Genomic DNA, 67,843 nt, shown 5'->3' with positions numbered 1-67,843 from the left:
GCTCTGAGGTGACTGATGAAGTCTACAGGAGCCATCCAGATCTGCAGGATCAAGCCATAAAGAATCCAGAGCTCACATTGTTCAGCAATGGCAGCATTTACCTACAAGAGGGTACCCAGAAAGTGGGTTATGCAGTAACCACAACCACTGAAGTCCTAGAAGGCATTACCAGCGGGATGGTTATATGCCCTAGTCCGAGCCCTCACCCTCGGTGAAGCCAAGCGAGTCAACATCTATACTGACTCTTGGTACGCCTTTGCTACCTGTACATATACATGGAGCCATCTACAAGGAAAGGGACCTCCTAACCACAGCCAGAAAAGCTATCAAGAACAAAGAGGAGATACTGAGACTCCTCAAAGCTGTCTGACTTCCAAAGGAAGTAGCAATCCTGCACTGTAAGGGACACCAGAAAGGAGACGACCCCATAGCGCGGGGAAACCGTCTGGCAGATGAGGCAGCCAAGACCACAGCCAGTGAGGACATGGACAGAGCCCCTTCCCTCCCCATGGCCTTAACACCCCCAGAAGAAGTCCCTCCACCCAGTTACACTAAAAAGGAAAAGAATGGGCCATGGCTGAGGGAGCCACCCTGACTGAAAAGGGATGGTGGATGCTGTTCCAACAGTAACTGGAAGCCATCTAGTCAAGGAACACCACTGACTCACTCATCTGGGAAAAACTGCATTAGAGCCCTTCTCAAGAAGCACTACTACATCAGTCAGCTGCCAGCACTATGCTGAGCAATGAATGAACGATGCATAACATGTGCTAAAAATAATGCTCGGTTTGCACCATGGCCCCCGCCAGGTGTCCAGAGGATGGGAGCAACCCCCTTCGAAGATCTAGAGGTAGACTTCACAGATGTGTAGCCGAGCAAGGGGTTCAGATATCTTCTAGTAATAGTATGCACATACTCTGGGTGGGTTGAAGCCTTCCCGACTAGGACAGAACAAAGCCAGGAAGTAGCTAAAGTCCTCTTGTGGGAGATTGTGCTCCGGTTTGGCCTGCCATTAATAATCCATAGTGACAATGGACCCGCATTTGTGGCAGACATTGTACAGGTTTTGACCAAATCTCTCAACATCACCTGGAGACTCCATACCGCTTACCGGCCCCAAAGTTCAGGGAAAGTAGAGCGAATGAAGCACCCCCTCGAGGGAACCTTACTAAAATTTTGTCAGGAGACTAACTAACCTCCCATGGCCGGGTCTGCTACCCCTAGCTCTCCTGTGTGCTCGCTGCACACCCGGGACATCAGGTTTCTCCCCATCCGAATTAATATATGAACGGCCTGCCCCGTGCTTGGGAAGCCTTCCAGGAAACTTGCATCAGGTTGGAGATAAAGGGATAAAGGAGCAGCTTCAGGCCCTGGGGGCCACCCTAAATAAATTACAAAAGTACACCATCGAGAGGGCCCCAATCTCCTTAGGGTCTCAGGTACACTCCTTCCAGACAGGGGACTCAGTTTGGGTCAAAGATTTGAAGAAAGACCCCCTGAAACCACCGTGGACAGGGCCCCACACTATTGTTCTAACCGGCCCTAGTGCCCTCAAGGTCTCAGGTGTCACTCCGTGGGTCCACCACTCCAGAGTGAAGAAAGCTCATCATTCGAACGAGGAGCCACACCAGTGGAGAGTCCAGCCAGACTTCACGAACCCACTCCAGCTTCACCTTCGACGAGACCCCACCGACTGATGGACACCTGCTCACCGTGGTCCCTGGCTCCCATCGGCATGATTTCCCTCATCTTGGGAATCGGACTCTACACTGTTGCCCCTCCTGACTGGACTTTCCCCCAGAGGCTTACTATTGTCATTGCTTACTGGGTGTCCCTAGGGTGTATTACTGCACTTACTTGTCCACGGGTTTCATCTGCTGTTGGGTTAGCCACGATGGCTCCCTCTACCTGAGGTCAAAGATCCCACTTTTACTGGCCCTCTGCTGTCTACTCCTGAGCGCATTTCACCATGGTTTTCCTGGCCCCAGTCAATCCCGGTCTTCTGTTACCTGGTGTGCTGTTCTTCTGCACTGCCTCTAGCTTGCCTGGCCAGGCAAGGGGGCCAAACTCTCGTATCACTGTTACTGGCAAATGGACTTTCCAGTTTATCCCCCTCAATCCCACACCAGCGCCCCCACTGACTTCTTCCACCTGGGATGGGCACACACCAAAGGTTAACCTCCATTTTGACGGATGCCAGCTTCTTGATACCTCCTTAGAACCTCATAGACGGTGTTCCTACCATGGCCCTCACTCTGGTTACTGGCTGGTAGATATCTACATCTGTGGGGGCCCTATGCCTCAACAGCGAAACACCTGCCCTCAGTTCTGCTCACAAGCCTAGGGATGTGAGTCATGGGTGGCGACTTGGCCAGGAATGGAACGGGTCCACCAGGTGGCACCTTAAACAGCACAGTGACATCCGGATTTCCTTGTCACGCAAGGCCACCCCATCCTCTTGCCTTAACAATCACTGTATACCGCTCACCCTCTCAGTCTTAGAACCCAGTGCCACATCATGGGCTATAGGAATCATTCTCCTGTTGAGCCAATATCACCCTATGGGGACTGACCCCATGGCCAAATTTATGATTAATTACATGTTCACACCAAGGCTTACAGTCAACCCTCAGAGTCAGACAGAAAATAACACCCTGGTGCGTCCCTGGGTCCCCCATCCACAAGCGTGACTTTACTTTGTGCCTGAAGCTAGTAAAGCAGATTTGCCAGTGGCACCATGTGGTGTCCCTTTGATTTGAAGGTACCACCTCTCAAGTGACTGTCTGGGTTTGAAGAAGAAGGGATTTCAAGTACAGACCTGGCTGGGAACTAGGAGCCCCACCCTAAGTGTGCACACACACCCTCACACACCCATTCAGGATTTGTCACTTTCTGAGCTTAGAGGTCCTGGCTCTCTGCCTCTTGGCAGTTCACAAATAGGAACTCCAGCTGAGCTGTGGTCGGGGCTCTCACATCTGTGGGGAGGGGAGCACAGATCCCCATCAGTCCCCGTCAGTCCTGGCACCTTGTGCTGGGCCAGGACCCCCTCCATCAATGCAGTGATCACAGGCCGCAGCACCCAGAGCCAGTGTCTGCTTATCAGCTGCTCAGCTCCCCTGGGCACAAGGTCTCCTGCCACAGCCCTGCTCACCCTTCCCCACAGGCGACACCCGCCAGCCTACCCCTTCAGGACCCCTCTGGGCACAGCGCTTAGCAACCACTTCTTTTAGCTCCATTCCAAGCCCAGGTTTCATGAAGGCAGCCTCCCCACACCCGCCCTTCCAGTCTCGGCTCCTGGAAGGCTGAGCCTCTGCCTTTCCCCCAGACGCTCATTCACAGGTCCCACACACAGCACGGACCAAACCCCTTAGCAACTGGATGGAGCGAAAACCCCCAGGCAACTGGTTTATTGGTTTCAACACTGGACTGTTGTTTTCCTTTCCAAAGTGCCTACTGTGGGGGTCCAGGGTATAAGGAATCCCAGGAGGGTCCCTCCGTGAGGGAGCCATAAAAAGAGGACAGCTCTGGGGGTAATCAGAGAGACGGGACTCGAGCAGAAGAGCCACAGGCTCCTGGGAGAACGGTAGTGTGAGAAGGGCCAGGAACGAGCTTATAACCAGCTGGCAGGATCAGCAGCCTGACAGACTAGATCCAGTCAGAGGCGTTTGATTTGGTGCATGCAGTGTACTTATAAATTGGTTGCCACATTTAAAAGTTGGAAGGTTCACATAACATAAAAGTCTGGCTTTTCTGGAGAAATTAGAAAGCTGGTAACTGGGCCTATGTTCCTTCCCGGCAACTCCTGAGGGGAGCAGGACCAGGGCAGCCCCCTCTGAGTGCCCTCGGTTTCCCATCACTCAGCCTGGCCCCTGACCCTTGGCTCACAAGGTCAAGAAACCAAGTTTCCCTGAGGTCAGGGCCAGCCTGACCAGTCTGAAGATCAGTCATGGATGGAGAGAGGCATGGGCAGTCTGGGAGCCCTCTAGAAATTGCAGGGATGAGTATAAGAGCCAAGTCTTCAGGAGGGATCGAGTTCACAGAAGAGCAAAGACATATAAGAAGGCCACTAGGGAAGTCCCTTCCTCATCCAGAAGGGCCGGATGGGGCCATCCTGACAACCACTCCGAAGTGTCCGGAACCCACCATCACAGCCGGGAGTCGGCCAGCCCACGTGGGGAGCTCCACCACATGTCCAGAACGATCTGAGAGGGCTGCCAGGGCCCCCAAGCTGAGAAAGACTTTGTAAGAGTTCTGGAAATGTTCCTCTTTACCTGTTTCCTCTTAGTGATTTACAGTAAATATCTCTAAGCCAAAAGTGTCCCATGAGTTTGTTTGGTGGGAGCAGGGGAGGAGGGCAGGCTGGGGAGACTAAGGGCTACAACATAGGAGAGGAATTCCCAAAGAGACAGAGGCGGGTGTAAATTCAGATTTGGGAGCCTGCTAGAAGGAAGAAAGAGTCCTGGGCCTGGGAAGTGATCCATGGAACCTACCAGGCCTTGATTACCCCTGTTGTTTCACAACACACCAGAGAAGTTTCTAGATCAGTGGTGTGCTGGAGCCAGTTCCTACCAGCTTGCAGGAGCCAATTGTCTACAACCTTCCCCAGCTTCAGAGGGTCCGTGGCTTCATACTGGTACCTTGAAAGCAGCCATCATGGGAATATTTCTACCACAGAAGTTGGCAAACTTCTGAGCCCTCCCCACCCCCAAGAGGCAGTTGTTAATTATCTACCCACATACCACTGCTGGTTCTCCCGTGGATCACCTACCTGTCACATCTGGCCCAGGATGTGCTTCTGTGAGAAGCACAGTGAGAAAACCCCCCAGACTCCACATTCCCCCATGGGTCCCAAACAGGAAATGAACCAAGCAGGCAAACGGCCTAAATCAGAATCCAACAGGAGTTCTAAATTATAATGAACCTTCACTGACTTCCCTCTGTTTTCTTTTTTTCTTTCTTTCTTCCTTTTTTCAAAATTTTTATTATTTTTATTTTTTTATTATGTTATGTTAGTCACCATACAGTACTTCATTAAGTTTTATTAATTTAAGTAATTTAAGTAATCTCTACACCCAACATGGGGCTTGAACTCATGACCCTGAGATCAAGAGTTACATGTTCCTCTGACTAAGCCAGCCAGGTGCCCCATTCCCTCTTTTTCCTAATTGCTTCTCCAGAGAGTCCAGGTCTGGGGAGAAGCTTTCTTTCCTCTAAGCGAGTTTTCTTTTTTCTTTCCGAGCTGAGTTCACATAGAAGGACTGGGGCCAAAGCTTGTGTTGTAACAAAAGCCATTCAAGGCCCTTGCCGTACATTTCCACCTCCCTGCATAGCGGACCGCCCAGCCCACATCTAGACAGGGCTCAGTGTTGCACAAAGAACCTGCAAGATGAGTGAAATGGCCTCCAACAGCCTCCTCCATTCACTGACTGCAGGGCAACACCCATGCTTTTGCCGTCAGCATAAATGGTCTCTCAGATATATTTCTAATCACCTTCCATCTGTCATACCCTTCACCCTTGATGTCACAGACATCACCAGGTCTTTTTCTTTTCTTTTCTCTCTTCCAGATCTCTTCCCTCCCAGCTGGGAAATGAAGGTTGATCTGCTGAGCAGCCCTTTCAGTTCCCTGTATTGCCCTGGGCCACAGCACCCAGCTGAACATCAGCTCAAGGAAAATTAGTTACACAAGAAAAGATATTTAACTATAGTACTTGGCCAGACTGAGAACAAAACTTACATAAGCATAATGATGTAAATATTTGAAAGCAGATTTAACCAAAAGTTCTGAAACAACTGAAGTGGCAGGATGTCCATAGGAAAATTTTCCTGTTTCTCTCCTTTATAATTGCAGAGCACTTTTTTTTTTTAAGATTTTATTCATTTATTTGACAGAGAGAGACACAGTGAGAGAGGGAACACAAGCAGGGGGAGTGGGAGAGGGAGAGGCAGGCTTTCCTGCCGAGCAGGGAGCCCAACGCAGGGCTGGATCCCAGGACCCTGGGATCATGACCTGAGCCAAAGGCAGACGCTTAATGACTGAGCCACCCAGGCGCCCCTGCATAGCACTTCTGACACTAGATGTGTGGGGTTTCCCAACACCAAGAAATTCTCTGCAACACCAAGTAGATGTCCTACAATTCAATTCTTATTTTTTAAATATTTTATTTATTTCTTTGTTTATTTATTTATTTATTTATTTATTTATTTATTTATTTGAGAGAGGGAGAGAGTGCACAGGGGGAGAGGTAGAGGTGGAGGGAGGAAGAGGGAAAGAATCCCAAGCAGACTCCCCTCTGAGCGCGGAGCCCAACGCAGGGCTCAATCTCATGACCCTGAGATCATTACCTGACTCGAAGCCAAGAGTCAGATGCTCAATTGACTCAGCCACCCAGGCCCCCTACAATTCAATTCTGACACTAACTGGAGTTAGGTGAAGACTCCACAGGTTAATGACTTAGTCCTACGACACTGCCACCCCCCATTTCTGATGCCAATGGCAAGTGGTGGGTCCCTGGGTTACTTACACAATGTCTGTCTGACTTGGCTACAAATCAGAGGTTCCCATAACCTTTGTCTTAGATTCAATTGTTGGCTGGAACTGCTCACAGAACTCCAGGAAACACTTGTGTTTATTGGTTTATTATAAAATAAAGCATATGATAAAGGATACAGATGAACAGCCAGATGAAGAGATACATAAGATGTGGTCTGGGAGGGTCTTGAGCACAGGAACCACTATTCCCATAGAGTTGGGGTGTACCAACCTGGAAGCTCTCCAAGCCCCATACTTTCAGTATTTGTATGGAGGCTTTCACTTGGGCATAATGGATCATTAACTCAATCTCCAGCCCCTGTCCCCTTCTTGAAGAATGGAGGGTGGTACCTACTGGGGAAGGTCATCAGGAAGACATAACTGCTGGTTGATCCATAAGTTGAACCCTAGTGATCAGAGGTCCTCTCCCCCACTCCTGTCCTTGGAATGTGGGTTTCACTTTCCTTTCCTACTCTGAGAGGCTGCTCCAAGGACATAGCCTTAAGTAATGATGTGGTGTTGAGAAGCCCTGCATAGTATACATGACTGAATCCAGTTAAGGCCCCTCTCTCCCTAAACCTAAAATGTGCCAGGTGGGTGCAGGGATCCACTTGTCTGGCTGCTACCCAAGACTAGCCTCTCCTATAAGTTCCCTTTCCTCCTTAAAACTGCCACCTACCAACCTGGAGTGACCTGCCTCTTTCTTCCGGTCTTTCTTCACCCTTCCCTTATGGGCTAGTTTCAGATTACACAGGGAAGCTCCCAAGGGGGTTCAAACCAACAGGAACTGTAAGTTCCAAGCTTCTCATCCTGGTTTGGTTTTGCTGGTGACCAGTGCCCATCCTGAAACTATCCAGGAGACTCATTTTCCAGAGTTGCCTCATTAGAACAAAAGACACTCAGATCACCCAGAAAATTCCCAAGGATTTAGGAGCTGTGTTCAGAAACCAGGGGCAGAAATCATTATATATTTTTTCTACTATTCCACAGTGTTCCTCTTCTAGGAGATTATGCGAAGTGAAATAAGTCAAGGAGAGAAAGTCAATAATCATATGGTTTCACTTATTTGTGCAACATAAGGAATAGCATGGAGGACACTAGGAGAAGGAAGGGAAAAATGAAGCGGGGGGGAAATCGGAGGGAGAGATGAACCATGGGGGACTATGGACTCTGAGAAACAAACAGGGTTTTAGAGGGGAGGGCGGTGGGTTAGCCTGGTGATGGGTATTAAGGTGGGCACGTATTGAATGGAGCACAGGGTGTTATACCCAAACAATGAATCATGGAACACTACATCAAAAACTAATGACGTAATGTATGGTGACTAACATAACATAATAAAATAAAATTTAAAAAAAAAAGAGCGTTCCTTTTCTAGTCAGGCAACAAGAGATGCTGATCCCACTGGAGTATACAATCTGCAAGGGAAGTCAGGCTGTGCAAGGGTGATAACTCAGCTCCCATGTGGCTCTTGGTCAATGATCAGATTCAGGCACTGATTCTTCTTGGAATTAGGACAGCAAGTGCCACCTTCCTGGGATCAGGCTCCTGTGGAGCCCCTCCTCCCTGCTCCCGTTTCCTCAGATTCCTCTCCAGTCCTTTCTGAGATTCCTCTTTTCTCTCTTGTCTCCTCCTCGAGTCCCATCTTTTCCATCAAGTAGCACAGATAGAGACTGCAAGGGAATGAAGGGGTGCCAGGTACCAGGGGAGGCCTGGGACAAGCCAGAGGGCACGAGGTATGGTGCCAGGCAGCTGCCACGGCACAGGAACCGACATGCTCTGCTGCCAGATCTTCCTCCTCATCCGGAGGTCTTTGACCAGCTTTGTGTGACACTCCCTGTTTTTTAAATGTTAGCAAAGAATTCGAATAGTTTTGGCTAGATCCAAAGACTGAATCAATCAGAAACCTGGTTTCCCTGTCCTTGAAGAAACTTCATTCAACTCTTCACAGAACATGAGGAGAATATTTCTATTCTAGTCTTCTGGGACAGCCAAATACAGAAAGTGGGGCAAAACCTGTAAACTTCCCTATTAAGTCAGTTTGATTTTTCAGAAACTGCCCCAAATCACCACCACCACCACCATCATCATCATAATTCCACCTTTGCACGGTTCTGACTTTCACAACATGCTTTTCTCCAGTGAATTAAAAACTAGGACTTCTAGTTGAAACCTGGCAGTTTTAATTCAATAGAAGAAATAACCACCACCAAAAATGCCCACAACCTTGCAGACACTGGCTGAACGCCCCTCCCGCCTTTCCACTGAAAGCTGTCTCTCTTGCAGACTTGCCAGGGACAAGGCCTCCACTGCCCAGCTCCCCACCTCACCCCCAGCACCCATCCCCTTCCCTGGTGTTCCCAAAGCCTGACAGCACCTTTGTTAAGCTGACTTAACCAAATGATTCTCTGTCTCTGCCTCTAAGACCTTCTCCTTCTCACCGGTATCCCCTCCAGGGACCAGCCGGTGGAAGATTCTCTGTGTAACCCCTTGTCTGGGATATAAGAACAGGTAGCTAAGGGAGGTGAGTTGGTTTTCTGGGTGCCAGGACCATACCAGACAGAGGTCTTACGTGGTCTTGCTGCAGAGCACACACCACAAAGTCTCCACCAACACACACAGACACTCCACCAACACTCTCCAATCAAGAGACAGACCTCCCTTACCTTTCTGGGAATTTTCTTGGAATGTTCTTGGATTGCCCCCCAAACATTCCAGGGCAGCCCTCCAAGGCCCCATGTACCATATGCTATTTCTTTATGCACTTTTTTTCTCTTTAACAAATGTTTCTTTCTGGACTCAGGCCAGGCCTATTAAGCATTCATGCCCAAGCAGCATCTACTTCTCCCCCGGTGCTGGGTGGGGCTTGGAGCTAAAGGCTACAAACATCTGTCGGTGTTGTGTCAAACCAGTCCAGCCTTGCCTAATCGTCTGCAGAGGCAGCTTGCTGCTGAAGGCCTGGTGACGAAAAGGAAAGAGATTTGTATCAGAGGGGGCTGCACCGGCAGCACCAAGGTCCATCCAGAAAGCGTTCACTCGCTTTGCTACTTTCTCAGTCCTACCAGCCCCAACCTCAGAACCCAGCCATGATAAGAAGATGCTTCCAGGTGGCAGTAAGACTTGGCCGGCACAGAGTCCTTCCTGGTGTCCCCCAGGTCCTGCCCAGACTCAACCCCACCTCAGCATTCGGATCCTCCACGGACGCCCTGGTCAGTAAGTTCCCAGCTCAGCCGGGTAGGCAGCACTTCTCTTGGGGGCCTAGGGCATAGGAGCACCCCAAATTTCCTCTTCCCAGATGATAGCTGGGGCAAGTGGGCAGTGTGTTGGGGAGCTATTTGATTTGGTAAAGGGAAGGTGCTTTTAGGATATCAAGTAACCCAGATCAAGGGGCTCCTGGCTGGCTTAGCTGGTAGAGCATGTGACTCTTGATTTCAGGGTCGTGAGTTCAAGCCCCATGTAGGGCCTAAAGATAGGAAGGGATGAAGGAAGGAAGGAAGGGAGGAAGGGAGGAAGAAAGAAAGAAAGGGAGGGAGAGAGAAAGAAAGGAAGAAAGAAAGAAAAGCAGGCAGAAAGAGAAGGAAGACTGGGAAGGGAAGGAAAGAAAGGAAGGCAGGAAGGCAGGAAGGAAAAACAAGTAGGCAGAAAGAGAAGGAAGGAAAGGAAAGGAAGAGGAAGGGAAGGGAAGGGAAAGGAGACTAAGGAGCATAGATCCAAAACTAAGACCACCAGGACACTTTTGTCCTGGTCTGAAACTCGTGTGACCACCAATGAGTCACTTTCTTCCTGTGGAACTCAGACCATTGCAACTGAGTTGGGGCATTTCCAGATGGACGGTTCTGTGTGAGGTTTGGTGAGCAGCCCGCCTACTGCCCACAGTTGTTACTGGTCCATGAGTGCTTGATGGGGCTCAGAGGGCTCACTTTTCCCACAGATAGTTTCACACTTCGGTGGGCACCCGAAACATGTTTCAAAGGAGCCACCTTTCCAGGGCAGGCCCACAGCTGTAGACAGAATGGGGATAGCCCTTGAGGTAAGGAGGTGGTAGCAATGGTCCTCCACCACTGGTCGCACCCCCTAGGGTAGACAGTGTCTGAGGACAGGCTCTAGTCTGACCATCAGTTCTTATACTCACAAGCTTGGCAACCTTAGCCATATTTCCTCAGTTTCCCCATCTGTACAGTGGGGCTTAGACTAGCAGTTCTTAGCTTCAAAGAACAGCTCACAGGTTTTTAAACAGGACAGTGGTAAGGCACACCACAGAGCAGTATGCCCCTACTTGTCAGCCCTGGTTCCTTTTTTTTCCTTCCTTTGCACCTTAGCATCCCCTTGCCAGTCACCCGCAGGTGGCTCCCAGCCCTCTGCAAGGAAAATGGGCCACTTCCTGTAAGTCAACACTGGTGGAAGGGCTTGAGGAGTCAAGAACCCAGGAGCAAACCACCTAGAGGTCCCACAGCCCAAACAGCAGCCCCCCATCCCCCAGGAAGCTGTTTAATCTCCCTGATTTTTCCCTCCCAGGTCTCAAGATTCTGTCTGAAGAAGACAGATTTGAAGGATTATGCCCTTCCCAATGCCAGCTGGTGTCCAGACATGCTGACCCTGTACCAGGAATTTCTGGAGAAGACCAAGACTGACGGCTGGATCAAACTGCCCTCCTTCAAGTCCAACAGAGACCACATCCAGGGGCTGACCCTCCCATTTGGGTTAGCAGTGGCCTCAGGTAGGGCCTGGCCTGGGAGGGCCTCTGGGCACACCTGCTCCCCAGCCCACCGGGTGGGTTCAGCCAGTTCCTCTCACTGTGCTGACTCTCCTGACCCTCAGGAAGATCCACAAGCTCCCTTCCAGTTCTCAGCTGGAAGTTCTCTCTGTGTCTGACCCACCTCTGATGCTGGAGAAGAGAAGAGTATTCTCTGTGATCTCTGCTTCCCTCCTCACATCCAAGAGAACACAACCCAGTGTCGGCCTTTGCTCCCTGCCAAGAGCCAACCGCTGAGCACAGCCCCTCAGCCCCCTGCCCTTCTGTTTTCTCGCTGGGTGTTCTTCCTGTACTGTCAAGCCTTATCCCAAGTCCTCCTCTTTACCCAGTAAAGGCCCTGGGGCCTGCCTCCCCCACTGTGGGCCTCAGCACACCGTCCCTGCTCTACTGGGTCCACAGCCAGTCTCCCCAAACACCCACCAGATCAGATGGATAGAACTTTCCACCTTCAGCTTTCTTCATGTGTGTAGATGCATGTGTGTGCATGTGTACATGCATATCCCTGTTTTCTTGTCTCTCTCATTCATATATGTGGTTTTCCTGCCCACTGATGAATGGGTGGTGCAGTAGGCAGATGACCTTTGCGTTTATGCCACAAAGCAGGGTCACCAAAATAATTTTTTTCAAAATATTTGATATCCATCAAAAAAGGATGTAGTTGTTGTAATAGTTGTCTTGGGGGAAAAAATATCAGGACTTTGGTGGACTTTTCTGTACTTATTTTACTGTGTTTTTTTTTTAAGATTTTGTTTTTAAGTAATCTCTACACCCAACATGGGGCTCAAACTCACAATCCCAAGATCAAGAGTCACATGCTCTACCAACTGAGTCAGCCAAGCATCCCGATTTTACTGTTTAGTACTGTTGTTATTTTGAATTATATGTGAATTACATGTTATAGTTTTAATTTCCCATGTTTAAGGTCTGTTAAAGTCTTGATCTGGCCATGAGCTTATATCTACCCCTCAGCCAGGGAACTTTCTTGAGTATTTCTCCCTCCAGACCGAGGGGTCCCTGAGGAGAGGGCTGTGTCTCCAGTCTCAGATTGAATGCTCCCTGAGGGCAGAGGCTGGGTGTCCTCTGGTTCTCTCCTGGACCCTGTGCCAGGGTCCTACCAGGCCTAAGGCAGGGCTCCACCCATGGTGCTGAATGACTGGCCCTGCATCCTAACTGGGCCCCACACACTCATGCACCCCCTTCTCCAGCTACAACACTGCCCATCTCTCCCTAGACATAAGTGATTGGCGCATCTTCACCAGGTGCATCCAAGTGGAAGGACAAGGCTACGAGTATGTCATTTTTTTCCACCCATCCAAGAAGAAGTCCATCTGTCTTTTCCAACCTGGCCCCTACCTGGAGGGGGCCCCAGGGTAAGCCACAGGCAGGGTCTGGGTGGATGTCCTTGGCCGCTTTCTGGGCTTGGCTCAGCTGATGGATGAGCCACACACCAGGCCCCGGAGTCTGTACCTCTCCCTAAGGAGCTGGGTGGGGGTGGTGAGCACTGGACTTCTGTCTCAACACGAGGGCACTGGAAGGGCACTCCGGGTCATCTGGTCCAGTCCCCATTGTGCAGATAAGGAGAGCCTCCTTAGGGAGGTCTGATATTTTTCCAATAAGGTGGTCTTAGAGGCCACTTTGAGAAAGGTGTTGTGAACTTGGAAGAGGACAAGATCTGGAGCCAGGCTTTCAGTCCGGCTCTGCCTTACTGGCCTTGGAAACCTAAGCAAGCAATTTAACCTCTGGTCTTCAGCCTTCTTACCTGAAACCTGAGGCAATAATATCCAGCTGCCAGAATGACTGAAAGATACGATATTATGGGACTATGTATATGTACTCACAAATCATATGGTACAATATAGCTCTCAGACACCATCTCTCCAGACTTCATGTTTTGTCCAGGAGCAAGCTGAGGCACACGGAGGTAAGGTAGCACAGTAGTACACACAACCAAGGCAGATCAGGTCTCTAATCCAGGACCTGGGACTCCAATCCATTGATCTCTCCATTATACTCTGCTGCCTTCAAACTTGGGATAGGCCCAGGAAGGAACTCACACTAGGTAAATTCCACAAGGGAGAGCAAGCTGGCCTTGAGCCTCTTGCCCAAGGCCACTGGGCCACCAAGTCCATGGTCATCTACCTTCTCCTGCATCCCCGTTCCTTCTTTAGACAGTCACTGAAGGCTATTGGTGGTGCCAGAGTTCCTACAAAGGAGACAGAAGGGTGGGGGGGCAGCTTTAGGGTCCAAAGGCCTGGGAGGGACTCAGTGGCAGTTAAATTCAGAGATCTTAATAGATGTCAGCACCTTCACAGGCCATGGATTCAGACCGCAGCCCTTGGTCACCTTGGCCATCCCAAAGGCATCTTCCGTGAGGACAATGATTTTCCCACTGATGCATCAGCTGCTGGGGGACTAGGTCAGAGCCCTACACAGGTCAGGAATGCCCTTCATTCTGAAGAGGAAAACACCGGAAGGCGGGGATGGGGGGTGAAGTGTAGCCGATTTTTATTTAGGGGCTTATGGAAGTGGGGCAGGAGAGGCAGAGGAGGACCATTCAACACTGAAGCAGGTGGGTTGAGGGGTTCAGAGAAGAGATTCATACTGAATAGAAAGAAATACCCAGTTCAGGGGCGCCTGGGTGGCTCAGTTGGTTAAGCGACTGCCTTCGGCTCAGGTCATGATCCTGGAGTCCCGGGATCAAGTCCCGCATCAGGCTCTGCTCAGGAGGGAGTCTGCTTCTCCCTCTGGCCCTCCCTCCTCTCATGTGCTCTCTCTCTCTCTCTCTCTCATTCTCTCTCTCTCTCAAATAAATAAATAAAATCTTTAAAAAAAAAAAAGAAAAGAAAAGAAAAAGGAATACCCAGTTCAGTCTATCTACTATGTAGGGAAAAATACCAGTTCTCAACTACTATGTCTTTCTCTCCTGTGTGTCTCCTTTGCTACTCACACAGGACCTTTACTTCTGATAGTTCTGATCACCAAATGGGGAGAGGCTTTTCTCCACATGAGGCAATTCTGTGACACCAACTGGGTGTCCTACAATTTAACTCCATTCTGACACCATCTACCTGGAGACAGCATCAGATCCCACAGGGTAAGGGCTCAGTCCATGAGACTGACCCCACTTCAGATGCCAAGAGCAAGTAGCAGGCTACCAGGTTCCCACAACTTCTGTCTGACTTGGCTATGTTAGGAAGCAAGAATTTCCTGTCCCCTTCAAGGGTCCTTCCAGCTGGACTAAGAATCAAATTGACATGGGACAGATTAACAGGAGAAAGTCAAATTTAATAGTGTACATACAGGCAATCCACACAGACATGGAAATTCTAAAGACAGGCAAAATGAAAACTATATGTCATCCTGAACTAAGGAGCAGGGGACAGAGGTCTGGGACTTTGAAGGGAAGGAATGCACTTCACGGGGCCATAAGAAGAAGAGCAGATGCTTGGTAATTAGCTGCTTGCCCTGCCATACAGATGGGTCACTCAGGTAAAATTTTTCTCTGGTAATAACCTTTATTCTGGGAAAGACCCCCAATTTAAATTCTTCTATGTAGTGAAGGGAGGGGCAAAAGTTTCTCTTGAGCCCACAGGGTCTTGATTGCCTTCAGCTCAAAATAATATTCACGCCAGATTGGCCCATCTTGGGACAGCTTGCCTTGGCCCCTACAGTTGCAAATCAGAGGTTCTCACAAACCCCTCCTGATGTTCAATTACTTTGCTAGAGAGGTTTCCAGAACTCAGGGAAACACTTATATTTACCAGTTCATTAAAGGATACAGAAGAACAGCCAGATGAAGACATGCATACAGCGAGGTCTGGGAGTATCCCAAGCACACGCAGGCCTTTCTGTCCCTGTGGGGTCAGAGTGCATCACCCTCCCACTGGGCTTGTGTTTGCCAGCCTGGAAGCTCTCTGAACCTTTGGGATTTTATGGACGCTTCCTCACGCAGGCATGATCCATCACATACTCCATTTCCAGCCCTTCTTCTTTCTCTAGAAGCTTCTAATCATGGCTTCCTCTTTCTGGGGACCAGCCCCCATCCAGGAGCCATTCAGGAGCCTACCCAGAGTCACCTCAATAGAACAAGACACTCCCATCACCCAGGAAATTACGAGGATTCCAACAGCGCTGTGTTGAATCCAGGCCAGAGACCAATACATATGTTCTATCTTGTCACAAGTATCCACCCAGCTCTAGGCGATGAGGAGAAATAGGTTGCTGGCTGGCCAAGAGCTATCCTGCAGAATCCACACACTTGCCAATGGGTCCCCTGTCTGGCCAATGAGGATAACAAGGGAAGAGCAGGTTTGGGGTTCTTTGGCACCAACTTCTTCTTCCCTCTTTCAAGCAATGTGGAAGGAGGGGGTTTTATAAACATTACCTCATGTAATCTGATGAAATAGGAATTATTTTTATTCAGAATTCATAGTGGAAAAACTTAGGCTCAGAAAAGCTTAGCAACTTAGCAACTTGCTCAAGATCAGACAGCATCATGGAGTCGAACCAGGTTGGAGCGGTTCCATGGCTCCCGGCTCTTTCCCCTCCTGGTGGTGGGAACAAGAGGGTAATCCATGCTAGCACAGTGGGGCAGCTGGCCTGGTCCCTGGAGAATCATGTTTTTGAAAATCAGAACCTTGAATCTGTTTTGTGTTATCTGCATTCTAGATTTGGGCGTCCTTCTATTTTCCCCAACTTCACCAACAGTGAAGTAGCTTTGGCATGACGGTCAGTTTACACAAGTGACCTTGAGAATTCCACTGACTCTAAGTAAAGCAGGTGTTTGCAGCATCCTGCTGAAGGGGGCCCTGGGCTTTCTGCAGGCAGCACTGCTCAGGAGGCCGTCCTGTTGGCACTGGAGAGGGCAAAAGTTACGGTTCACATTTACCTATCTTGAAAATGTGGGCTCGGCCCCGGCTATAGCGATGGGTAAGGTGGGAGCTGGCCCAAGGCCATGCCTCGGAGCCCAAGCCGAAAAGCACAGGGGCTTTTCCATCCCTTGTATGAGCACACCTTTCCAAATGATGGCAGTTGCTGCCAGCAATTAGGTGATGAATCAGAAAAAAAAAATGTTTTTCCATTAATTTTTTTAAAAGATTTTATTTATTCATTCCAGACACAGAGATACAGAGAGAGAGAGCACGAGCAGAGGGAGAGGGAGAGGGAGAGGGAGAAGCAGGCTCCCCACTGAGCCAGGAGCCCGACGTGGGGCTCGATCCGAGGACCCTGGGATCATGACCCTAGCCAAAGGCAGACGCTTAACCATCTGAGCCACCCAGGCACCCCTTTCCATTAACTTTATCAGAAAAGAAAAAAAAAAATCTCACATTTTTCCTGGCAAAATAAAATAATTATGTCAGGGGTTGCTCATGCTGCTGAAGCAACATGGGAGAAAAGCTGAAGTGATTTGGACCAGTTTGATCAGCTGGGATCCTGCTCTGCTTCCTTTCTTCTCCCGTAGAAAGATAGAGGCAGGGTGGCTCCGCATCAGGATCAGGGTGGGTGTCAGGGAAGCTTGCAGCCCTGGCCTTGTTCCTGCCCCACCCCATCCCCAGGTTTGCTCATGGAGGGTCCCTGGCTGCCATGATGGACGAGACCTTCTCTAAAACTGCTTACCTGGCTGGAGAGGGGCTATTCACAGTAAGCCTCAACATCAGGTTCAAAAAGTAAGTATGGATCCTTGGGGCGTTGGCCAAAGTCATGGCCTTTTTATCACTGAGGAGTGGCCATGCTCAGGGGTTGGGTGCGGAAGCCCTGTCTGCCGCCCTCCTTCCCCAGCTGCTGCTCAGCTGTTCCTCTACTCCAGGCCAGAGCACAGCCTCTGACATCAGACTCTGGAAGTCTGCAAGTGGGCCACGAGCCCTGAGCCACTTATTCCTTCAGGCAGAGTGGGATGAAGAGAAGGCTGGAGAAACAGAGGGGTGAAGGGATGGCGGCCAGGGATTCATATGAGGGATGAACTAAGCCACCTCCTCTTCCAGCTTGATTCCTGTGGGCTCTCTGGCTGTACTGAAAGTTGACGTGGAAAAGATCGAGGACCAGAAGGTTTACATGTCGTGCATCGCCCAGAGCAGGGACCAGCAGACAGTCTATGCTAAGTGCTCAGGTAAAGAGGTTCTCAGCCTCAGCACCAGACTCTGTCCTGCCACCATCACCCTCAGGACCAATGGAAGGAAGAATGCTGAGGATGCGCTCCCAAGCTGGGATCCAGCTTTTTAGAGTGGGACCAGGCACCTGCTGTAGACTCCAATGAAAGAGCACCTGGCTAGGATTCTTTTCTATGTAGGAGTGGCCTGACCTGTTCCACAAGGACAGGATTGGGCACCAGGTGACAGGATGCAAATGTTCAGAGCACCCCAACCAGCTCCTGAACAGCTTGTCCTCTTCTCTGCAGGTGTTTTCCTGCAGCTGCAGCTGGAAGAGGAGTCATCCCAGTAACAGTTACTGTGCCTTCCTGCTGACTGCCCAGCTCGCTTGGGACCCACTGCACGGCAAGGAGGGGTCCCCAGGAAGTGACTGGTGACGGGAAGGAGAGGCCACTTTCCTCTGAATAAATAGATTCGTGGCCTCATTCTCAGCTAAGACCCTTCTGTAGCAGGAAATCAGAATCCTGACAGCACCTCCCACACACCCACTTCCCCAGTCAGCACCAAGAGACCTCCTGAGCACCTGCAGGTGCCGGGCCCTGGGTGAGGCACCAAGCACACAGTGAGGAAAGACTTTAAAGAGTATAGCCTGGGAGGGGGGGTGACATAAAGTTTTGTTTCTTAGAAAGATGACTCTGGTGGCAGTAAAGGGAGGGTCAGCAAGCCTGAAGGTGGGAACCCTGGTTAGGAGACCCCTGCACAGCCCCCAGCTAGAGATAGTAAGGGCCTGCCATTGATCAGAGCTTTGGAGATGAAAGATGGAACATGTTATAAACAAAAGAGCTTGGGACTTTGCCACTAATTATAAGTAGTGGATTTGTGAAGAGTCTTCCAGGATGCCTCCAGGCTTTTGACCTAGGATTTGTGGGTGGCATTACCAGGAATGCGGAGGAGCAGGTTTGAGGTGGGGGTGGATAATGAGTTTCGTTTCCCACGCACTGAGCTTGAAGTGCCCATGGCACTTCAGCCACATGGTGAGCACCAGCAGAGCCTGGATATTGTGGTCTGGAGCTTGGGACGGATGAACAACTGCCTCAGTCTGTAAATCATCGATGTAAAAACGGACATGGAACTCCTGGGAGGGAAGTATAGAGTGAAAGGCGGGGAAGGGAGAAAAATGAAGGCTAGGGAAGGGGTCATAGATAGAACTTGCAGTTGGGCAATGGACAAAAGCCACCAGAGACCAAGGATAGGACAGGAGTGACTATTCTGAAGAGGGAGAGGTCAACAGTGTCAAATGTGAAAGGTAAGGCAAGACAGATGGGGACTAAAAACAGGCCTTTGCCTTTGGCAACGAGGAAGGTGAGGGTCTTCTTTGCCGGGTGGGAGCAAAATCCAGAATATGGTGAATGAAAAAATGGACGGGACTGACAAAGTGAATCTAGATGATTCTTTCTAGGAATGTTGTTGTTATTGATGATGTTATTTAAGGAAAGAGGGTTGACTATATTTATAAATTGCTTTGGAAGGAGCCAGTGGAGAGAGGCTGAAACTCTAGCAGGGAGAGAGAGGTGTCATCCAGCAGAACAGCTATCTGGTCTCAGAGATGGATCAAGAGCACTGGTGGAGACAGCATCAGTGACTCTGATACCAAAAAAGGAAGGAGTAGAAGGGGGAGTGCATAGCAGGATGGGAGGTTGAGGGGATTCATGCCAGAGGACTTCAGCACCCTCAGTGAAACAGGAGGCAAGGCCCTCAGTGGGGAGAGAGGTCTGGAAGAAGGGCAATGATTGCCATAGGCCACTGGGGGATCAGAACAAACCAACCCGGTACATGTGGGCCGAGGCATGCAGAAGGCCCAACTGCTGGTGGAAAATGGGGGTCTGGAGTATACTGACCTGGGGTGAGGGGAAGGCGTGAGCCAGCTAGCAGGACTACAGGATGATGGCACTAAATCAGGCAAGGAAACTGTGGTAAAGGAGAAAAAAGAACATGGCTAGCACACATTTTTGAGGAGGAGTGGTCTGACATGAAGGAGAAGAATAGAGACTGGAGGAGGCAGTCGTCATCTGGGAGAAGCCAGAGCCTCCTCTGAGCAGAGGAGAGAAGTGGGAAACTGAGCAGCTCGGGACAGGCAGGATGCCATCAAAACTAAGTGGGTGCAGAGGATGCGCAGGAAGAGGTCAAGGACTTGAGAAGTTTTACCAAAGAATGAGAACTCCAAGGGGGCATAACACAAAGGATTTTATTATTAGATGTGGTAAAGCCAAATACTGAGACAGGTAAACCTTTACATCTCCAAGGTGTAAGCCATATTTTAAACAGAACAGACATAAAGTCCAGTTGTTGGTGTCTAGGAGTCACTCAGGAATCTGGCTGACAAAAGCTCTGCCATCTTTAACACATGACTTCCAAAATCATCCTGGATGTTGATATCCAGTTGCCAGATGAGAAAAGAGACAATCACAAGAGAGGTGTATGGGGACCAAGCCTCAAAGTATTTCCGTTGACCAAATCTCAGTCATGAGACCCCACTAAGCAACAAAGGGAGGTTGGCTGGAAAATATGGTCTAACTACATGTTGGGGAAGAAAGGGAAAAGGGTTTGGTGAGTAGCTGGCAACCACTGTCTCCATTTGAGAGGAGGATGGGCAGACGAAGGAAGAGTCCATATCCAAACCCTTATCCTGGGAAGTGAAGAATTCAAGTTCAGGACGAGGCTGAGGTTCCAGGAGCTGGGGCCCCCATCCTGGCACAGGGTGAAAATCTACAGAGGTGGGAAGCTCTCAGGCAAGACCCCACAGCCGGGCTGGGAATGTCAGGCTTGACTGGGTAAGGCCAGGAGGACAGGCAGGGATATTGGTAAGGGAAATAAGGTTATCAGCTGCTGGAACACTTCTCTAGGCTCTGGGGCTTTGATAAATGCCTCTCCTCTCCAGGAGGTCAACTATTACAGCTTTCTAGGCAGAAACGGGGAGTTACTGCCTGCACACTTAAAAAAAAAAATTCATCTGGAATGCAACTACTGTAAACATAGATGGAGTGGAATCCAACTGGCCATTCAGGCAAATGTGGCAGTTTATTCTGCTTAAAGCAGAGGATAGGGGCCCCTGGGTGGCTCAGTAATTTAAGCGTCTACCTTTGGCTCAGGTCATGATCCCAGGGTCCTGGGATCGAGCCCCACACTGGGCTCCCTGCTCAGCAGGGAGCCTGCTTCTCCCTCCGCTGTCCCTCATTGTGCTCGCTCTCTCTCTTTGTCAAATAAATAAATAAATCTTAAAAACAAACAAACAAAAAAAGCAGAGGATATGTTTTTTCCAGGTTCCTGAGTCAAGTGTCAAGAGAACCAAAGAGTGAATAATGCAAGTGTAAGAATAACCAATTCAAGAAGGCAGGAAACTCTGGTAGCTCATACCAGCTCTTACAGAAAGGGCCCCGAAGGCTTTCCTGGAACTGCAGAGCTAAGTCATTCAACAAAGGTCTCACGTAAGGAGCCAGAGCTCTAAGTCACAGTATACCACCAACCCCATCGTCTGCCATTGCCCACAGTGAGCATTGTAGCAAATTATGCTATTAGGCCATGCTCAAAGCCATGGAAAGACAGCTTAGTGAGACCCAAAAGCCCAAGGAGTCTTAGAGCAATTGCCTGCCTACGTGGAGGAAAGTCCCATGCCCTGCCTGCCTCTTCATCAGGCTTGAACCCAGATGATTTCGGTAATGCCCAGTCCTCCAGGCGTCCCTCTACAGTGGAACCAGCAGGAAGAAGGCGATCAGGACCTCGGGTCACATGTGATGTGGATCCAGGAGCGGCAGTGATGAAGAGGCAGCACTTCGGGACCCATTCAAGGGAGCAGGTCTGCTCCAATCCAAAGAACTCTAGGGTCCAAGTAAAAAACAATGCTCTTTGACATCAAAGATCTGGCTTCTAAGCCTCAACTCTGCTACTGTTTAGCACATCATTGCTTTCTGGGTCTTTTCCTTGCTCTATACAAATGGAAGGACAGGTGAGGTGATGTCTAAGTTCCTTCCGGGTCTGATATCTTCTTGTTCTCATTAAGTCAATTTGTGGCCACTCCGTGTACCAGTCATTTGCTTGATGGCTCTCGGATCCCTACTCCTCCCGTACTCTGCCTTAGATTGTGCAGGGCCAGTGCCTACAACCTGCATTTCCCAAGGCTACTTTGTCACCTGTCTTTGAGAGGCCCTGGTGGCACACTGGAAGGTGGGAAGTAGCAAGAAGTTAGGGTAGTTCGCCCCTTCTCTTTGCTTTGAAAGGCAACTCAAGTAATGCCTGTGTCTCCACGCTTCCAGGTCCTGCTAGACCGTCCTAACTAACCTATCTGCCTTTTTAGCTCTTTCAACACCTTTGTAACAAGTTCCCTGTTTTAAACTCCCTCTGTTGAACTGCCCAACAGGTGCTATTTTCCTCACCAAACCCTTACTGATGCAGCCAGCCTGTGGATTATCTATACCCAGTTCTCAGTCCCACTGCTGTCTGACCCAGGTGGTGTGCACTCTTTTATATGCCCTTAATTTTAACCACCAAGAGAAGGAAATGGAAGGAGAAAGGGAGCCAGACCAAAGTGAACTGTCAACGACTGAGCACAATCCTAAACCAAATCTCTGCCAATTTTCCCTCTGCATCTGTACAAATGAACACAGTTGGAGAAAAATTCACAACCATTCTGTTTGGTCTCAGCATAAAGTTGTGGCTGCTATCCTTTAGGTGAGCCTGCAATACTGCCCAGCAGCCACCTTGCCTTTCCCCTGTCCTCCTGGGTGACTGTTGCTTTCCTGGTCCTTTCTACTCAAGCCCTAGAGTCACCTCCTCTGCCAACCATCATCACTCTCAGCTGGTAACCTTGCATCCTGCTTCATGAGCAATTAGAAGCATTCAAAGGGAAGAAGTTCCCACCACCCACTCCACCTTCTACCTCTACTCAGTTATTCTACCTTCTCTCCAGTAACTGGGTGAGCTGTCCACACAGCAGGCAAAGGACAACCCCCAGATTGATTTCTCATGCGTAATACCTATTCTTTGTGTCTACTCAGGAATATTGCTGCATTAATTCTCCTTTGTCTCTTCTACATTACCAATTCTCCCCTTTCTATGGAATCTTTCCCATCAGCATACAAACATACCATTATTACTGTGATTTAAAAGTTTCTCTCTGGAGGCACCTGGGTGGCTCAGTTGGTTAAGCATCCACTTTTGGCTCAGGTCATGGTCCCAGGGTCCTGGGATTGAGCCCCAAGTCGGGCTCCCTGCTCAGCGGCGAGTCTGCTTCTCCCTCTCCCTCTGCCTGCCGCTCCCCCTGCTCATGCTCTCTCTCTCTCTCTCAAATGAATAAATTTTTTTAAAAATTTCTCTCTTGATTCCACTTCCCGCCTTGGCCACTACCCCACTTGCCCCTGCTCTTTCAGCAAATTCTTCAAGAGAGGTTTGTTGGGTTTTTTGCTCTCTTTCCCCTAAGCTTTCTGCAGCCCACTCCAACCAGGCTTTTGCTTCCACCACTGCACCAAAACTGCTCTTGGCAAAGTCACCAATGACTTTGCGTTGCTAAATCCAATGATCGATTCTCAGTCCTCACCTTACTGGATCTTGCCACAGCATCTGGCACAGTTGGTTCTCCTCCTCTCCCCTCTAAATGATGGCGTGCCCAGTGCCTGGGTGGCTCAGTCATGATCCCAGATGCCAGATCGAGTCTTGCATTGGGCTCCTTGTTCAGCAGGGAGTCTGCTTCTCCCTCTGCCCCTCCTCCCATTCGTTCTCTCAATCTCTTTCTCTCTCTCTCATAAATAACATTTTCCAAAAAAATGTTGGCATGCCCAGGACTCAGTCTTGAATCTTGAGCCCAGGATCCTCTTTTCTACCTACACTTCATCAAGTCTCTTGACTTTAAATTCCATCTTCATTTCTCTTGGTGCCCACACTTACATTTCCAGTCTGGACCTTTCCTCTGAGCTCCAGGTTCATATATGCAACCGCTTACTCAATGTCTCCATTTAGATGTCTGGCAGGCTTCTCAAACTTCATAGACCCAAAACTGAACTCCTAATCTTTCCTCTTCTCAGCAAATGGTAACTCCATTCTTTCAGTTGCTCGGGCCAAAAACCTTGGATCACTTTCTCTTTAGACGGGGATGGATCCATTTATTGACTTGATCTTCAGAACAGATCTAGAAACTGACTACAACAATCCTGATCTATGCCCCAATCATCTTGTGCAAAGATTATTTCAATAGTCTCCTATCTGATTTCTCTAATTATGCCCTTATCCCTTTGTTCTCACCAGAGCAACCCTTTTAATACCTGACAAGTCATATCACTCCTCGGCTCAAATAAAAGCTAAAATTGTCACGGCGACTACAAGTCCCAACAGCATCTGGCCTTGTTATCCCTCTGACTCCATCTCCCCTTCACTCATTCTGTTCCAACTATGCTGACCAGTTTGCCTCCTTGAACACTCCAGGCATGCTTCTGCCTGAGCGCCCCTCATCGATGATTCCTTCTCCCTAGAACGCTTTTCCCTCAGAAAACCTTCCTCTCTCCATGTCATTACTGAAATGTTCCCTTCTCAAGGTGGCCATCCGTGACCATCCCATTTAAAACTGAGAGCTCTTGTATGATCCTTCCCTACTTTATTTTCTTCCCAACACTGATTTCCTTCTCATAAACTGTACTTTCTTTACTAATATTTTTTGTCTCTTTCTTTCTCCACTAAAGTATCAACTTCACCTGGCTAGGAGACGTATCTGTTTTCTCACTGCTATATCCTCCAGTCCAGCACAGTGCTTGGCACATAGTAGGTAGTCTGTGACTGCATGAACAAAGCCACAGAATCAAACATCCCTGAATTCTACCCTACCTCTGGACTTGTTATTATAGAAGCCAAAAATGTCGTCATCAAGCCAGATTGAGTTGGGGTTTCTGTTTTCTTGTGCTTTTTTTAGCGGAAGTGAGCTGAACTGATGCCCATGTGTTATCTCACTTAATCCTCATACCAACTCTGAGAGTTAAGTATGTTCTCTCCCTCTTCCAGATGGGAAAGGTGAACCCCAGAGAGATTAAGTTATGTGCCAGAGGGGCGCCTGGGTGGCTCAGTCGTTAAGCGTCTGCCTTCAGCTCAGGTCATGATCCCAGGGTCCTGGGATGGAGCCCCACATCGGCTCAGGTCATGGTCCCAGGGTCCTGGCATTGAGCCCCACATCGGGCTCCCTGCTTCTCCCTCTCCCACTCCCCCACTTGTGTTCCCTCTCTCGCTGTGTCTCTGTCAAATAAATAAAATCTTTAAAAAAAAAAGTCATGTGCCAGAGACCACACAGCTAGTAAATTGCAGAGGGATCCTCAACCCATCTGACTGATGCTAAAGCCTAGAGTTCTTGGCTGCAGCACTCCATAGACCACCCTCCCCAGAAAGGACACCAGGGCTGAGCTGAGTCAGGAGCCGTGGAACTGGAGGGTTTGAGGTCACCAGGGATCTCCACAAAAGAAACACATGCTCTTGGGTGCCTCGGTGGCTCAGTTGTTAAGTGCCTGCCTTCGGCTCAGGTCATGATCCCAGGGTCCTGGGATCAAGCCCCGCATTGGGCTCCCTCCTCGGCGGGAAGCCTGCTTCTCCCTCTCCCATTCACCCTGCTTGTGTTCCCTCTCTTGCTGTCTCTATTGAAAAATAAAGATAAAAATCTTTAAAAAAAAAACCCACACGTGCTCTTTTAAAACTCTCAAGTATCAGATGTCAAAATAACCATCTTGTTTCCTGCATCCTGTTGTTGTTTGCATGTTTATTGTCTGTCTCCCCTTAGCCTGCTCCCCACTTATATATCCCCAGCACCTAGCACAGTGAATGGATGAATAAACTGATTCAGGTATAATTCTCCTTAGTGTCATTAATTCATTCAACAAATCCTGATTGAGCACCTGCCTTGTGCTAAGCACTGTCTTCATGACATTTACAGTCTAATAAGACATTAAATAATCACATACAAAAATCACAGAAGAAAAAAACAAACCTGTGACCAATGCCAGAAAGGAAAAGTATGGGATGCTGGGAAAGCATACAACAGAAGCCCCTATTTAGATGGGAGGTTGTCAGTAAGGGCCTCCAGATCTGAAGGATGAAAGCAGGGAGTCATCCTAGGAGGGGAAACAGCCCTATGAAAAGATCCTAAGGAGGGAATGAGCCTGATGCCTTTGAGAGACTGAGGGATGGCGGGTGCAGCTGAGGGGCTGATCTTGCCAGTGGCGGTCTGTGCTTCCTAGAATCCCCTTGCAGGGGAGGGAAAGGGAGGAGAGGCACCCTCCACGTATGCAGTTTAACAGCCTTCTGCCAACGACAAGGCGCACAGGCCAGCTGAAGCTCGACCCACTGATAGAACCAGCTCTGTCCTGTGTTTCCACGTCCAGAAATCTGGATCCTGGTCGCTTTTCCTTGGGCCATGTAGTTCAGAGAACTAGTCAGTGCAAGTCACTCTGTCTGAGAGCTACTGCGATCGCTCCAGACTAGGACAATGGGGGCCAAAGCAGGATTCCAGCAAGGAGGGCTTTGCACAATATGCAGTGTGTGTGACCACGGCTATGGGTTTCTCCTAGTAAGGCTAGGGTGCAGCCCGTGCAGCACAGAGGGATGAGGCCACTGCCCACTGATGACCTTCTTCTTCACCACAGCCCTCCTAGGTGGCCAGCAGAGGAGGCGGGGACCCAGGACTGGCTTGCTGCTAGAAACCTGGAGGAAGGAGTTAAGAAGGCCGGGCTGACGACCGTGGAGACAGAGCTCTGTTTATCCAGGAAAAGAGGTCGGACGTAGGCAACGGAAACCCCTGCCAACTCCTCCCTGAACGACTGGGCTGGGGGAGCAAGCTGGAGGGGAAGCTGCTCCCCTCCGGGCTCTGCACACCAGCCAGCCAGAGGCCAGGAACCAGCGGCAGCCCACAGGTGAGGCCTGGGCTCCGGCCGTCTGACCGAGCCCGCCGTGGGCTCGGATTCCCAGGCCCGCGGACGCTCGGAACGTCGCGGTCCCGCGGGTGGGGCGCGGGGGCGCGGTGAGCGAGCGGCGGTGGAGCCTCGGGGAGCCGGCTCTGGGGGTGGCAGAGAATCAATAGCGCCTTTGTGCTCAGTGGTTTCCTAGGGAGGGAAGGAGAGGAGAGTGGGAGTGGCGGCCCAACGGCCGCTCCCGCCCTGCAGACTCGGGATGCCTTGGGGCTGGGAGGCTGGAGCAGGACAACCGCGGCTGGGGGAGGAGGGTATTCTGAGGGTATTCTGTGACCCCCCGCCCCCGGGGATGCATCTCCTGGGATGGCCCTGGGTGCTCCCAGGACGGCAGTCAGCTGTGCAGCGAGTGGGCTTCTGGCCGGGAGCCACTCAGAAAGGAGAGTGAGGCGCAAGAGGAAGCAGGCGGGCTGGGGCATAAGCACGGCTCACAGCCTTGCTCCCAGCTCCCAACGAAGGCAGCCCGAGGGGCGCCACACAAGACCTTGGAGGGGAGTGTGAGAGTTCGGGATGGGCGAGGGAGAAGGGGATTAGCCTGCCAAGGGCCTCTGTGTCTCTTCAGGGGAGCAGGATGTACCAGCAGGGTTCCGAATCCGTGTCCGAGTTTGTGACTACAGACCTTTTGATAATTTGAGAATGTTCCTCCATTCTCCGAATAGTAGCCTAGAGTTCTAGTGGGTGTATTGGGCCTTCTAACTCTTTAGTGAGTGAGCATCTTTAGCACTAATGGCAGAGTCTGAGATCTCGGGTGTCTAAAGGCCTGCGTCTGAAAATGTGACTGTCCAGTGCCCTCCATTTCTCCCCAGGCCCCCAGGCTTCACCGCCCCCCTTGTTTTTCCTGCTCAGATAGGGTCCCGTGTGCCGGGGGGGTGGGGGGGGAGTGTGGAGTGCGCCGTGGTCGACCAACCGGTGTATGTTCTCAGTATCACCCACCTCCGGCCCTCTTCTGTCCTCCACAGGCCTCCACCAGGAACGCTGAATTTGCACCTACTCGGTCTCGCGGAATTCGGACCCCACTGCATGTGGCTCTTGGAGAAAGCCGGCTACCGGCTGGGGCCCCCAGAGTCCAGGCCCCGATGGGCGCCGTCCAGCCTGCTCCCTAAGCGCCGAGCCCAGGGCCCGCCCGCGCGCGCCTGCCCCAACGTCCTCACTCCCGATCGCATCCCGCAGTTCTGCATCCCGCCTCGGCTCCCGGACGTCGGGGGCGCCGAGCCCCCTGCCGGGCGCAGCCTCCCCGCGGCCTGTGCGCTGCCGCACCTGGCAGGCCGCGAAGGCTGGGCCTTCCTGCCCGAGAGCCCGCACACGCGCCGGCGCGAGTCCCTGTTCCACCCGCCGCCGCCCCCGCCCCCCGCCCCCGCCCGGGGGCTTTCCCCAGCTCACGCCCGGCTGCACGTGTCCGCCCCGGACCTGCGCCTCTGCCGGGCCGCCGACAGCGACACGGCCTCGTCGCCCGAGTCGTCGCCCTTCGGCTCGCCGCGGCCTGGCCCCGGCCGGCCCCGGCCACACTCGCTGTCCCCCGAGGAGGCGAGCTCGGCCGACACCAGCCCGCACGCGCCGCGCCGCGCGGGGCCGCCCGGGCCGCCGCTCTTCCACCTGGACTTCCTGTGTTGCCAGCTGCGGCCGACCAAGGAGAGCGTGCTGCGCCTCGCGCCCCGCGGCGGCCAGCTGCGGCTCTCCGCCGACTACCAGGCCGGGCCCAGGCGGCTGCGCCTGCGCCTGGTGAGCGCCGAGGGCCTGCCGCGGTCGCCCGCTGGCCCCGGGAGCGGCGGCGGCGGCTGCTGCGTGGTGCTGAGGCTGCGGCCGCGCGTCCGGCCACGGGGCCAACGGAGCCGCGTGGTCAAATGCAGCGCCAATCCCATCTTCAACGAGGACTTCTTCTTCGACGGGCTGGGCCCGCCAGACCTGGCCGCCCGCAGTCTGAGGGCCAAGGTGCTGGACAGGGGCGCAGGCTTCCGCAGAGACGTGCTGCTGGGGGAGTGTGAGATGCCCCTCATTGACTTGCTGCCCCCCTTGGGTGGGGGGCTAGGTCCAGGGACCTCCCTGGCGCCTGCCCATCTCAGCCTATAGACTGGGAGACTGTCTCTTCCTCAGAGAGGTCTTCATTCTTTTCACCTGCCCAGCCTGTATTTATTTTTGCTAATAAAATGTCTGTTTTTAGCAGGATCTCTCCCCTTGTTGGCACCCTACACTCAGATCTGCAGCCTGCTCTCTTCCCTCTGCCTTGGCTATATGGAAGAAGCTCGTTCACGCTGAGTTGGAGCAGACCTCAAGTGGTGGTTTTCAAACTTGAGTGAGCATTAGAGTAATCAGACATCAGCAGTCCTGGGCTACATCCCCAAGAGATGCTGAAGCTAGGTTAATAGGTCTGGGCTGGGTAGGTCCTAGGGCCCTGTCCAAAAAGGCCTCCACCCCTTTAGGGGGCCCTCCCATCACTGCAGAAAAAGCTCTGTGACGGAAACCAACATCAGCCACCTTCCCCCCAGGGGGTTCCTTGGGGCTGCACAGGGGAAATCAGCAGTCCCCCACGCATCTACCTCCTCCCCACTTGTGCCCACATCTGTCCTGAGGAAAGATGAAATTTCTGTGTCTTGAGAGTGAGTCAGGAGATGTCAGCATACAGTGCTGACTTAGGTGTCCTCTCCCTTGCCTATGCCTGTGCCACCCCAGGGGGCGAAGGCGCAGCCAAGTGTCGGAGCAGCGCTTGAGGACTGAATGGTGGAGATAAAATGTCCCAGCGATTGAGATGGGGAGGGCGTCCTACCTGAGTGTGAGAGCTCTTTTCAAAGATGCCCAGAAAAAGCTACCCCAGTGAGTAGGGGCAGGGTGGGGAAGGAGATGGATATATGTAGGTCAGATTGTGTTTACCTCCTACCTGAATGTCCCTGACGTCAGCAGTGACCTCCTTCTTCTTCTTCTTTCTTCTCCTTCTCCTTCTCCTTCTCCTTCTCCTTCCTCCTTTCTCCTTTCTCCTTTCTTTCTCCTTTCTCCTTCCTCCTTCCTCCTTTCTCCTTTCTCCTTTCTTTCTCCTTCCTCCTTCCTCCTTCCTCCTTCCTCCTTCCTCCTTCCTCCTTCCTCCTTCCTCCTTCCTCCTTCTCCTTCTCTTCTCCTTTCTTCTTCTCCTTCTTTCTTCCTTTCTTCTTCTTCTTCTTTCTTCTTCTCCCTTCTCCCTTCTCCCCCCTTCTCCCCCCTTCTCCCCCCTTCTCCCCCCTTCTCCCCCCTTCTCCCCCCTTCTCCCCCCTTCTTCTTCCTTCTTCTTCCTTCTTCTTCCTTCTTCTTCTTCTTTTCTCTCTCTCTCTCTCTCTCTCTCTCCACCTTCCCTGGAGTTGGTTCGTGTTGGCTCAGGCCAAGCTTAGAGGAAGGAGGGAGGGAGAGGAGGAGGAAGGCACTGGGCCAACCCAGCTTCTTTCCCCCTACACCTTGGGCCCTTTCTCAGTTTCCATGGTGCCTCGAACCAGGGACGAGCCTGCTGGATCCCGATAAACCTCAGCATGTGTAATGTTAACACAACACACTCGTACTTCTGTCAGATCGCTGGGATGCCTTCTCCCTCCCCTGATTAGGTGCCCCCACCAGCAGCCCCAGCCCAAGGCCAGGGAAACCTTGCTCCAGCTGTCCACCAGGTGGTAGCATTGACCAAACAATAATAAGGGCTACTATCACCCAGCAAGGGACTGTTCTACAACTTGTCAACTCATATATTCCTCCTAGCAACTCCCAGGAGGATTAAGTACTATTGTTAGCCAATGTGACCTTGGGCTTTACTCCTATAGTGAGGAATAAAGCTAGGATATAGGCGTAAAGCTAGGATTTGAACCCAGAGGGTCTGGCTCCAGAGTCTGGGCTCTTAACCCCCTCACTATACTGTCTCTAAAAGTCAGCTGCCACCTCCCACCCAGGTCACTCTGAAAGGGGTCTCCTCCTTCCCTAGAATGACAGCGCTCCCATTTTTTCAGTCTGTGAAATTACCCGTGGGTCTAGCTCTGTCCTTAATACTGTCCTTCTACTTCAGCCCCAAATTCCCCCATCACAACTTTTGGTGAGCAACTGGATTTGATGTCCATTTGAAAGTCCCTGGAAAGAAATGTAGAGGTCATTTAACTTTCATTCATGCATTCCTGCAACACATGGTAGGGAGGCCCCATGGAGGTGTGAGTGATCAAAACAGACATAGGGATCAGACAAGTTACAAAATGAATAAGTAAAATGTAAAAAAAAAAAAAAAGTTACTTGGTAATACGTTATGGAGAAAAAGCGGCTTCCTAGGAAAGGGGAGTCAGATAAAGAGAAGGGAAGACTTTAGGAATGGAAAGAGGGAGGGATGGGCCCAAACCACTTTTTTTAACCACCATACTTTGGACCAGGTGCTGCAGCTTATCTGTGTTATCCTAGTAATCATCACAACCGCTCAGTAAGGTGGGTATTGTCCTTCCCATTTTACTGAGAGGTAGATCAGAGAGGTTATGTAAACTGGCCTGGGAATGGCCTGGCTGCAGGGAAGGTTTAGGACCCTGGCTCCCCCAGATCCCCCAAACCTAACCTAGCCTGCTGCTCAGAGGAGGCTGCGAGGTGGGGATTCAAGGAGGAACTCACTCAGGTCACAGCTGTGAGCTGCCCCCTGTGCTGGAGACCAGTGTCCCCGAGGAACTTCCTGGCTAGCTAAAGCCACAGAAACATGCCCTGGGACAAATAAGGTGCTAAGAACCCCTCCTGTGTGCACACTGCAGGGGGGCCAAAGAGCCCATTCACAGGACAGTTACTGTCGTCCCCTTTTTACTGGGATGCTCACTGAAGACTAATAAATAGCAGGCCATGTTCTTATCCAAGTCTTTTGGCTCCAAAAATCCCAGCTCGCACCTTTCAGCACTCCCTGCTTTGTCCTGGGCTAAGTGACCACAGCTGTTACCTGACAGATGAGTGGTACAGGCAGGGCCACCATGGAAAGTTCAGGGCCAGGAGCTGGGGTCAAACTCCTACCGTTCCCTCCACCCACAGTGGCCTTTGTGACAGGAAGGGGGAGGGGTGGAGGCCGTGAGCTCTACAGATGTTGATAGAGCCTAGGTTGTGCTTTTTTTAATGGTTGAGGGAGGAGGTACAGCCCCCTCCCTGGGTCACTGCCGTGGGTTGAGGTCTCTCCAGGACCCAAGAAAAGTCGTCCTCATCATTGAATCAGGCTTCCCAGAGGGGGTGGCCCTTGAAGGATGGGGCTGGGGCAGTATGGGGCCTGCAGGCTGTCCAGGCCCCACATACTTTCCACCTTCACACCCCAGGCCCTCCCTGGAAGGGAAGGCTTGCACTGAGCTTTAAGTGGTTTCTGTGGTTTAGAGGGTGGGGAGGAAGGGAAAACAAGTCGGTGACTACTCCCCAGTTCCAAGCCGCTGCCACACCACCCTCTACCCCCTCCAGGCTGCTTGCCCCCTGCGTTGAGATTCCCCAGTCTGATAAGGGAACTTGGGCACGTGGAGGGTGAAATGATTCTCTGATCCCTATCAGCCTCTTCCTTGCATAAGAAATGTAAGAATGAATTTGAGGAGGAAAAAAAACCACTGCCCCGCTTTGAAAGGACTGATTCCTCCAGAAAAGGGGCTGTGATTGGAGCAGGAAGGAGGAAGATTAGGCATGAGGGGGGACTTCCCAAAAGGATGATCACAGTACCTTCTTGCCCTAGGGAGAAAGAACCCCAGGCATCCATGCGTAGGACAGGGAAGGGGTGGAGACCCGCGAATGTCCAGGAGGCATGTGACTTGCTTAGGCCTAGAGGCCAGGACCCTGTCTTCCAAAACCCCAGTCACTTCCTCCCCACCCTGCTCAGTGGCACGAGTGGCTGGGAGGGGCAGCCATACTCATGGTATTGGGGGTGGCCGGACCACCTGGGATGGTGCCCCCAACCGGGAGCTCAGAAAGGGCCCTGGGAGACCCAGAGTCACAGAGGAAGAGAGGCTGGAAGAGGAGAAAAGACGGAGAGGCACACAAAACAGAACCATAGACAGGGAGGGGCGGGCAGGGAGAGACACAGAGAGAGGATTCTGAGTGGAAGCAAAGCCAATCATCGGGCTGGGAAGGGGAGAGCCATACAACAGGACCCCAATCCTCCCCTGCACCCCTGTCCCTCTGCCTCTGGCTGACTCTACTCGTCTGCCAGAGGGCACTAGGTGGAGTGGTGCTTTGGAGAGCATTGCCTCTTAATCCAAGCCTGCCCGAGGGGGAGAGCCCCAAAACAGACTGGCATCCTGTTCTGTGCAGAGAAGTGTGGGCCATAGATAGATAGACAGATAGATCTATGTGGGCCACACAGATGCATGGGCCATGCGTTTACCAAATGATACGGGGATAATCAGAGGCACAGATACAACACTGTCAGACTCTTGGCACGAGGAGGTCCCCAAAAGCGGCCACTCCACTCTTCCTCACTCCCTATCCCCTTGCCCGCCATCCTAGGAGTTGGGAAGTCCTTCTCTATGCATCTAACCTTTGTCCCTCGAGCTGCAGCCATTGGGAGACACCAGGAGTTACCCAGGAATGGAGGTGCTGATGGTAGCAGAGTGTGAAGCTCCAGGGTGGGGCGGGAGTGGAGGATGGCGAGATGGGAGGGCAGGAGAGGGAAGGGACAGCTGCCTGCCCTCTCCACGCCAGGTGCCACGTGCTGTGGTGTGGCTGCCTCCTGCTCTGCTGTTTACCAGCCGGGAGCGAGCAGGAGGAGGTGCCAGGGAGCCGCCCCACTGCATCTTGGCCCCTGGCCAGCCAGCCTGTTGGGTAACCAGGACAGCCAGGCCCAGCTAATCAAACTCTGGACCGAGGCTGTGCAGGAAAGAAGTGGCATCCAGGACCTGCACCAGCCTCATTCTGTACCGAAGCCTTCTGCAGAGCCCTTCCTCCGTGCAGGCCCCAGAGTGCGCCCACCGAGTCTGGGGGCTCTCCTTCCTCCAACTAGTGCAGCGTGGCATCTCTCCTGGCCTCTCCCCTCCCATTGCTCTTCTGCCCCCACACACTCCAGCCCTGCAACGGGGCCCCTGACAGATGAGGAAAATATGGAGGCATCAGCAAACCATGGAATTCTAGGGAAGGGCAGCAAGGTGCAGGGGCTAAGTGGGCAGAGGCCTCAAGGAACTGAGGAACCATGGGATGAGTCTGACCTCCTCCTGGAGAAGCGGCACAACCCTCCCCCCCCCCCGAGAAGCCCTGTTCTTGTCACCTCTCTTGGTCAGGTAGAAAACACACCATCCTGAAGTCACAAAGACCTGGGTTCAAATCATGGGGAGGCACTTATTGTCCTCAGGCAATTCAGTAATATCTTTGAGCATCACGTAGCTTATGGGTAAATCTGGAATAATGGTGGGTGTTGTGAGGATCGAGGAAAATCATGGATTTACACAAAGTGCCTGGCAAACGCTAGTCCCCTTCCCTTCACTTGTTCCTCCTCAAGGGCTCCAAACCCCGTTCCTCTGGTCTCTCGCCTTGTCCCCTCCTGCTGCCAGGCCACTCTGTCAGCCACTCCTTTCCCCTGCCTGCTGACTGGCCAGGTGCTCCCTCCCTGCTCCCTCCTCCCTCCCCTGGGCCCTGCTCCCTGCCCTCCTGGGCAGCCAGGGCAGCAAGGACGGCACCAAGGGAGCTGCCCCATGGACAGGGTCCCACAGACACAGCACCGAGCCTCGCAGGGTAAGAGGCCCATGGCCCTGCAGGCAGGTGAAAAGGACTTGCCAGGAGGTTCAGAAGAGAGAGAGAGATTGGAAGAGTCTGGTCAAGAAGCAAGAGGAGGAGGAGGAGGGCAAGACAAGAAAGGAGGAGAGAGATGGATTGGCAGGAGATGCGCGCCAGTCTTTTGAAGGAAACTGAAGGAGAAGCAGGAGGAGGGGCTGGGGACACTGCGGAGGAGGAGAGCGTGGAAACGGGGAGAAGCAGGAAACACGTGGAGAGGAAAGAAAGGGAGCAGCGGAGCAGGAAGAGACAGGTGCGGGGTGGGCGGGGGGCGGGGGTGAAGAGCGGAGCCCAGGAAGGGTCAGAATGTGGGCAGGCCCTCCCCAGCGCGCGAGCGCCCCCTGCGAGGAGGGGGCGACACTGCTTTCCTCGGCGGGCAGAACGGGCCGTGGCGGCTGGAAGACGGGCCACTCCACCTTCCGTTCATTCACCAATGGACGAACCTGTCCTGCCTTTCAGGGTGACAGACAGAGGCTTGGGGGAGGAAGCAACCACACCCTGTCAGCTGCCCATGCCCACTGGCCTGTCACTTTCCTCCGCACTGGCCCAGGAGGGTAGGATTTCATTTCTGCAGAGAATGTGGGGCAGCAGAACCGGGCAGTGGGAGACAGAGGCAAGCAGTCCTTGGCCCTACGCGTGGTCTAACTCAGAGACCCTCTCAGAGCACGACCCACGGTCACATGCTTGGTCAGCTATGAGCACCAAAGGGAGTGAGTGCCAGCAGGCACCGGGGGCCACCTGGTGGAGGACAGCTGGTGAGGGGAGCACCCCCACCCCAGGACTGCTCTGAGGTGCAAGGCTGGAGGCCAGGGAGAGGGTGCCACGTCAGGGAGGAAGCTGGGTGGGGCCAGTCAGGATCAGGGGGAGGAGGGAGGAGCCGGATGGAACCACTCCTTCCCTGGGCAGTCCTCCCCCTCCCCACTCCAGCAGAGCCCCACCCTTCTAGTCCATTCACCCCCACTCTGTCCCCCGCGAGGAGGCCGGCCAGTGGGGAGCATCTCCCGGGCAGAGGGACAGTGTGTGGGGGATGGTGGAGACCAGGATTGGACAGTGGAAGGAAAAATATAACAGGAGAGCAGATCCAGAGGTTCGGAAGACTCTAGGGGGCATGAAGGAGGGCAGCAGGCTTTTCTGGGACAAAAGGCTGGGCTTGTGCTCTCTGAGGAGCTACTGTGTGGTTGTAGGAAACGGACCAAGATCTGGCAGGGGAAGCCTCTTCGCAGGGGACTCCCTTGGTAGGTGTTCAATAAATGCTATGAATGAATGACCAACTCCCCACCACCACCCCTCCCCCCCACACACAGACACGATGTTCTAGCTAAGGTTTTCCCCTTAGCAGCTGCCCCTCCGAAGTATGTGCATCCCTGCCCACCCCACGTCAACCCACCTGGGCACGTTACTGCCAGCTCTCTACCTGGACCAGCTGGAGGAAGGGATTCCCTCCTCTGCAGGCTGGCCGGCCAGAGGCCCAGAAAGGCAGAGCGGGGTCTGTGCTCCCCACTCTGCCTCCTCTGCCTCCAAACATCCTCAGCGTCTTACTCTCAGCCTCCACACCTCGGGCAGTCCTAGGGGCTTTCAGGCACAAATAAGCAACCAAGAGGTTTAACTCCCACAGAGATGTAACTCCGGCTACAGAATATTTATCGCGCACCTCTAATGGGCCAGCCGCTATGGAAGGCTCTGGGAATACCAAGGCCAATGAGACAGCTTCCCAGCTAGCAGGAGAGCCTCGTTTCATGGATAATGACACAATGATAGCAGTTAGGTAGCAGCGCGGAGAGTGTCGGGAAGCCAAATGCACGGTGCTGAGTGTCAGCACGAAGGCAGGGAGAGGGGCATGGGCAGTTCCTCCGGTGGGAAGCCTGAGCGATGAGGGGAAGCTGGCTTTACACTGAGCGGGGTGCCAGGAAAGGGCCTTCCGGGGGAAGGAATCGTTTGGGGAACTCCCGGAGGTAGTGAGGAGCCTGGCGCTTCTGAGGACCCGCGGGGCAGAGAAGGAAGAGGGGCTGCTGTGGAGGATGGTCCCACCTTCAGCTCAGACACCAGGTTCTGGAGGAAGGAATGGGGTGGGATAGGGCCTGTGATGGGGAGGGGCAGGTCTCCTGGTGCCCATGGTCTTCAGCTTTTGGCCCCGGCCCTCTCTCTTCTCTTTCCAGAGCTGCTGGCTGCCAAGAAGACCCACACCTGTGAGTAGCGGGTTGGGGCGGCACCTGTGCTGGGTGTGGAATGATGGCTGGAGCTCGGCGGGCCCGGGGGGGGGGGGGGGGGGTGCTCCAGAGAGGAAGCCGGGAGCTGGCCCAGGCAGAGGCGGCGCCTAGGGTAAGAGGGGAGATGGGGAGCCTGGCAGGGGGAGGGGTGAAGAAACCTCAAGAGCAGGGTGACAGGAGATCAGGGGGAAGCCTGCGGAGAGGGAGCACGGCAGATCCGAGGAGAGTGATTATAAAAGGGATCCGTGGGAGACGGAGAGGAGGGGTGCTGGACAGAGGCACAGGAACCAGCCGGGGGAAGGAGGGAGAGGGAGGCAGGGGCAGCCTCAGGGACTGGGAGCCTGCGCCACCATGTTTGGTTTTCCTCTCGGTGGTTAACACGTCCTGAGGTGTGAACAAGCCAGGCTGTGCAGAGCTGGAGAGCAGGAAAGCCTTCACCTCTGTAGGAAACATGACACACACGGACACTCTGGGCCCTGAAAGACTGAGGCTACAGCATGTGGGAAGGGGGCTAGAGCTCAGGAAGGACTTCCCAATGGATACTGGCAAGTAACTATCCTCTCTAGGGACCTCTCAGCACAGCAGATCTACCCCCCCCCCCAGTTTGTGGGAGAGGCTACTCCCCCAGAAAATACACCCACTCCACCTCAGTCCCAAAGCTTATATCCCATCAGGGCCATGCACGCCCTTAGCAGCCTTAGGGTACTCTGGGGGGAAAGCCTCCCTAAGCATATGTCCCCAAATTAACGAGGACTGCTCTGGGGCAAGAGAGACCACCTGCGTTTCTCCATGGCCCTCCCTTGGATTACCTACCAGTTCCTCCCGAGAGCTCGCTGACCCTGCTCTGGCTTCCAAGATCGCCTAGAGCCTCCCTGTTCCAGGCAGAGAAATCTCAGAGGCAACAGCATCCCCTGGTCCCTGAGCTGGGCAGACAGGGGCTGGGGGGCCATCCAGGATGCTACAGCCTCCTGGGTGGGGGGTTGCTTTGCTCAGCACAATCCTGATCGGTGCCTCGCCTGCCCCTAGCCACAGGGCCCCACGGAAATGCTGAGCAGGGCCCTGGGAGGAAAGCAGGTCAAGGAGTGACGTGCTCGTGCGCTGGGGGGGATGGGAGCCAGGGACTATATGTGGGTGGGGAGGGAGAAGGGGGACTTTCGGAGCAGCTGGAACTGGAAGAAGCTATGCTCCATTCCTACCTTAACCTCTTACCACAGAAACTTTGGCCAGGACCACGCCCCCTTCCCCCTTCCCAGCCCACTGGTCCTGTGCAGCCATGCCCCCACCCCCACCCCAGAGTGTCCTATGAGAAGCCAGGGTGACGGCCCCTCCCCCAAGCCACTGCCCAGGTCCTGAGAGCCAGAGGAAGGCCAGCAGGGAAAGGCCTGTACCAGGCTGAGGAGCTACTAGAGACCTGGCAAGATCAGAGACCTCTTGGGAAGTTTGGTGCAGAGAATCCAGGAGAGATTAATGACTCCCCCAGGCTGGGAGGCTCAGAAAAATAGATTCCAAATTGAGACAACCCCAAGGAGGGGGTCCAAGACAACCCGAGAAGGGAGGAGCCCCGGAGGGACCCCCAGACCAAGAGAGGGCCGAGCTACTGAAGGGCCCTGAAGAGGGAATCCCCAGGCTGAGGTACACCACAGAGCAGATATGAGGCTGAGAGAGCCCCTCGGAAGGACTCCCAGGCCAAGAAACTCTAGACTCACATGCCAGGGGACCTCCCAAGCTGAGACACCCTCAAGTGCAGACTTGAACCAGAGAAACCCTCCCATTCCTCAAGTGGGATTTGGGGCCAAACTGCCTGAGTTTGAATCCTGACCCCACCACTTACTAGCTGTGTGACCTTGGGCAAGTTACTTAACCTCTCTGTGTCTCATTTTCTTCATCTTCAAAATGGGGATAATGGTACCTACCTCATAAAGTATTTTGTGAGTATTAGATAAACCATATAAAACCTTAAGAAGTGTTTCTGGCACAAAGTAAACATTATTATTATTATTATTATTACCATCACCATCATCATTATCATTATTTGCATTCCAATTTCAGTTTTGCTCTTGAGGAAATTTCTGACAGACTAACATTTCCTGCAGATAGCGGGTATTTGTCTGATGATTATTGCTGCTGCAATTATCATTTATTCCCTAGCCCAGGGCATACACCACATCTGTGGGAGGGCATGAGCATGGTGGGTGGTGGGGCAGCCTCCCAGACTGCACCCCAGTGGGCGGCTGTTGGCAGTCCACAGGGTGTCAGGTGGCACAAGCCACTGCCCCCAGGCAGACATCCTGTGACTTACCTCTAGAAACATCCCTGTCCCTGGAGTCATCGGGCAGAGAGTCAGGCTCGGGTCCTCAGTGGGAGGGGGAGTAGGGACCTGGCTGGGCTCCTGTGAGCTCCATTCTGGTTCCCCAGCCAGAACTACCCTGGCGGGTGGAAACAGCTTTTACCGCGTGTGGCTGTCGCATGTGGTTTTGGAATTTTCCAACGCCCCCTGCAATTGGCTGCCCCGCCTCTCACACCCTGCCCCAGGCCCAGATTGGCCACATGGGGCGCCTGTCATCCTACTCACTGCACCCCAGAGGGGGTGGGGATGCAGTGGGGGGGGTTGTCACTCGGCCACCTGTGTGGTGGTGGCTTAAACCCCCCTGGCCCAGAAGAATTGGGAGAGAGCTAGGTGCAGAGCTGCGGGCTGAGGCTCTGCAGAAAGGGCCTCATCCCCAACCCAGCTGCCAACTCTGCCCCATCCCTGGACCACCCCCTGCTGAGGACAGAGAGCTAAGGCGGCAAAGCCCAAGGCTCAGTCATGAGAAGTAAGTGAATGGGGCCACCTGGGAGTGGGGAAGCCTGGATGCCATCATCATCCCTGGGCCTCTGGAACAGAGGGGTGTCTTGGGAACAGTGTGAGCAAAGCTGAGTGCTCTTTCTTGCCAGCAGCGTGTGTCCCAGTCAAGGCCAAGGTCTTTGGGGAGCAGGGTGGAGTAGCTGAGGAGTCTTGCTCCCCAGGCAATTTTCTTAGAGTAGGGTAACACAGTGGGCTGTAGAGGAGCGCCTCTGTCGCTCGCCCTGGAAAGGATCTGCAGGAGTGTCTGAGGTGCTCTGCTCCTCGTTTAACAAGAAAGGACTGAGCCCCAGCAAGGCCAGGGCTTTGCTCCAGATCCCACTGCTGCAGCAGAGGGAGGCTGCTAACTGACAGGCACCGACCAGACTCCCACTGCGGCGTTTTCCTCCATGCCTCCAACCTGCCTCCCAGTGGGGTGAAAGAGGAGCCAGAGGGCCAGAGGGGTTGCTGTGCCCCGAAGCAGCAGGACAGGAAGAGGAAAGCCAGATCGACAGGTAGAGAGGGTCAGAACCCCGTATCCAGGTCTCAGTGTGTGTGTGTGTCCCCAGTTTCAGTCACCCATTTGATGAGGGGGATAGGGCAGAGGAGATGGGAGCAGAAAGCCTTCAGCTTCACCCCCTTCCTGGCGTGGAGCCAAGGGCCAACAGCTAGTGGGCAGATGTCTGGGGTCCCTGTGCCTTCTAGCAGAGAAAGGATGGGTAAATCAGACAATCCCTGTGTTCAGGTAAGGAAAGCTAGAGAACCTCTCGGAGCAGCGGGCAAATGAGCAAAAGGGAAACCCCATGTCCCTGTGGCCTGAGGCCTGAGGCAGCCCGAGCCTCAACCTGGGGTCTTCCCACAAACCACAGAGGGGAGGCCATATTGGGTCCTGGAAAGACCCATGGGCTGAGAGTCTAAAGACCAGGTTCTGGTGCCAACTCTGTCACTGACTAGCCACGTAGCCTTAGGCAAGTCATTGGGCCCTGGTCTCCTCATCAGCAAAACAAGAGAGCCGAACTTAAAAACAAAACCAACTTTGGAGAGGCTCCCAGTTCTGAGGACCCAGGACCAAGGAGAGAGCCCTGGTCCCCAAGGTGAGCACCCTCAAGGCCAGTGAAGGCGTCTCAACTCTCCCAGGACATAGACGGAGAGGAGGTCATAGGAAAGGAAGAACTTGGGACAGAGATCCCAGTGCAGATGTATGAGCTGGGGTGGGTCAGGTGGGGCGAGGAAAAGAGCCAAAAACTTCCACAGGAAGAGGGGCCCTTTGGAGCTTTCATTTCTTTCTAGCTTCTTCCGATTAGCAGCAAAGGTTAGCAAACCGATCTTCCCAGAAATGGCCCCCAGTCAGCAAATCCACCCTAGCAAGCAAGGATCAGGAGTGCCTCAGAGCTCGGCAGGAGAGCAGGAGTCCCCAGGACTGAGGGAGGGAGCTTCTAGGCAGCTCTACATGATTTTCCCCCAACAGCTCCATCCAGGCTGGTAGATAGGAGAGGGGGTCCCCTCCGATCTGAGGGTGAATGCCACCCGTCCTGCTCACTTGGACATCTCTGGGTATCTCACAACCCCAGGTTATCTGACTGACTGCCTCCCCTCCACACACACACCTAGTGAGTGCCAGCCACCTCCACACCCTCTGACCATAGCCAGAGGGAGGCAGCACATGGGGGGCTGGGGACTGTGACACAACCAGAGCCCAAGGGGTAGACACAGACCAGGAAATAAAGAGAGGTGCGGAGGCCAACGATGTCCTGATGGAGCTATAAATGGAGAAATACCAGGAAATACCACCCAAACATCGAGGTGTGAAACCCGAGACAGAGCTGGAGCACAGAAGATAGAAAGGCACACAGACACAGCGAGAGATGCAGAGGGAGGAGGGCGGGCAGCGGAGGGGAGATGCCGAGTCCTGACTGGGGCTAGGAAGACAGAGAGAGGGAGGCATGGAGTCCATGGAGGTTCTGAAAGGATGGCAGAGCTCCCTGCCAGGGCCACCGGCTGCTAAGTAAAGAAGAAATGTCCATTAGCCAAACAGACTCCCCAGCCAGCCAGAGAGATGGTGGCCCTAGTCATCTCTCTCTGAGGACATGGCCAGTGTGGAGCAAAGAGGCATGAGGCCCCAGCACTGGGTATGGATGGCGAGCGGGTTGTGGGGGGGGGGGGGGGGCAGGTGCAAGGTCACGTGTCTGTCTTTGCTGTGCCCTGATCTTTCCAAGCCTGGTCATGATAATGGCGAGCAGTGGGCCTGAAAGAAGTCCAGGTCCCCAGGCAGGGTGCCACAGCTCTTATCCTGAGAGCCCATGGCCACCTGAAGACTTTACAAAGGGCCTCCTCCTTCTCTGTATCACCCCTGACCCTTTGCCTCTTCCTCTCTTCCATTCCTAACAGGAATCCCGAACACCCTCAGCCCAAGTTACTAGAAGCTGGAACATCCCAGCCTGTCCCGTACAGTGAAGCATGGCTGTCGGTGTCCCCACCCGTCCCAGGGGCTCCCTCCCCTCCCCTGCCTCTGTGCCCCTGACTCAAACAGGGAACAGGGACTTTCCCATGCTAAGAGGCCTCTAAGGAAGGCAGCCCCTGGGGTCTCCTCTTGTCCTCCATGGCTACTCCTTTCTGAGATCTAACCTCTACTCCTCCTGCTACTGCAGTGCTGTCCTGGGCCTCTGGCCAGATGGGGCTGTCTCTGGAGAAGGGACGGGAACAGGACAGGGCCTCGGCACCAGAGCCAGAGTGTCCCTGGGTCCCGTGTGTCCTGGAACAGCAGAGCCCTGTGGAAGGGAGGTACAACCCTGGAGGCCGGGAGGCTGCTGACTGTGACTTGGGGCTCCCACTCCTCAGAGCTTCCTCCTGGTGATTCATCCCCTCCTCCCCATTCACTGGTTGTTTTCACTCAATTCTTTTGTTTCCCCTCCTTTCTCCTGTCCCAGACTGCGGGGGTGGGGGGTGGCGGGGGCACCAGGAGGGGTTTCAGGTGGCTGGCTGTCTTTCGTGGCTTTTCAGAACCCCAGACTCTCCCTCGCCCACCTGAGTTTTAGCTTCACTACTTTCTCAGCCCTGGGATCTGGATGTATCAGCAGAAAATCCTCGCCCTGGCTTGGGAGTAGTGTTCAGCAGGTAGAGCGGCTTTTCTCCTGGCCCCCCACCGACCCTCCCCCTCCGGCTCCCCTGTGGTGGCACCCACCACCGTGGTTTCCAGCTTTGCAGAAGCTGTGGGAAGGAGAGCTGAGAAAGGAGGGACCCCTGGCCCGAGCTGTGGTCTCCGTGCCGGTGGGGGTTGGGGGAAGCTAAGCTAAGAAAAGAGATGCATTCCTCTTTCCCATTCACTCATTCATCTCTGCAGAGGCCTACTAGGATGTATGAAAGCCAGTCCACAACCCCAAAGGAGCTCTGTTGGGTCAGGCGAGCTGTTCCACCCCGGCCTTGGAAGCCTGCCCTAAGACATGAGGAAAGGCTGGAGGAGGTGGGCACCACAGAGGAAAAGCTGAGGCAGAGGGAACCATGCCTCTCTGGGTCGTTACACTAGACATGAGTTCCACAGGGGGTCCTCTCTGAATTCTGTTCCCAGCCCACCTCCACACTTCACGCTTTTCCCCTGCAGCCAGTAACCTTGTACCCTATTCCATTTCCTCGATGCATCTGGGCATCTCATCCTTACAGGGGGTATAGCTTAACGGTTGGGGACATGGGCTCTCGAGTTACAGACACCTGGGTTCAAATGCCAGATATGCCACTTCGGACTGTGTAACCTTAGTCAAGCCACTTAGGCCCTCCTGGACCACTTTCTCATCTGTAAAACGGGGACAACGCAAGGAATGCCTGCTTCCCAGGGTTGTCGTAATCATTAATGAAACACATATGCAGAGCCTGGCACAGAGTAAGAATTCAGCCCAGGCTTGTGTCTGTCATTACTATCTCCCCTTAATCACTGTCCACTGGAGAAAAGGAGAGAGAGAGAAGAGAAGAACGGCGCAGCTGGAGACTGCTTTGTCAGAAGATAAGGACCCCACGGCTCCTCTGCATCCACTCCCCAGCAGGGCTAGGGGAGGTTCTGGGGTTTGAGGGGAGAGATCCCCCTGGGTTAGAGCCCCTCCTTTGCTCCTACCACTTCCTCTCTGTGGCATGGGGCACCTGGACAAGGCCCAGGGCTGGCTTCCTAAGGTGGCCCAAGGCCAGGCTCTGGCTGCATTCCGAGAGCGCTATCAATGAATCTCACAGCTGCGGGAAGGGTGAGATTAGAGGGGTTGGAGGGAGGGGAAGACAGACCACCTTGTCACTACCGGATTTCCCCACAGAGGAGGTGTGCATAACAAGCTCCCTGGGGATACTTCGGTCTCTGAAGCAATCCAGAAGAGATTCATTTTCTTTCCCCTGTACTGTGCCAGAGAGCAGCTCTAGAGGTCTCCCAGGCTGAGGAGAAGACACAAGAATGAGCTGGGGGAAAAGATGGCCAACCCCACCTTCATCCGCCAGGAGGAGCCTGGCCCGAAAGCCTCCAGAGGGGCTACATTCTTGCTACTCAAAAGTGTAGGCTGAGGACCAGCAAGCGTGGGCACCCACCAGAGCTTGTCCAATTGCAGAATCTGGGCCCCCAGACCCAAGTAGGGACCTGCTCACAACACGGTCACAAGATCCCTCGGTGATCTTGTTTGAAACGCCAAGGGCTAGAGTCACACAGTCGCTAGACGGTTTCAGGAGCTTTCATGAGCAAGTGGGCCCTTCTGTCTCCTGGGAGCGAGAGGGTTTCCTTTGATGGGCCCTGGGAGAGAGCAGCAGTGAGGTACAAAGTTCTTCCCGAAGCAGCGGGGGCCGCAGGGGCTGGCCTAGACGGGCCTGACCTTTGCTTGGTTCGAGTTCCTGGCACCGGCAGGCCCTTAGATGGTAAGTTCCTGGCAGGCCAGGCTCCAGTGCAACAGTTTGAGTAATCCCGTGATTACTCAGCTCCCCATCCCCAACCTGAGTTCCCATCACCTGCTGCTTCAGGCAGGGGCTCAGGGGTAGGTTGTGGAGGTGAGGGATCCGAGGTGTTTTTCAGCTCCTGCTCGCCCCACTGCCACCTCTGCCAGACCTTCCCGTCCTCTCCCCTCCCCGCCTCCACAAGTCACACTCACGCGCACCGGGACTTTCTCTTTGAGGTTTCGGGCAGATGGCACTGAAAGGGGTACAGGTGGCAGGGGAAGGAGGGAGCAGTGGGAGCAGAGGGCCTGATGGTACAGGCAGGGCCAGGGGCACATCACGGTGGGTTTTTCTGTGTTTCTGCACCTGTTTCTCCATCTCAGGGTCTAAGTCTCTGGTGTCGGCCAGTCCCAAGCCTCTTGGTCTCTCTAGCTCAGAGGCTAGAGTCTGGCCCCCCCAGCTCAGAACCCCTGACTCCGTGTTCCTGCCTCACTGTGTACCTCTGTCTTGGGAGCCTATGGTTGGGGAACCCTGAAGAGTGGCTGGCCTGGTGGCTGGGGTCCAGACTCCAGCGTCCCCTCAGGAAGGGGGGGACCCCCTCACTTGCCAGCATCTGTGAAGGGGGTCCATGGCTGGCCACACCATCCCATGAGAAGAGCAAGGTCTGGGTTACAGCATTGTGAGGTTCCTGGGGCCGGGACCAGCAGTGGGTCAGGTGTGGGGCAGGGAGAGATGTGTCTGGGTCACCTGTGTGGTTGGCGCACACACGCACCCGGATGTGGCTCTGGGAGAAGGGAAGAGACAGGGAGGCCTGTGGTTGACTGCTGGGCTGGAGTCCGAGTTCCCACTGTGGCTTGGCCTAATCTCCCCTCTGCTTACTTTTTTGGGTGACCCATGTTGGTTTCTCCCCTCTCTGGGCTGAGGGCCACTGTGGAGAGAGACCCACGCTGCCGGAGGGGAAGGTGTCGAGGCGAGCGCAGACTCTCTGGGCACGAGGCTTCTGCTGGGCCTCAGGTGCCCCCTGCGTTTCTTCGCCTTCAGCTCTGCTCTGTGGCAACAGTGTATGTAGAGTTGGCCTCTTAGAGTGCTTTCCACAGGTTATACCATCACGCCTACCGTCCTAGCTACAATCATCCCATGGACAAGCAATGTTCTTTTTTATCCTGATTTCACTGACAAGGGAACCTAGGCCTAGAGAATCTAAGTGACTCGACATTCAGGTGCCTCCACATTTTCTGTCCCTTTTCCAGCTACCCATCCCCTCTTATCCTCTCTTCCCTTCCATGCATTCCAATATGCTCTTAATTTACTGGAAAGAATCTGAAAGGCTCACTTGCCATCTGTCCCCCACGATCACAGACTCCTATGTGGGTGTTGGGCAGGCAAGTGGGGGCTGGGGTGGGGGAGAGGAGTGACTTCTCATGGAGGAATTTCAGACACCTATGGGCCTGTCCCCCATGAGGAGGCAGCTGCTTACTCTGACTCAGCTCAAAGCTGGCTTGAGGGGACAATGGTTTTAAGATGAGGGAAACAAAATGTCAGGGGGTGGTGGGCAAGCCACAGTTCCCCTCCCCACCTCATGTCAGGAGGCCCTACGCATGACCGGGGTCCAGGACTGGACCAGGGGTAAGCTCACCGGAACACAAGTTTGCCCTACAGGCAAGCTGTTGCCTTCACTGACCCTCAGGGTGGGACACGGTTAGGGGACCGGTCAGAGATGAGCTGGGGCTGGGGTGTAGATCACTTTTCTGGCCTGCTCCGCCTCAGCCCCCCCGCTCAAAGGGGAAGCAGCAGGGCACCAATGCCAGAGAAGAGAGCCCTGTCCCCTTGGGATGGATGAAAACCCCTGACATAGTGGGAATCCCAACTCCCCTTCAAAGATGAGCTGGGAGAAGGCCAACTGCTGGTCCCTGAAACTCAGTAGAGAGCTGTGGGCATTGACAGGGACAGGGCAAAGTAGAGGAGAAGAATCTGGAGCCCCAAAAGGCCACGCTGAGCTCAGTGGGCAGCCGGGGGTCCTACTGGCCAATGAACAAACACTAACACACAGGCAGACAGGTGCGCCTGCCGGCTCACAAGTACCTGTACCTTCCGTGTGTACACACACCCTCAAACATGCCCACCAATGGATGGGCCCCAAAAGCCAGGTACACAGAGTAGCACCAGGGAAAGCAGGGGAGCTAGGGTGTAGACCCAGCTCTGGGGCAACTGAGCTGCGTGAACCTGGGCCAACCACCTCATCTGGTCTAGCCCTCTGCCTGGTAAAGGAGAGGACAGGACAAAGGTTGAATGAGATGGTCTCTAGTCCCAGTCGGAGGTAACATTCATCATCAGCGCACATACAATTGGGCCCATCAACATAGGCCCTCTCATGTGCTGCCCACTCTCTGCTCCAGGGCCTGGGGCCTCGGCGCCCTGTTTGATTCTCGCTCTGGATTGCCAGCATCTGACTGACCTGGCTTGTTGAGCCCTCTCCCGGGCTCCACCTCGCTCCTCCTTGCCTTCTCTGGGCCCCACGCCGGGGACACTGTCCTCTTGGCCCCTGGTCGCTGCCCAGCCCGTCCCTGAGCCTTCACTGCCAGGCTGAGGATGACCGGCATCTCTACCTGGCCCCCAGGTGCCCCCTGCCTTGGTGCACCACATCTCCTCCCCCCACCACCCATGCCTCACACTCTGCCCACGGGAGCAAAGCCTGGTGGGGGAGGGTGGCCTAGAGGAAGCCCCCTGCGCGGGAAGCAGGTGTTGTGAAGCAGCGAGAACTCCTAGGTCCTCAGGCGGGAGGGGGGCAACTGGAGCTTTTCAACTTGAAGGGCTGAGCAGGTGGCCTCTCTGCAGCTGCATTTTCTGCCCCTGTGGAGCTGGTACAGCTCCTGGCTGCCCCGTGAAACCGAAAACGGCCTCCCCAGACCCTTTGTTGAGCAGCATTTGGCACTGCACTTCTTCCATTTTGCAAGAGGCAAAGAGCAAGCTGGAGCAGGGTGGAGAAGCGCCGTGTCCCTGTGTCTGCAGCCCAGGGACGTGGGGAAGGAGGCAGAGCAGGTCCCTGGGCTCACCTCCTGTTCTTTCTTTCTCTCCTCCAGCACAAATTGAAGTGATTCCTTGCAAAATCTGTGGGGACAAGTCATCTGGGATCCACTACGGGGTTATCACCTGTGAGGGGTGCAAGGTGAGCATGCGCACACGTGCACACTCACACACAGAGTCTCTTCCAGGGTGGGGAGAAGGGGCTCTGTGGCCTTAGTCCTGACTCCTGGCATGGTCTCCTGAGGCAGCTAGGGAGCTGCTGGAGAGGTGCCTTACACAGGAGGGCCTTGTCTGAATCTGGGGACACGACTGTGTGGCAGATTATAATTCTGCTAAGAAAGGGAGGCGAGAAAAGGGACTGGTCGTGCGAGGGGTCTGGGCAAGCAGGGGCCAGAGCCTGGGCTGGAAGCCCTGGGAGCGAGTTGGGCCTGGCAGGGATTGGCAGCCAAGGTCCCCGTCTGCCTGCCCCAGGGCTTCTTCCGGCGCAGCCAGCAGTGTCACGTGGTCTACTCCTGCACCCGCCAGCAGAACTGCCCCATCGACCGCGCCAGCCGAAACCGATGCCAGCACTGTCGCCTGCAGAAATGCCTGGCACTGGGCATGTCCCGAGATGGTGAGGCCAAGCAGGCGGCCCCCTGGGGTTTCCCTGGAGTCTCCAAAGAGGTTACCCTGTAGACGCATCCTTCCGTGGGGCACGGGCCGGCCACGCACCATGGGGGTGCACCACACCAAAGCTCTTCGTGGTCCGCAACTGTAGGCTCTGCTAGCACAGCCCTCCCTTCCCCAACACCCCAGGCTCCTCATTTTCTTCTTCCCGGGATAGAAGAACTGGCCCAGTTACCATCCAGCTTCCACATCCGCCGTCCTGCCCCTAGCTCCATTTCCCCGGTCCCCCGTCCCCATGCTAGGACACAGGACAGTGGCTAGGACCGCAGCCAGAGCCAGCCCGAGAGCCACCTGGAAGGCACGACGGTGGGGAGGGCGGCTGTTCCCGGTGCCTTTCTCCTCGGTCCTCACCCACTGCCTCAGCGCAGCCCCCCATCACCACCACAGAGGGAGCGCAGGGCGGGGTTGGGGGAGGCATGAGGTGAGGAGGAGCCAGAAAGAGCCTGTCAGCACTTTTCAGCGCCCAAAATAACAAAGTGAAAGGAAACACGCAGGGGTGCAAAGGGGCAGGCGGGGCGAGGGGCTGTGCCCCCACACCTGGGAGGGGTGTGGGGGGGAGTGAAAAGGCAGGAAAGAGAGAGCAGAAGAGGATGTTCAGAAACAAGCCGCGGAGCCTGGGTTGGGCTGTGGTGAGTATCTAGGTCACCAGCGAGCCTGCAGGCCTGACCACAGGGAGACCTGTGTTCTCAGCTCTCCTCTTCCTCCGACCCTCCTAGACAGGCGAGGTGACCCCAATACAGCTCAAGGCCCCCAACTCGACCACCCCCAGCCCTAACATCAGGAGGCCAGAGTCCTCAGTCCAGACTGACTGCTTGAATTCGGCTACCAGCAGAAGCTGGTTTCCAGCTGGGAGAGTTTGCTTGGGAGACCGAAATGCCTGGGCTGGACGCAGCCCTGCGGCAAACACCAGCAAGCGGTGGGAGGGGTCTCGAGCAAAAGTGGGGGTCCCCCCGGGGAGGTCCTTAGGCCACACTGGAGAAGCTTTGCTTGGAGCCAGCTACTGAGGGAACAGCAAGTGAATTCTGTAATGATCAAAATGCCTGTCGAGGCTGCCCTTGTACCTCGTGCTCCTGCCTCGAAAACTCCTGATCCCCTACCTCTTTCAGCTGTCAAGTTTGGCCGCATGTCCAAGAAGCAGCGGGACAGCCTGCACGCCGAGGTGCAGAAACAGCTGCAGCGGCAGCAACAGCAGCAGCGGGGACAGGTGGCCAAGACCCCTCCAGCGGGCGGCCAGGGAGCCGACCCCCTCTCGGGCCCCATCGGGCTCCCGGATGGGCAGCTGCCCCTGGGCTCCTCACCTGACCTGCCTGAGGCCGCGGCCTGCCCCCCTGGCCTCCTGAGAGCCCCAGGCTCCGGGTCCTCCTACCCCAGCAGCTTGGCCAAGGCCAGGCCCGACGGGGCCTCGTACCACGCGGAATACAGCCCCGAGCGGGGCAAGGCCGGGGCCAGCGAGCGCTTCTACAGCACTGGCAGCCAGCTGAGCCCCCACACATGTGGACTTCGTTTTGAGGACGCCGGGCATCCTGGACTCGAGGAGCCAGGACGGGGCCCGGACAGCTACTGCAGCACCAGTTTCCACAGCGCCCCGGAGGTGCTCTATGCCTCCCTGACGGAGACTGGTGAGCGGCGGGGGGAGGAGGGATGATGAGGGAGGGGCTTCCAAGAGAGGGGCCTTGGTCAGCACCCCATGTACACCACACGTGAGCCCAAGGGAGTGGAGGGGCCAAGGAGGGGAGCCAGCGCAGGGCGGGGGAGGCCGGGCCAAGGAGTGCCCTTTGTATGGTATGGGGTAGGGTGGCAGTTGGCTGAGATGGAGCCTGTGCCTTCCCCCTCTGGCCCCAGAGCACCTCGTGCAGAACGTTTGTAAATCCTACCGAGAGACGTGTCAGCTGCGGCTGGAGGACCTGCTACGGCAGCGCCCCAACATCTTCTCCCGGGAGGAGGTGGCCGGCTACCAGAGGAAGGTGAGGCCCGGAGACCCCATGGGAGGGGGTGGCAGGGGAGGGAGTGCGCACGCAAGTAGGCTGGGGCGAGGCGAGGCGGCACAGACAGACTGAGCGCGTGCGAGCTTGTGAGTCTGTGTATGTGTGTCTACCCCCAGCAGATGGGTGATAGCTTTTCCTTTTCCCCTGCCTATTGCCTTCATCCTACCTCTGCCAGCACCCACACCTTGGTGTGTACACTCTCCTTTGCCGTCCCCTCTCAATGATAGCAGTAGTCAGAACCCTGATTACCATTTGTTAAACACCCCTTCGCTACCGGGCACTGTGCTAAATGCTTCCCATAAATGATCCTCCGCCCTTGCGACAGCGACCCATGAGGTTGGTATTTATTTCTGTTCTTAACAGCCTGGGAAACTGAGCTCAGAGAAGTTAACAGACCTACTCAAGGTCACAAAGTAGTGGGGCCACAGGAACATTCAGACCCACCAGCCTCCAAAGTTTATGCTCTTTCCTGTCACACTCTTGACAATACCACCTGTTCTAAAAACACACGTTTGGCACTGAAGTTTTGCTTCTCTACATTCTTAAGACCTTTGGGCAGGTCTTTTTGGGGAGAGGGGTCAGTATGTGCTTCTCACCTCAACAAAATGCAAACTCTTTGAGGGCAAAGCTGTATCTCAGATGTTTTTTATTTCCCGACAGCTAACTCAGTGCCAACGGCTGGTGGGTGCTCAGTGAGTGCGACCAAATGACAGGAGTTCACCCCGAGTGGGCATCTGTGCTGAGAATAGGCTAAAAACACCAGAGTGGAGAGTGTGGGCGTTCTGAACCTCATGCCTGCAGTTTATCAGTCTGGGCTCCCAGGGGCTTGGGAGGGTGACAGGGTCATAAACAGGGCTACAGTGGGACCCTCCTCCTTCCTTACAGTCCATGTGGGAGATGTGGGAACGCTGTGCCCACCGCCTCACCGAGGCCATTCAGTACGTGGTGGAGTTCGCTAAGAGGCTCTCAGGCTTTATGGAGCTCTGCCAGAATGACCAGATTGTGCTTCTCAAAGCAGGTGCCCAGGGAGGGTGGGCAGGCCTGGAGGGAGGGGGGCAGAGCATGCAATGGGGCAGGGCTAGCGGAGGGAGGCGGCTTAGGGAAAGCAGAACACTGAGGGGGACAGAGCCAGCTCTCTGGCTCTGCCTGACTCTCGCCTACATGCCCCCCCCCCTTCTCCCCAGGAGCAATGGAAGTGGTGCTGGTCAGGATGTGCCGGGCCTACAACGCTGACAACCACACGGTCTTTTTCGAAGGCAAATACGGTGGCATGGAGCTGTTCCGAGCCTTGGGTGAGGGGCAGGGGGAAATGAGAGACAGGAGTTGGATGGAAAGTCCATCTAAAGCTTCAAGACCCAGGCACCCTCTTTTAAAGGGCAGATCACCCCCTCTGCTCCAAACACCAAGCGGGTGGGTGTCCTCGGGCACTGTGGCCTCACCCACCTTGCTCATCCTTTGGTTTTCTCTCCCTCAGGCTGCAGTGAGCTCATCAGCTCCATCTTCGACTTCTCCCGCTCCCTGAGCTCCTTGCGCTTTTCTGAGGATGAGATTGCTCTCTACACAGCCCTCGTGCTCATCAATGCCAGTGAGTGTCGTTGGGCTTGCCTAAGGGACATTCAGGTGGCAGGGGAGCGACGGATATTGAAGGGTCTGGACCTTCAAATGTGGTTAAATCTGGGAAATGGCTTTAAAGAGCAGAAAGAAGATTCAGAGGAGCCTCAGAGAGGGAAGCACCCTCCAAGGTGGGGTTGGAGAAGTGGGGGGCTAGGGAGCCGTGAGGATGAGAGGAAGTACACCGCTTCCCAGGGAGAAATCCGTTTGCTCGTGAGTTCTCACGTCAGTGAGTCCAGTGAACCCACACATGGAATCACCTGGGGGGCTTTAAAAAGTGCTTCTTCCCCGGGCTCCACTCCCAGAGAATCTGAGGTCATTGAGCTGGGGTACAGCCTCCCGCAGCTGATTGTCATGTGCTTGGGAATCACTGGTCTGCTCGAGCTAGTCTGAAGACTGTGGGCTGTCACGGCAGGACTCTGGATACCCACTTCACTGGGACGGAGCAGGCTGGGCTGAGCCAGGGAATGCTAAGTATTTGGAGAACCTGGAGAAGTGGGTCGAGCTACTAACCTGAGCTTGCCAATCAAGATTATCTGTTGTCTGGCTCTGCCAATGAATAAAGACCTAAACACATCCTTCGAACTAGAAATAAAGACTTAAAAGATGACTTCTGGCTATTTTACGGAGCCAGGGCAAAAGGTGGTTTGTCCGTTGGAGTTAGCCACAGACGACTGCAGAGGCCCTGCTGCTGGCCTCGGAGACTTCACCAAGGCCACCTGCTATCAGGCTCATCCTTGGCCAGGTGACAGGCTCTCTCTCATTTTCCCCATAGTGGAATCCTAGCACTGGATGGGCTATGTGAAATATCAGGGTACCAGGGAGAAGGCTGCTTGGAGTCAGGAGATTGGACGTTCTTTCTTTCTTTTTAAAGATTTTATTTATTTGAAAGAGAGAGAGAGAGAGAGAGAGAGAGAGAGAGAGAGAGAGAAGAAGCAGGGGGAGGGGCAGAGGGAGAGGGAGAAGCAGGCTCCCCGCTGAGCAGGGAGCCCGCTGTGGGGCTCAATCCAGGAACTCTGGGATCAGGACCTGAGCCACCCAGGCACCCCAGGAGATTGGATGTTCTTATCCCTTTCATCTCTCCCCAGTTTTCCTTGTAGACAGCTAGCCAAGCCCCAGACCCCAGAACTTTTCATGATCAGACCAGGACGCACACGCATGTGTGCACGCGCTCAGCCGAGAAGGCCACTATCCAGCACAGATGTCCAACATGATACACCCTTTTGGGGGAAGTTAATGTCCATGTTCTTTCTTGTTCTTGCTATGGCCCCATGCCCTCCTTCAGACCGGCCAGGGCTCCAAGAGAAGAGGAAGGTAGAGCAGCTGCAGCACAACCTGGAGCTGGCTTTTCATCACCATCTCTACAAGACTCACCGCCAAGGCATCCTGGCAAAGGTAGGAGCAGTCCCTGAGGTGGAGGAGTAGAGGAGGTCAGGTCCAGAGCAGAAGCTGGGCCCCCAGGGCTTGCGAGGGCCGGGCTCCAAGGGTACAGAGGAAGAAGTGCTAGAGTGCCATGTGCTAGAAAGCCTGGAGCAGCACGGGAACCAAGGGGATGAGCCGTCACTTCCATGTGCGTACAGATGGAAAGTGAAGAGAACCTGGAATTGGGAGGGATTTCCACCAGGAAATAATTTGGTTTAATATAGCCAACACTCACCCAGCACCGGCTTGTGCAAGGCACCATGGAATGCAAAGATACAGAGAGGAGGTTCTTGCCCTCACCGAGGGCTTTTAGTGTGGTACAAAGAGGCTCGTGTACCAGTAACTCTAACATAGAGTAGCATATGGTATGTGATACAACAGGAATGCGATTAACAATGTGCTGTCCCAGACATGCTGTCATCCTCAGGGCAACTCAGTCAATAGGACAGGTATTAAAACCTCCTTTTAGCGATGAGGAGACTTAAGCGACTAGTCCAAGTTTGCATGATTGGTAAGTAATAAATGCAAGATTTAATCCCAGTGCTCTCCCACCATATCCCTGCACCCCTGATAGGTTACTTCGATAAGAGATATCGGGGGAATGTTACGACAGCATAGAACAGGGATTAAAAATAATTCGGGGTGGGGCACCTGGGTGGCTCAGTCGTTAAGCGTCTGCCTTCGGCTCAGGTCGTGATCCCAGGGTCCTGGGATCAAGCCCCGCATCGGGCTCCCTGCTTGGCAGGAAGCCTGCTTCTCCCTCTCCCGCTCCCCCTGCTTATGTTCCTACTCTCGCTGTCTCTCTCTCTGTCAAATAAATAAAATCTCAAATAAATAAAATCTTTAAAAAAAATTAAAAAAATAATTAATTCGGGGTAAAAAGAGTGGGTCATAAATGCTTCCTAGGAAGGTGGCATTTAAGGTCGGCCATGAGTGTGTCAGATTTTAACAGACATTCATGGGAGTGGGGCAGGCATTCCAGGCTATGGGAACAATCAGCAAAAATAAAGAGGCAAAATAAAATAGTAGAGATATGGGGAATAGCTCGTGGTACATTCTGACTAATGTGTAAGATTGGGAGCTAGCATTGATTGATGAGGGCAGGGAAGTAGCAGAAGACAAGCTTGAAATTAGGTCAGGTAGCAAATCAGAGAGGACTTCCAGTGCCATATTAAAGAGCAAAGGCTTTATTTCCAGGCAATGAAGAGCTCTGAAGGCTAGAAATGATATCATCAGAGCTATTATTTAGGCAATTTAATTTGGAACCAGCGTAGAGGAACCACTTATGTAATCGTTCAAGCAATGGGCCCTTGCTATGTGCCAGGCACAGTGAGTGCTAGGTGCTGAGGATAGAGAAATGACCTACACAACAATCTATGTCCTAAAGAACTTCAAGTCAGGTCAGATGGATTGGAAGGAGAGACTGGAGCCTGGGAGCTCAGCTGGAAAGCAGATCTGGTTGACTCCACCTTCAGAATACAAATCCCCCACCATCACCCCCCCCATCAGTTCTCACATGGCCTGTTAGAGAGGCCCCTGGTCCTCCCTGGTCCGTCCTGCAGGAGCCACATAGCACAGGTCTCAGTCCTGCTCTAGCCGCCCATCCTGCTGAGTGGCAACTCTAGAGTCTATCACGGCTGACTGGCCTCGAGCAGGATATGACCCCGACTTCTTTTCTCACCTCCTCTCCTCCCACTGGCCCCTCGGTCTCCTGTTCCAGCAACACTGGCCTCCTTGCTATTCCTTCAGCACATCACATACAGTTGCATCTCAGGGCTTTTGTATCTGCTGTTCCCGCTGCCTGGAAGGTTCTTCCCCTAGTCTTCCAAATGGCTCCATGTCTTCATCCCGGAGAGGTTTTCCCTGACCGCCTGGTGCAAAAAGCCCTCCACCCCTCACCCTGAATTATTGTTCTTTTTTTTTTAAGATTTTATTTATTTATTTGATAGAGACACAGCGAGAGAGGGAACACAAGCAGGGGGAGTGGGAGAGGGAGAAGCAGGCCTCCCGCGGAGCAGGGAGCCCGATGCGGGGCTTGATCCCAGGACCCTGGGATCATGACTTGAGCCGAAGGCAGACGCTTAACGACTGAGCCACCCAGGCAACCCTGCATTATTGTTCTTTAAGAAAGTCTCAGACATATTATATATTTGTTTTCTGGCTCCCTCATTAGAATAGGCATTTAATAAAGCTAGATATTTTATTCTACTTTATTGTATCCAGTGATATATCACCACAGCCCATCACAGTGCCTAGCTGAGTAGGTTCCCAACAGTTATTGGATGGATGGATGGATGGATGGATGGATGGATGGATGGATGGATGGATGGACAGATGAAGCTATTGTGATAGTCCAGACAAACTCAGACTAAACCAGTAGAAATGAAAAGAGGATGAATCCAAGAGATATCAAGAGATCTTATGCCACCTGGTCTTCTCTGACTGTCCCTTTCCTAGGAAACTAAGTGGGGGGAGAAGAGGGAGGCAGCTAGTGAGTGGTCTTTTCAAGCCTAGCTTGGTTATACAGGAAGCTGCAGAAGATGAATGGTTTTCTCAGCCTTTCTCCAGTGAGGTCTCCCTCCTCTGTCTCCTCATGGGTCTCTGGGCCTTTTTTGTTCCCCTCTGGCTGAGTACTGGTGGTGTTGGGTACCTGCTTGGAAACCATTTATAATTCAGTTATTGAGCATTTGTCATGTGCCAAACATAACAGGAACAGAGAATACAGAGAGACGGGGAGATAGGGAGAGAAAGAGACAAGGAGAGACCCTAGATTAAACCTAGCTAGGGTGGAAAGGCAGACAAATTAGACCGTTTGCCTAAAATGGGGTTTAAGTGCTACTACACAGAGGGAAGCCCAATGGAAAGGCCCCTCATCCAGGGAGAGGTGGTTAGGGAAATATTCCCAGAGGAGGTGACACTTGAAAGTGAGGAAGCATTAGCCAAGCAAAGAAGAATCAGAAAGGCATTCCAGGTGAGGAGAACAGCATTGACGAAGGTCTAAGAGGCATGCGATAGACTAGAACAGAACCACGGGGTCTCACTATTCTAAGAGCAGAAAGTGTGAGTTAGAGTATTCACCAGGGTTCATTTTAGGAGTAGTAGGAATGTGATGAGGGGGTTCACTCAGAAAACACGCACCTGTCCCCTAGCAGTCCTCGCTTGCCTCCAGTTTCCTGAACACATACCCCTCCCTGTGATGGGATCTAATCCAGCCACTCCTCCAGGGCCGAGTGCAGAGGGGGAAAGCAAGGCGGGTTGCCCTAGCCCAGGGAGGAGAGGACACCTTTGCTCTGGGGAGAAGGCTGGAGTACTGACCCTCCTCCCCTGTTAACCCATCTCCAGCTGCCACCCAAGGGGAAGCTTCGGAGCCTGTGTAGCCAGCACGTGGAAAAGCTGCAAACCTTCCAGCATCTCCACCCCATCGTGGTCCAAGCTGCTTTCCCTCCACTCTACAAGGAACTCTTCAGCACTGAAATTGAGTCACCCGAAGGGCTGTCTGAGTGACCTGGAGGAGGGACTCCTTTCCCTTCCCTAGAGCCTACTGGCCCTTCTCCCTGGATCTCCCCCCACCTTCACATTTTTCTTACCTGTGCCCCCTGGAGGGTGGTCCCTGCCTGTTCGTTGGGGGTGAGCAATTGCTGAGACTGGTTTTCTGCCCACAGGCTTGCCTGGCAGTGGGCCAAGAGCCAGAGGGTGGCGATGAAGGAACACCATCTCCAGTCTCAGCTTTGTTGTGTCTCCTTTCCCATGACCCTTCACCCCCAGCTTCTGAGAGGCCTCGGGTGGCACATAAGGACCTCTAGGAGGACCATGGCGTCCTCAGGACACCAAGGGGATCCAGGACACCCTGGATGAACAGAACTCAACTCTGGGCTCAGAAGCTAAGAATAGGACTTTAAAATACCTCATTGCATCTCCCCATGGGCTTTGGCTGGGGAGATGTGTCAAGCTCAGAGACTGATGGCTGCAGCCCAGAAGGACCTGTATATAACATAAATCCAGATCTTTAGATCTTTAGATTTTCTGCTTCTCCCTCCCCCACTGCTAGAAGTGGTTGGGCACCCTGCCCTTTTCCCAGGATCTAAAAAAAACTGGATATGTGGAAGATAAGGATGGGGTGGGGGTAAGGGGCTGGGATAATTTTTTATGGGATTTGGGTACAGGGATAGGGTACAATGGAGGCCAAGAACATTACAGATAGAACTCAAACCTCTTATGTGCACTTTAGAAATAGACTTTAGGGGTCAGCACAAATCTGATGAGAGACACACATCCACGTACAGGTGAAACACACACTCACAAACTCAAACTGCAATTATGCACCTCTGTAAACACATTTAATCTGACACAATTTCTGTCTTCCTTGAGGTCACAGCTCAGAGGTGCTTAGTGGCCTCAGGGAAAGAGTCCCAATCCTGAGGGACCCCAGAACATCTTCATGGTGTGCCAGTCCACCAACCTTAGACCTGGGGTGGCCCAAACTCAATCCCAGCCCCAGCTGTCTTCTCGCACAAGAAACCCCAAGAGAAGAAGAGATGGCTGGACACTGGTCAGTCAGACAGACCCTTGGAAGAGTCCTCCTGTCATCGTGCAGAAAGGAAACGGACACAATTTCACCCCAACTCTAGCAGGGAGGAGACCAGGACACCAGGGAGGAGACCAGGACACAGGACAGACACCTGTTTCTCTGGCTGTGCTCATGCCCCAGGACTTCTCTTGGCTTTACAAATCACCGTGAGCCCTCCTCTGAGGGATAAACGGCCGGTGATGTGGGGGTGCTGTGTTCCTCTCGGGGGAGGGGTTTAATTGGCTAAACATAAACCCCAACTTGTGCTATTCTTCATAAAATGATTTTAAAGGCCAGAGGTATGTGTGGCAGGGGCAGGGGTGGGGGTTCTTAAATCACATTACAGACAAGCTGCTCTCCTGTCTCATTCCCGTGTGGAGACCCAGGTTTCTAGGCCAGCAACCCATGAATATCATAAGGATTGCAGCCCCCACTCTGAGCAGCCCCCCAGGGAGGCTTGGGAGCTGCTCCTCAGGAACCCCCACCAAAGGAGTCTCGAACTAAGCTCCACAGCAGATGTTCTGGACTGAGAACTTTCCCCACAAAATGATACCCATGGGGGACATTTAGTGAGAGGCTGCAAAGAATCTCCCTGCATCTGGGAGACTAACAAGACACCCCTGAGGGAGGTGCTTGGCCCCAGAGCTCCCCAGCGGGGAGTCAGGATGTCCACAAGAGACCCTTTTGGGCTGCTGGCCGCCTCTCCCTCCTGAGCCCTCCTGCACCCCCAAGTCTCCCTCTGCGCTCCCTCCCCCCGCCATCCTGTGAGGCGCTTGCTGCAGCCCTCCCTGGTGGCTTTATTTATTTATTTTGCACCAACAGGGTTGCTGCAGACTCATTCTCGCCTGGTTTAAAAAGAGAGAGAGGAAAAAAAAAAAAAGGAGAAATGCTTTCTGGCTCTTTTCTCTACCTCGGTCTTGGCAGCAGCGGCCACAGTGGGCGGGGGCGGCGGGGAGTGAGGCACGCCGGGAGGTACAGCCCCCCCCCCCCGCCCCACCCCGGGGTGCAGCCTCAGCGGGACGGTCCCCAGCCCTGGACAGATGCAGTGTCCAACCTGATGCCGCCCTCCAGCTTCTCCGGTAAGCGACCCCACCTCCTGTCCTGAGGCTGCAGCTGCCCTTCTCTGTAACATTCTCAAAGACAAGGCCAGACTGGCGGGCCTGTCAGGCTAGAGGGTCTGTGCCCCCCTTGTCCCTCCCTGCCAGCTGCCCCCGCCCCCACCGCCCCCAGCCAGCCATTGATCCTGGCCCCATCGGACTTGGATGGGAAAACTAAAATGTCCCAGAGGCCCCTGTGGGGAAGGACTCTAAGGAGACCTCTACCATCTCCCCAGTGCTTCCTCTACCTCTGGGAAGGGTTTTTCCACATTTCAGTGTGGAAATTCCAGAAATCCCCCCCCCCCACCAACAGCCCTCTCCCCACGCAGGTCCCCATGCCTCCGTCGGGTCTGCTTAAAAAGGGATATCCAGGTTCAGATGTGTCTCTGGACTACCACATAGACACAAGAAGAAGAAAGCTTCCTGTTCCTTGAAGAGATGATGCCCCAGACCCCACCCCATTTAAAGAAAGAAGTGGTTCTGACACCCATTTCTTCCTGCAAAAGTGGCTAGAAGCCAGTCCCGTAGCCATGGAGACTGGCAAGGGAAGTTTGTGATTAAATTAGCCACCTTATAAATAAAGAAAAGGGGTTGTCCCCAGATCCCCCAGCCCTTGGCCCAGCAGGCTTTGGGGACTAAGAGGAAACTCACGGGAATGGGAGGAAGGGAAGCTGGGTTACATGCTTCACTGCACTTTTGCTGAATGCAGAGCAAAAAGGATGAGCAGGAACTGCAGCGGTAGTGATAGAGAGCTAGCTGTCAGGTGGACTTCCCAGAACAGGCACAGGGAGAATGAGGGGGACTGGGACACGTCTGTCCCAGGAGAACTCTCAACAAGCCAGAGAGACCTGCTAGGTTGGGCTGGGGACAAGAGGAGCCTGGTCAGTAGCCTTGGCCTGCCCCGTGCTATTCTCTCTCACCCCAAGCCTGGGGACAGTGTCCTGCATCCCTCTGCCTCTCTGATCTTCAGTTTCCCACTACCACAGCAGGAGAGCCGCCAGAAGAGCCCGTCTAAAGGAGGGCTGCAGAGCCTCATTCCAATCAGGATCCAGGGATGTGATCCCCCTGAATGGGAAGAAGTCTTAAACTGCCTCTCCTAAGTTCCACATGGGAGAAAATCGGGCGTGTGGGAGAAAGCTGACCCTTCAGGGCCCAGACAGCCTGAAGCCCCAAAGGCCATCTGGATCTGCAGCTAGAAAGAAACCCGGGCAGCCTGCCTCCCAGGGAGCACCACTTGTCTCTCATCCCATCTCTTTAGCCCTCCCTTGCCAATTCCAATACCTCCCCTCCCTTGTTCAATGTCCTGTTGACACTGAACAGAGTTGAGGGTGAGTTCACCAACTACCAGGCCCCTTCTCCTCTAGCACCGCAGTCAGTCCCTGATGGCCATTCTACTCACCATCATCCTGATTCTGCCCAGGCCCTGGGTTCCCAGAAACCCACTTGCAGTCTACAGGCTATGCACATGGCCTCCCCCAGAGATCGCTGTGCCAGCCTAGGGCTCGCACGCTCCCCACCCACAGCACCAGGCCAGGTGGTGTCTCTCACTTGTCTATGCCTCCCTGGCTCACAGTCTGTCTCTTGTGTATCACTCAGACAGCTGAGCCCAAAGGGAACTAGAGAGCTCCCTCAGATTCACACATTGGACTAAATCAAAACACCATCGAGGAGGAACAGAAGAGAAGCCTGAGACTAAGGACCAAGCAACAAAACTCAGAACTTGGGCATCCCTTGGGTCCCTCATACACCCCAGTGTCATCTATAGGGGTCGCCCCTAGGGTTCTTGTGAGGGATTTAAGTGCCCCCTGCATCTGTGCTGTGGCTGAGGTGCAGCTTGGCTGTTGTCCACACAGGCATTTTGGGGAGATTGGATCTTGCTACTTCAGGGCCCCAGGCCCTGAACCAGGCTGCAGAAGGGCAGAGGGGCAATAAGTACAGCCTGGGGGAGCAGAGCTGAGCATGTTTCCCTTGGAGGACTCAGTCAAGGTGAGGACCTCGCTCCAATCAGACTCCAAGGATGTGATTCCCTCTGAGCCTTAGACAAAGCTATGGGCAGATAATACGGGAGAACAAGGGTCAGCAGAGAGGGGGAGGACAGAGCTTGGGGAGAACAAGTATCAGGGAGAAGGGACCGGAGGTATTCCTGGATCTCACAGATACAGGAAAAACGCATTACAGGAACACTCAAAATTACTTCCTCGCTTCCTGTCCCATACACAGAGAACTTTGCCCACTGAAGTCAGACTTAACTAGGGTTCCATGAGCCAGTAAGCACTTGGCCTATTACCCAGGCTGGGGGCAGGAGGAAAGTTGAGATTCCCCAAAGAGGCGGCCCAGGAGGCCCCCAAGGAGGTGGTCCACCAGAGCTGCTCCCAGTCTGCCCCATCCTCACTGGCAACGCCGAGACAGATAGCTCAATCTCTCTCTCCTCTAAGGCCCGGGGAAGTCCAGGGTCACCATCATCTGAAGTCACTTTCCAAAAAGGACCATGTCATCATCTATTCCAGGACTGAAGAGGGGATGGCTATGGCCACAGCTCCAAAGCGAGCCTGGCCCCCATGGCCCCCTCTCCTGTTCCTGCTCCTCCTACCTGGAGGGAGCTGTGGCGGGTGCCCTGCTGCCTGTGACTGCACCTCCCAGCCCCAGGCAGTGCTCTGTGCCCATCGGCGACTGGAGGCTGTGCCTGGGGGACTCCCACTGGACACTGAGCTCCTAGACCTGAGTGGGAATCGCCTGTGGGGGCTTCAGCGGGGCATGCTTTCCCGCCTGGGCCTGCTTCGGGAGCTGGACCTCAGCTACAACCAGCTGTCCACCCTGGAGCCTGGAGCCTTCCACGGCCTCCAAAGCCTACTCACCCTGAGGCTGCAGGGCAATCGGCTGCGAATCATGGGGCCTGGGGTCTTCTCGGGCCTGTCTGCCCTCAGGCTGCTGGACCTCCGCCTCAACCAGATTGTCCTGTTCCTTGACGGAGCATTTGGGGAGCTGGGCAGCCTCCAGCAGCTGGAGGTGGGGGACAACCACCTGGTGTTTGTGGCTCCAGGGGCCTTTGCAGGGCTGGCCAAGCTGAGCACCTTCACGCTGGAGCGCTGCAACCTCAGCACAGTGCCTGGCCTGGCCCTGGCCCGCCTCCCGGCACTGGTGGCCCTAAGGCTTCGAGAACTGGATATCGGGAGGCTGCCAGCTGGGGCACTCCGGGGGCTGGGGCAGCTAAAGGAGCTGGAGATCCACCACTGGCCATCTCTGGAGGCTCTGGAGCCTGGGAGCCTGGTTGGGCTCAATCTCAGCAGCCTGGCCATCACCCGCTGCAATCTGAGCTCGGTGCCCTTCCAGGCGCTCCGCCACCTGAGCTTCCTCAGGGTCCTGGATCTGTCTCAGAACCCCATCTCAGCCATCCCAGCCCGAAGGCTCAGTCCTCTGGTGCGGCTCCAGGAGCTGCGACTGTCAGGCGCAGGCCTCACCTCCATCGCCGCCCACGCCTTCCACGGCCTGACAGCTTTCCACCTCCTAGACGTGGCAGACAATGCCCTGCAGACTCTAGAGGAAACGGCATTTCCTTCTCCGGACAAACTCGTCACCCTGAGGCTGTCTGGCAACCCCCTGACCTGTGACTGCCGCCTTCTCTGGCTGTTCCGGCGCCGTGGCCACCTGGACTTCGGCTCATCGCCCCCCGCCTGTGCCAGCCCCCGGCCCGTGCAGGGCAAGAGCCTGAAGGAGTTTTCAGACATCCTACCTCCCGGGCACTTCACTTGCCAGCCGGCCCTGATCCGGAAGTCTGGGCCGCGGTGGGTTATTGCAGAGCAGGGGGGGCATGCCGTTTTCTCCTGCTCTGGAGACGGGGACCCAGCCCCGACTGTCTCCTGGATGAGGCCTCAGGGGGCTTGGCTGGGAAGGGCTGGGCGAGTGAGGGTCCTAGAGGATGGGACGCTGGAGATCCGCTCAGTGCAGCTACAGGACAGAGGGGCCTATGTCTGTGTGGTCAGCAATGTTGCTGGGAATGACTCCCTGAGGACCTGGCTAGAAGTAATCCAAGTTGAACCACCAAACGGCACTCTCTCTGACCCCAATATCACCATGCCAGGGATCCCAGGGCCCTTCTTCCTGGACAGCAGAGGTGTTGCTATGGTGCTGGCAGTTGGCTTCCTCCCCTTCCTCACCTCAGTGACCCTCTGCTTTGGCCTCATTGCCCTCTGGAGCAAGGGCAAAGGCCGGGTCAAACATCACATGACCTTTGACTTTGTGGCACCTCGGCCCTCTGGGGATAAGAACTCTGGGGGTAACCGGGTCACTGCCAAGCTCTTCTGACCTTTACTTCCATGTTGGAATTCCAGCCAAGCCAGCTTCAGATACCAAAAGAGAAGAAAGAAAACCAAGGCTGCTTGGACCAGAACCTAGTTCCACACCTGCCCGCATCGTGCCAGCAGCTAATGATGCCTCCCGATGGTCTGCCTCCCCCTGCTTTTCAGTTTGAGGGTCCCAGGGGGCAGGAGATGTACATCCATAGTCAGCCCAGCCCTACCCACCCATCCCCCTGACACAAAGCAGGAAACAGCCCCAAGACTCCAGTCTACTTGTTCGCACACACACCCTTTAACAATCACTACCGACTGCCAACCACAGTTATAAGATTATTGCAGAGGTGGGGCACCTGGGTGGCTCAGTCATTAAGCGTCTGCCCAGGGTCCTGGGATCGAGCCCCGCATCGGGCTCCCTGCTCGGCGGGAAGCCTGCTTCTCCCTCTCCCGCTCCCCCTGCTTGTGTTCCCTCTCTCGCTGTGTTTCTCTCTGTCAGATACATAAATAAAATCTTTAAAAAAAAAACAATTATTGCAGAGATGAGGCTGGGAAGTGCTGCTTGCTTCTCAAGAGTTTCTGCTCCTCAACCAGGCAGTGTCCCTCTTTTTTCTGCTCTGTCCCCTCCCAGGCACAAGGAACTAGGGCCAAGGACCTCAGGCTAAGAAGATGTGAGTGTGCAATGGGGGAGGAGGGACAGACTACACATTGGTGCTGTGTCTGCATGAGCCTCCAATACGTGCCCCATCTGTCACATCATTAAACTTGTTGCCAAATGGCCATGACAGTAGCAGCCTAAACGAAGTGTGATATCGGGAGTTTTGTTTATTTCACTCTTTCTCCCCATTCATTGCTAGCAAATTTCTCCCTCCCTATCCTTTCTGCCTGCCCACTGAGCATGTATCCCAATGGGCTTGCCTGACATACAGGTTTGACACAGAAGGAGGCCCAGAGATGTTCTGGAGAGACTCCCAGTCTGTTTCAGTTTCAGCCCTTTCCCTGTCCTCTGCATCTCTGCAGCTGGAGGAGAGGTCCTTCACCTTCCAAGAGGACCCACTGCAGAAATCCCAGCCTAGGACACCCAGCTCCTTCCCTTCTTTCTCACTCTTGTTGGGATCTCCTAATCATGATCTCCCAATCACACAGATCCCTAGTGCTCTGGAGGAAAAGTATGAAGGGAACTCCTAGAAAATGCCTAACGAAAGCAAGACTCTGCAGTTGCCTAGGAGAGAGTCCCAGAACCTGGCAGGACCAGGCTTGAAGGAAACAGGCAGGAAGGGGCCCCACACACTGTAGTGAAAAGCGGGAGGGAAGAGGGGCAGCAGATCTGGCTGCCTAGTTAATTTCCACTCCATTTCTGCTGGTGCCCCTTATTCCGTTTGGTGCAGCCCAGTAGGAAGCTGTCTCTGGATAGAGGTCACTGCCGAACAGAGACCCCAGGTACAGAGGTGGGGTGGGAGGAGATGCTGACTGCCTCTGAGTGTGCTTCAAATAGAAGGCAAGGCAGAGCCAGAGAAAAGGAGAGATTTGAGAGGCAGTAGCCTCAGCATCATCCAAAAGGGAGGAGGGAAGGGAGAGGAGGGGCAGGGAGGAGGGACTGAGAAGTGGGGAGTCATGCGGCCCTGGAAAGCCTCTCTGCAGCAGCATCTGCTCAGTGTCCTTAGCTCCCCTCTGCCCTCAAGAGCCCCCAACCATCCCTCAATAAGCAAGCATCATGAGTTTCCTAGCGATTCCTGCTGCTCATGTCCTTGCTTTGAGGAGACTCCACTCCTTAGAAGATTCCCTGCTCAAACTGTCCCTGACAGGGGAGAGGAGCAGATGCCCTCCAGGAGGCAGTCAGACTTGACCAGCAGGGTCAGTGGGGCCCAGTGAGGATATGGGAGTGGACCAGAGGTGAGAACCCAGCAGGTTGGAGAGTGAGGCTGGAAAACCCAACAATCTTGAGAAAACAGTATCCCTGCGCTTCCACCCCCACCCCCACCACCCCCACACAATTCTCTTACATCCTGGCAATCTCCCCTCTCCAGTTTATAAGGCAGCGGAAAGGTTTCGTTGGCACAGCCCTTTCTTCTCCAAGATCTTCTACCTGCAGCTTACTAGGTTAGGACTTGAAGTTCTAGTACTAGAGGTTCTTACTCTAGTTGCCCACTCTGCAATGCAGGAGAGGGCGGAAGCAGCATTGGTGTGCAGACAAATTTCTGGGGAGCCCCCAGAGGCAGTGGGGGACAGACGATGTGCCCTAGAGCAGGAGATGCAGCTGCCCGAGTCCCAGAGTCTCTAGAGCAACACTGTCCAATAGCAATAGAATGTGAGTGACCCACGTAATTTCAAATGTTCTAGTATTATGTTTAAAAAGCAAAAGACCCAGATACAATTACATTTTGATACTATATTTTATTTAACCCAGGGTACCCAAACTATTATCATTTCAGCATGTTATCAGTATGAAAATTAGTAATGAAATATTTTACATTATTTTTTCACATTACATGTTTGAAATCCAGTGTATAGCTTACACTTATAGCACATTTCAGTTCAATCCCTAAATTTTCCCCAGAAAGATCAGAGCTGTTCTTAGGTTTCATAAAATTCATTGTTGAGGGGCACCTGGGTGGCTCAGTCGTTAAGCGTCTACCTTCGGTTCAGGTCATGATCCCAGGGTCCTGGGATCGAGCCCCGCACCGGGCTCCCTGCTCGGCAGGAAGCCTACTTCTCCCTCTCTCACTCCCCCTGCTTGTGTTCCCTCTCTCGCTGCCTATCAAATAAATAAATAAAATCTTTTAAAAGTAAATAAATAAAATTCATTGTTGAAAAAGTAGATTCACACATCTACGTTGTTCCAAATATATTACAAGTTTTCCAATAACTAAATCAAGTATCAGTTTTAACATTTAAATTAATGTAATTAAACTGAAATAAACTTAAAAAACTCCATTCCTCAGTAACGCTAGCCATCTCTCAAGTGCTCAAAAGCCACATGTGGCCAGTGCCCCTCTACTGGACAGCACAGCTGCAGACATTCCACGTCTGGGCATGGACAAGGGCCTTCTTGGCGGGGGGGTGGGGGGGAGGAAGGAGCCCTTGAGAAGCATATTCACCCTGGGGAAAATGCCTGTGGAGCTACCGCCCACTACCACCCCTTATTTTCCTTACACAGTTTTTCCTAAAGCCCTTTGATGTGACAAGGTCACTGTGATGAGCACTTCCACAGCTTGTCCAATCATCAGCAAGCAGTTCCTTATCTTACCTGCCTGGGAACCCTCAGCCCAGGTGCGACTGTACAGGCCGGGAGTGTGTGTGCGTGTGTGTGTATGTGTGTGTGTAGTAGCATGTAAATGCAACCAGGGACACGTGCTGGTGGTGTGTGTGTGTGTGTCAAGTAGCATGTAAATGCAACCAGGAACCCTCAGCCCAGGTGCGACTATACAGGCTGTGTGTGTGTGTGTGTGTGTGTGAAGTAGCGTGTAAATGCAACCAGGAACCCTCAGCCCAGGTGCGACTGTACAGGCTGTGTGTGTGTGTGTGTGTGTGTGTGTGTGTCAAGTAGCATGTAAATGCAACCAGGAACACGTGCATTGTGGTGTGTGCGCATGTGCAGGGATGTTACAGTCCCCATGGTGGGGGCAACCCAATAAAGGCTCTCCCCAGGGTCAAACAGATGGAGGAATTTGCTCAAGGACACACAGCTAGTTAGTGAGGGATCTGTTTTTGAACTCAGGGCTGTCGGACTCAAAACCCAAATGCTTTCCACCAGGTGTGCTGCTTTAGTCATTGCCTGCTCTTTTGACACATCCCCAGGGCCTCTCTGCTGAAGGGCCTTACCCAGGTCCTCTTCTACCCCACCACTCAGAACAAGTCTCTTAGGGGGATGAGGCCAGCTGTTCGTCCTCCCCTGCCTTCAGGAACTAAGGTACCTGACTTAGGAAGCTGAGGGTTGTTTGGTTGGTTGTTACCCTTTCTCAGTTTCCTCTCCAAATGTCCTCTCTGCCTCTGCCCCAGAGACTGGCAGAAAAGGACAGAAATTCCATGGATCAGGTGCACTGAACTGAAACCCTGGATGCCAGCAACAGAGTCTCTCACATTTTGGAGGCTTCAGATTTCCTGGGTCCTTTTCTGGGTTCTAACTTCAACAACCTCTTAGGTTATCTTAGGTTGCTTGGGAATTTCTAGTGTGACAGAACAATCTATGAGCTATTTCAGATCAAGAAGAATTTGCCTACCTTCTGCCTACCCCTGCTTGACAGAGCCTTCCTGAGGTTACCTCAACCTCCCCTCCCTCCAGCCTCCTCTCTTCCATTTCAGACATGGTCTCACCTAAGCTGAGAGAAGCTTGGACCCCAAGATACTCGGGAAGCATTTGGGCACTCCCCATTTTGGTCCCTGATATATTCCAATTTCTCTATTTCCTTTGCTATGCTGGATCCCTGATTCAAGGATGCAAGCCCTGCAAGGCAATGATCCACAGCTTTTTGGAGTCACAGACCCCTCTGAGAATGCCTGGAGTGAGCTATGAACAAAAATGCTCAGAGATTGTCCTCAGTCACCCTGAAACCATCACAGGCTCCATGGAATGCCGGTGAAGAAGCTCTGCCATGAGAAGCAGCAGGTGGGGGTTTGGAGGTGGGGAAGGCTGAGGACGGGCCTGCCTGTCCTCTCCCGGGTCCATCATAGGCACGGGGAAAAGGCTGGGAAGGACTATAGGACAGAGTGGATGTTAGCACAGATCAGAGCAGCCCTCCCCGCCCCTGTTCCCTTCCTCCTACCAGCTTCTATCTCTCAGGGGGAGGCAGGAGACTTCGGGGTGGGGAGGGACTTTTGCTCAAAGAAGTGAGTGTGGTGGTGATTCAGGATGGAGAGCATTTGATACCAGAGACTCCTGAGTCCTCTTCCTCCAAACTGCTCTGTAAGGAGAATTAAGGAGGAAGACACAGAGCTGAGTGGTGGAGGCCAGAGAAGCAGAGGACCCCCGCCACAATCCATCAATCTGATCTAAAGACTAAAGAGCAACACAACATAGTTGCTGATACTAAGGCCCACCCTCTGGATTGCTGGTTTCAGATGCAGAGCCTTGAGTCATGGGGGAGGAAGGGGTAACCCCTTCAACAGACAAAGGGAGAAATGAGTGCTGTTTTCTAAAAACCCAGATGGTTGAATACTGTTTGCCTGGATTGTTTGCCTGTTGTCCAAGAAGGGCACTCTGTGAGCAGCAAG

The 67,843-nt window shown here is 53.7% G+C and overlaps 4 protein-coding genes across 8 annotated transcripts; all 4 read left to right on the top strand.

Annotated features, from left to right (window-relative positions):
• Window positions 1-9,460: 9,460 nt before the first annotated feature.
• THEM5 (thioesterase superfamily member 5) lies at window positions 9,461-17,984 on the top strand. Of its 2 annotated transcripts, XM_027604071.1 has the most exons (6): window positions 9,461-9,741; window positions 11,048-11,249; window positions 12,517-12,655; window positions 16,841-16,951; window positions 17,267-17,391; window positions 17,680-17,984. In XM_027604071.1, the coding sequence occupies exons 1-6, from the start codon at window positions 9,619-9,621 to the stop codon at window positions 17,721-17,723; spliced, it is 744 nt and encodes a 247-aa protein (XP_027459872.1). In that variant the 5' UTR covers window positions 9,461-9,618; the 3' UTR covers window positions 17,724-17,984. The 2 variants fall into 2 exon arrangements, with proteins under 2 accessions (XP_027459872.1, XP_027459867.1); XM_027604066.1 differs by lacking the exon at window positions 17,680-17,984 and having other exon boundaries at window positions 17,267-17,590.
• Window positions 17,985-26,242: 8,258 nt separating this feature from the next.
• Window positions 26,243-28,509, top strand: C2CD4D (C2 calcium dependent domain containing 4D). The gene is made up of 2 exons (XM_027604062.1): window positions 26,243-26,304; window positions 27,318-28,509. The coding sequence occupies exon 2, from the start codon at window positions 27,379-27,381 to the stop codon at window positions 28,423-28,425; it is 1,047 nt and encodes a 348-aa protein (XP_027459863.1). The 5' UTR covers window positions 26,243-26,304; window positions 27,318-27,378; the 3' UTR covers window positions 28,426-28,509.
• A 5,515-nt stretch (window positions 28,510-34,024) lies between these two features.
• On the top strand, window positions 34,025-56,218 carry RORC (RAR related orphan receptor C). Of its 2 annotated transcripts, XM_027604050.2 has the most exons (13): window positions 34,025-34,303; window positions 34,510-34,604; window positions 35,257-35,285; window positions 36,207-36,236; window positions 47,052-47,137; window positions 47,467-47,608; window positions 48,768-49,280; window positions 49,504-49,625; window positions 50,532-50,664; window positions 50,831-50,938; window positions 51,121-51,231; window positions 52,543-52,652; window positions 56,022-56,218. In XM_027604050.2, exons 1-13 carry the CDS (start codon window positions 34,145-34,147, stop codon window positions 56,181-56,183), a joined length of 1,800 nt encoding a protein of 599 aa, XP_027459851.1. In that variant the 5' UTR covers window positions 34,025-34,144; the 3' UTR covers window positions 56,184-56,218. The 2 variants fall into 2 exon arrangements, with proteins under 2 accessions (XP_027459851.1, XP_027459854.1); XM_027604053.2 differs by lacking the exons at window positions 34,025-34,303; window positions 34,510-34,604; window positions 35,257-35,285; window positions 36,207-36,236 and adding an exon at window positions 39,030-39,070.
• A 2,030-nt stretch (window positions 56,219-58,248) lies between these two features.
• Window positions 58,249-63,478, top strand: LINGO4 (leucine rich repeat and Ig domain containing 4). 3 transcript variants are annotated; one of them, XM_027604042.2, is made up of 2 exons: window positions 58,249-58,325; window positions 60,851-63,478. In XM_027604042.2, exon 2 carries the CDS (start codon window positions 60,864-60,866, stop codon window positions 62,643-62,645), a length of 1,782 nt encoding a protein of 593 aa, XP_027459843.2. In that variant the 5' UTR covers window positions 58,249-58,325; window positions 60,851-60,863; the 3' UTR covers window positions 62,646-63,478. The 3 variants fall into 3 exon arrangements, with proteins under 3 accessions (XP_027459843.2, XP_027459841.2, XP_035583014.1); XM_027604040.2 differs by having other exon boundaries at window positions 58,292-58,325; window positions 60,779-63,478; XM_035727121.1 differs by lacking the exon at window positions 58,249-58,325 and adding an exon at window positions 60,269-60,329 and having other exon boundaries at window positions 60,779-63,478.
• Window positions 63,479-67,843: the final 4,365 nt, after the last annotated feature.

Source organism: Zalophus californianus, chromosome 4, assembly GCF_009762305.2.
Source record: "Zalophus californianus isolate mZalCal1 chromosome 4, mZalCal1.pri.v2, whole genome shotgun sequence".
NCBI classification, from domain to species: Eukaryota; Metazoa; Chordata; class Mammalia; order Carnivora; family Otariidae; genus Zalophus; species Zalophus californianus.
The sequence above is the reverse complement of the archived record's forward strand: the minus strand, read 5'-3'. Positions and strand labels throughout refer to the sequence as shown.

Bases quoted from the DNA above. Each gene is read 5' to 3' on its own strand.
- LINGO4 (XM_027604042.2), top strand. From the start codon at position 60,864: ATGGCTATGGCCACAGCTCCAAAGCGAGCCTGGCCCCCATGGCCCCCT.
- THEM5 (XM_027604066.1), top strand. From the start codon at position 9,619: ATGATAAGAAGATGCTTCCAGGTGGCAGTAAGACTTGGCCGGCACAGA. The intron at 11,250-12,516 runs GTAGGGCCTGGC...ATCTCTCCCTAG, and splicing joins TGGGTTAGCAGTGGCCTCAG to ACATAAGTGATTGGCGCATC. The intron at 12,656-16,840 runs GTAAGCCACAGG...CCCCATCCCCAG, and splicing joins TACCTGGAGGGGGCCCCAGG to GTTTGCTCATGGAGGGTCCC.
- RORC (XM_027604050.2), top strand. From the start codon at position 34,145: ATGGATTGGCAGGAGATGCGCGCCAGTCTTTTGAAGGAAACTGAAGGA. The intron at 47,609-48,767 runs GTGAGGCCAAGC...TACCTCTTTCAG, and splicing joins ACTGGGCATGTCCCGAGATG to CTGTCAAGTTTGGCCGCATG. The intron at 51,232-52,542 runs GTGAGTGTCGTT...GCCCTCCTTCAG, and splicing joins CCTCGTGCTCATCAATGCCA to ACCGGCCAGGGCTCCAAGAG.
- C2CD4D (XM_027604062.1), top strand. From the start codon at position 27,379: ATGTGGCTCTTGGAGAAAGCCGGCTACCGGCTGGGGCCCCCAGAGTCC.